Source organism: Odontesthes bonariensis, chromosome 9, assembly GCF_027942865.1.
Source record: "Odontesthes bonariensis isolate fOdoBon6 chromosome 9, fOdoBon6.hap1, whole genome shotgun sequence".
NCBI classification, from domain to species: Eukaryota; Metazoa; Chordata; class Actinopteri; order Atheriniformes; family Atherinopsidae; genus Odontesthes; species Odontesthes bonariensis.
Window position 1 is genome coordinate 8,659,538 of NC_134514.1, and position 60,948 is coordinate 8,720,485.

At 39.7% G+C, this 60,948-nt stretch overlaps 1 protein-coding gene across 1 annotated transcript; it reads left to right on the forward strand.

The window, feature by feature from the left end:
- The first annotated feature begins 9,324 nt into the window (after positions 1-9,324).
- Positions 9,325-60,532, forward strand: myo7aa (myosin VIIAa). Its single transcript, XM_075472977.1, has 50 exons — positions 9,325-9,343; positions 16,958-17,079; positions 20,166-20,279; positions 20,697-20,849; positions 22,947-23,131; positions 23,523-23,644; positions 24,117-24,259; positions 24,764-24,877; positions 25,667-25,735; positions 25,837-25,921; positions 26,155-26,231; positions 27,062-27,181; positions 27,371-27,513; positions 28,224-28,434; positions 29,712-29,847; positions 30,390-30,496; positions 34,098-34,235; positions 34,763-34,921; positions 36,360-36,452; positions 39,160-39,254; positions 39,415-39,499; positions 39,595-39,813; positions 40,248-40,355; positions 40,501-40,710; positions 40,905-41,111; positions 41,566-41,742; positions 42,937-43,026; positions 43,099-43,226; positions 43,565-43,691; positions 43,800-43,919; positions 44,120-44,293; positions 45,034-45,261; positions 45,352-45,519; positions 45,806-45,923; positions 47,351-47,477; positions 48,310-48,479; positions 49,506-49,696; positions 50,040-50,164; positions 50,359-50,516; positions 52,038-52,191; positions 52,354-52,509; positions 52,744-52,849; positions 54,364-54,477; positions 55,477-55,564; positions 56,260-56,366; positions 56,458-56,643; positions 56,739-56,855; positions 57,314-57,397; positions 57,494-57,613; positions 58,512-60,532. The coding sequence occupies exons 1-50, from the start codon at positions 9,325-9,327 to the stop codon at positions 58,602-58,604; spliced, it is 6,660 nt and encodes a 2,219-aa protein (XP_075329092.1). The 3' UTR covers positions 58,605-60,532.
- Positions 60,533-60,948: the final 416 nt, after the last annotated feature.

Genomic DNA, 60,948 nt, shown 5'->3' on the forward strand with positions numbered 1-60,948 from the left:
TGCTGCTGCACAAAACGTCAACTTCTCCACAAAGAAAGCAAATAACCACTTTTTTCAAGTCACTGAAAGTGAAGCACATAAGCTCCTCCTCTTCACTGAGAGCAACTGAAATATTTTCTGTAACATTTTCTGTGTGTGAGCTGCGAACTGGTTGGGAAATTTGAATCTAAGTCGTTTGAATTATTAACGATTAAAGGTCCAAGAACACACTTTGGTGCCGTCTGATTTCCTTTGATCCATGCATTCAGTATTTCTTTCAGATGAGTCTAACAGGTCATTTTGATAAATAAAATAAAAAGTAAAAGAAATTCACCAAATTTTCTACTCAAAAAAACATTTGTACATTTTGCTTTTTAAATCCGTCCTTTAGATTGAAATCAAACTCTTGAATTTTCTGACTAAATCACCTTTAATCACCTGATGCACTGCAGAGCCCCACAGGTGATGTGATACTATGAGGGAAGCGTTTTAAGCCCAGACTCTGCTCTTTTACCGCAGGTGTAACTGAAGCTGACATCCTTATGAGACAGAAGCTTAAACGCCACGACTAATGAGGTCGAGGTTTCACAGCTGCCATGTGTCAGAAAGTCAAAGGATCAAACTTTGTAGACCTATGAAGGGTGGGGGGGCTGAATAATTTACAAAGGCACTGGCTAATACCCATACGCACAAAGACACACAAACAATACAGAGTGTGTGTGCATGAGTTTGTGTGACCAGAACAAAACAAAACACATTTCTTCATGCTTCTCTTGTCGTCTGCAGTGTTGGGGCAGGTATCTTTATGTGTGTTTATTCAGTTTTCATGTTTTCCCCCATTCAGAACTCTGTAGTTTATTATGGATCAATGTCTTCTTTAACATGTCCTCTCCTGCCTAACTTTTTTCACACTAACATTTTTTGTTTGCAAACGTGTCTGAAGCTGCGTTCACACCTTCTGATATTTTTGCTGTGATCATGTTTTTTTTGCGCGGTTGTTCACATAATAATTTAAATGAGACTCCAGTGTAAACGGTCTACAGAGCTGAAGTGAGGCAGAAGATGTGACGTCACATGCAGCGCGCTGCGTTTATGGAGGTAAATATGGATGCTGCACACGTCAGCCTGTGTGCATCAATTCTGAAGTCGTTGTGCAATCAGAGCCGACAAAACTATTAGGATTTAAATTAAGTCCAAAACCTCCCTTTCTTTCCACTGACTGGCTCCATCAAAGGTGTCTGCCATGCTTGTTTTGTCCCGGCAAAATTGTGACGTCTTTCTCACTTTAATGAGGTAAAAGTCAGATGAAATGTGACATCCAGACTGAGGTCACTTTGAAAAACATCAGTTATGTATCAGATTTAGGACCACATATGAAAGTGGGTCTGATTTGAAAAAAATAGGATTTGTGCTGTTCAGAGTGTAATAAAAAAAATAATCAGATACGGGTCAGAAATGGGAAAAAAAGTCAGATTTTGGCCACTTTTGCCTGCAGTGGGAATGCAGCCAAAGTGGCTCATGGTTCCATCCACAAATGTCCCCCTTTCACTTTTTCAGGGTCCGGTCATCAAGCCCCAACTGAGTCAAATAAATGAAGGACTTCTGAACAGGTGTGTAAGATCCAGTCCTGCAGTTATTTGCTGCTTTGTGACCAATCGTTTTCTTCACGTGACTTCTGTTGAGGTTGACTTCATATAATCTGCTTCACTGTTTCTGCGAATGACCAAGACGCCAGTTTTAGCATTATACAATGTTTCCTGTCATTGCAGCTCTTTTTTCACCTCCTTTGAAATTTGTTAGAAACTTATAACAAATACACGCTTTTAAAAAGCATTAAATAAGTTGTTTTTACTCCATATTCTGTTGTAATTATATTCTGCTTCTATTAGTACATTGAATGCAGCACTCAAACTCTCTCTCTTCTTAATCTCTTTGTCTCTTTAAGGGTCTTACAGGTTACTGCTGATGTCCTGTCGTGAGGACAGAAGCCAGAACGATGGTCATCTTACAGCAGGTAAACACACATACATAAATATGCACTCAAACTTATTCAACTACACAGTTTGTACACTGTATATCTGCTTTGTGTGTGTTTCTGCAGCTTTGTGCAGTAAAGCTACAACACTCATTAATGACCAACCACTCATTACACTGCATTGTTTCCACTTAGTCATCACACACACACACACACACACACACACACACACACACACACACACACACACACACACACACACACACACACACACACACACATATACACACTGAGGAAGGACATCCTGCAGATACAAAAAGATGCTGAATGAATTTTGGAGTGTGTGTAAAAGCGTGTAGCGTCAGCCTCTCAGATACTCAGTAATGCATTGTTGAACTCGTCTGCCTTTCTGATCGACCAATGAGCTCTGACAGCGTTGCCCTGCTGTGGAGGCACAAGTGGGGTGAGCTAATAAATCAGCCAAACTCGCACGGAACAGACGAGTCTTTGCTGTGAATTTTGTTTTATCGCACACGCTGCGACCTCCATCCTGACCGCACCAGGACGGGAAAATAAGTTAAATGTCACTGCCTCTGGAATTTAATTCAACTTTCTGAAAGAAAAACAGACCATTGTGGATCTACTCTACTCAACAGCCTTTTTACTGCCAGTGTGACGGAAGTTTTGGATGTAGCTTAGTTTCAAAGAGGACACGGAAGGATTATTTCCTATTTGACACACATAAAGACTTTCTGATTTTATCCTGGAACATTCTTTATTTTTCATGAAGGATTTGGCACTTTTTTTTAGAATTTGTTGATTTTAGTAATTAGTAACATGACAGACTGTCTGTAGATGCTCTTACATCCCAAATGGTGGACAGGTGTTGATTAGGTAAACATGACAGTGAAAATGAACCAGAAGGAATCTGATTGGCCGCTGGAGGGCTTGGATGCGAATGCACGCCGCCACAGCTACAGATTCCACACCCTAATCAAGGTAAACTTTGGCTTCAGAGGGGGCTGTTTGGACGGATTTAGCTTTTGAACACGGATGTTGTGAGTTTAATTAAAATACTGCTGTGTGTGACTTATAGCTTGAATTTAAAAGGTTAGAAATAACACTTCACGGATATAAAAATCTGATTCAAATAAGAAGTAAGAAAGTTTCAAATATTTCTGTCCTTTAGTTTTAAGCAACAGCAAAATCAGCTGCAAACAAGTTCGTTTAGAATAATTCAGGAAATCATTAATGAACACAGCTGTCACAAGGTTTTTATCTTTTAGATACAGTTCCTCAGATAAGCCCTCAGTTTATCAGGAAAATTAGCCGTCTCTGTCGTATTTAACACGGTAAAACACAATAATTCCTCTATTTTTGGCTTCACTCTTCCTTTGGTGACAGAGTCTGTGAAGTGATTGAGCTTTGGTTTAATGTGTTTTGCTCTCTCCATTAATAGTAACACAGTTATTATGACTCTGGCTTCTCTGTTGATGTGATAGATGCTGGTTTAGGTCTCTGTTACTGTGCACTATTGCTTACTTTTCTACTAGTTTCTTCGTAAAAGTCACTTTATGGAACGCAATGTGTGATTATCCAAAAACTGTCAAGACTGACAAGTGTTTGTGTGAATGTGGCTTTTCACTGTAGCACTGAAAAGTGCTATATATATATATATATATAAGAAGTTAATTTATCATTATTCAAAGTTAATTAGAAGCAGAAGATTTCAAACTGAAACAGCACTGGAGTGATGAGATCATATAGACCCAAGCAACCGTCTCTCTGAGCTCTTTCAGATACAAGCTTCATGATATTTATTCATGACCTAACCCTCCAATCTCTCATCCAGCCCTTTTGTACATTGACCAAAAATAGCAAGTGAGAATAAAGGCTCCCTCACGGTTTGTGGTGACTGGACTTTCACCAGATACTCGTCCTCAACTTGTCTTGGAGCAGGTCAGCACCACATCATGTAATCATGATTTGTAGCTGCTCTCCTTATCCACCTCGCAGATCGTGTATCATTACACACCGTTACAGTCATTTTTATGCACCGATCAAAATCAGCAGGTTGTTAATTCGTCTGAACTCAGCCCAAACCTGTTTTAAACCTAATGTCATAGCAACAGCTAAGTATTCATGGGAAAAAAATGACCAACTTAAGGTTGTATACAAGCATGAAATGTTGCTCATGCAGTCCTTTCAGGAGACACCCCCGATCCACAGCTATTGTGTTGTTAAGAAATGACACTGGCTGTAATTTGTTAAAAAAAAACTGAATTTTTATATTCAGACAAAGTGTCTTGTCCTTTGAAATAATGAAAGCCTGTTTGTTTATCAGTTTAGTTAGAATTCCAGTGCAGTGGAGGCCTGGTATTCACTCAGCTGTTCACCCTAATTCACTGGACAACCACAATGGGAACAGGACGGAGGTTGTATGAGTGTGTTGATGTGTGGGCAATAAAGAAAAACTGAGTAGCCGAGAACAAACACACTTTCTCTATTTACAGTGAAGAAAAGTGACCAAGTTGATTCCAAAAAGATGTTCCTACTTATTATTCTGAGGTGATTATGCTTTATTGACTTCAAGCATCCACAGCCAAGTGTTTTCCAAAGGGTGATGCAAAAGTTCCTAAACACCAGCAGAGGGCAAACTCTTACCTGCAGAAGGCTGATGACCGCAGGTAGACGCTGACGAGTCAGCAGTGAACAGAAATCTAAAGACTGGAGAGAGTTTGTAAAAAAATCTGAGGTCAACAAGCTACAACAAAGCTGCATAAATGGCTATCAGGGAGCCTTTAAGACAAAGCTGAAATGACAGATACACGAGCCTCATATTCCTCAGGGTATTATACATGCAGATATGATGGAATAGCAATCATTTTCCAACAAAATGTTTAAACTTAGCAGCAAACAGCAGCTGAATTAACATAATGGGCCGTTAATGAGCCCCAAACTCGCTCCAGAAGTCAATGCAGATCAACATCTTAGTTAAAAGAGGAGTGCTCACAGAAAGTATAAAGAAATCACATATAAAATAATACAATTTTTTCATTATATTTTTACATCTTACATAGTTCAATTGCAAACGTGTAAAAAAATAAGACTTTATAGAAAATTTATCATTATTATGTTGTCACAGAACCCCTTTTTCTTCTTCATAGTTTTCAGATTATTGGATTGTATTTTTTATATTATCTTCTGAAAAGGGGTCGTTTTTTTTCTTTTGTGCTTTAACTACAACATACATCTTCTCAATCTTTATTCCCGTGTCTGTTTACCCTGCAAATAGAGACCAAGCGTTAGCGTTATTAGTTCACTGAAGCAGAAAGAAGAGCCGCTCCGTCTCCGTTTTTATGGCTACGTTCATTCAGGGAAAAAATACCAACACAATTATCTTGTCGCTATAGCTCACCTGTGACCTTTGATTTGTCTGTGTGATCTATTTAAATGCAAATGAGATGAGTAGGAAGTGTGTTAATCACTCAGATGGTCTGTGAACAGCCGACTTGTCTCACAACCTTCTTTGAATAACTGGATTAATTGAGTTTCATCAGGGTTTCATTGACCAGTGATGATCTAAGCGCTGCTGTTGAGGTTGGTTCAGTGTCGTCGGTACAAATGCTGTCAGATTTAGTTGATAAAATCTAGCATGTATCTGCAGAGAAGTGTTTTTATCTGGTAATAAAAACTAGCAAAGAAGGATGTCTTCTTATGTACAGATACATTTTTCAGTCTTTGAAGATGAGCTTATCTTGGTGGGAGCTTGTGGGGTGAATAATAATGACTGAGAGTAGACCAGGATCTCACTAAAAATGAGCTTTTTTAATAGTTAAATCAAGCTAAACTACTTCTAAACATTGTGTGTTACATTTTTGGAGAAGAAGATAACATGGACATTAAATAATAGCTTGTGAGCCTTCAAAGCCATGTTTGTTTCTGGCCAAAAACTCCCTTTTTTAACTTTTTCCAACAAAAAGTTTAAAAGAAAACTTAAAACTTACCTGCTCGACTTCCGGTGATGCAAGCACCTGAGTAGCCACGTTTTGACGGAGCTCTGGCACACTCATCCTGTAATATTGATATTTCTTATTTTTGGTGGCGGTAAATCTCATTGAAATCGGAGTGACTACTCCAGGTGATGACCCTGGACCGATTTTTCAGCAAACCCGCGGGCAAAATGCCTCCTAAACAAATTTCCAAGAAGAAAGAGGCGCCTGTGGCCCTCCCCGAAGTCGATGATGCTACGCTAGCCGCTAACACTGATGGGACACCTGATCCGGGTCTGAATAAAGCCCTTGAAGCAATGACTGCGAATATTGCCGCTATGATGGACGAAAAATTAGGAAAGATGTTGCACAGTATTACCACGAATATTTCTCAGAGTCTGAAAGAAGTCAGCGACCGTATCAGTGAGGCGGAGCAGAGGATTTTAGTCGTGGAAAATGCATCTACTGATACTGATCAGCGCCTGCTCGCTTTGGAAAAAACAACGAAAGAGCTGACGGAGCGACTTCAGGATTATGAGAACAGAAGTCGACGCAAAAACCTGAGGATAATTGGCTTGCAAGAGAAGCTGGAGGGGACAAATCCAACTAAGTTTATGGAGTCCTGGATTCCCCAACTACTTCAGCTGGACACCAAAGCGGGCCGTGTTAAGTTGGAGAGGGCGCACCGGCTCCCGGGTCCCCAGACCTCAAGATTTCCACGCACAATGATTGTGAGGTTTCACAACTTCAGTGACCGTCAAAGGGTGATGGATGCGGCTAGACGACTAAAAGACGTCCGGCAGGATGGAGCGAGGATTCATTTCTTCCCGGACTTTGCCGCTACTACACAGAAAAGACGGCGCGAATACGACCAGGTACGGAAGAAGCTCCAAAACATCGAGGGAGTCCGCTATGCCATGATCTACCCTGCTTCCCTCAGGATTACAGTGAATGATACGGTTAAAACTTTTCATTCGCCAGAACAAGCTTCAGCATTTGTTGACTCTCTGTAGCTGTCCTATGATGCGCAGGTGAGGTGAGTAACCTTTCTGTGTCAACTGTCGGGGGCTTCACCTGGAGGCTTCAGAGACTGTCTCGCCGTATCTTTCTAATGCGCTTCTCCGCGGTAAGACTCTGGACTTGGAATAAATCTTAGTGAGTATTATACAGTATTATATTGTACAGTCATCCACAGATATACGGGCGGTAATCGCTCACCACACCTGTTATTGTCTAATGATATGAGTATTCATATATGTCGCCACCAAGACCCCTCCTTTTTTCGATTTTTTTTATTTTTATTTTTATTATTATTATTATTATTATTATTATTTTTTTTTTTTCTCTTTCTTTCTTTTTTTTCTTCTTTTCTTTCTCTCCCCAAGTCATAGGGATAATGTTTCTTTATATTATCAGCTAATGCTCCTACAACTTACTGTGCCAGACAAGCAAGGAGCATGCTTGCATTTAGCGTTAGGCAGGAGATCCTCCACCTTAAAGGAGGGTTGGAGTTTGCTCTCTGTGGGGTGATCTCAAGTTTAGAGGTTCTAGAACAGTCTGTGAAGGACCTAGTGTTAGTCTTTGTAAATAGTTTTGCTCAAGGAATGGCCACTGTTTTGTCACATGTTATCAGCACACTCAGTCACGTTGATATACTATTTATGCTGCCCAAAAACATGCTGGATCTGGGCTATGGATGAAGATAAATGTGAGACAGCGATGTGTAGCAATAATCATATATATACTATGTACTTAATTTAATTATGAATATCCCTAGTATTAAACTCTGTACTTGGAATGTGCGGGGCATTCATCACCCGGTGAAGAGGAAGAAGATTCTCACCTTTCTCAAAAAAGAAGGAGCAGAAATCGCCCTCCTACAGGAAACTCATTTGAAGGATCAAGAGCATCTTAAGCTTAAGCGGGACTGGGTTGGTCAGGCCTTTTTTTCATCATACACATCGAACAGCAGAGGGGTATGTATCCTGATAAGTAAGAAACTACCCTTTAAACTTGAGTCTTGCATTAAGGACAGTAGTGGACGATACATTATAATTAAGGGTCTGTTGTATGGGAAATACATCTCAATTCTTAATGTTTATGCACCCCCAAATCATCCTACTGATTTTGTTACAAAGGCATTCCTGGAGTTTGCTGAACTTGAGACTGAATGTTGTATTGTGGGTGGGGACTTTAATTGTCACCTGAACCCACTTATTGATAGAATGCCTGCAGATCCTGGGGTCCCCACAAAAAGGGCCAGGGCATTAATAGACACATGTGAGGAGTTTGGGTATATTGATGTATGGAGAACTGTACATCCCACCTCTAAAGAGTTTACTTTTTTCTCCAGAGCTCATAAGAGTAGTTCTAGGATTGATTATTTTTTCATCCCTAAGCTAATGCTGTCCTCTGTTGTGTCTTGTGATATAGGATCTATTTCTATCTCTGATCACAGCCCACTATTTTTACAGCTGCTTTTCACAGAGAAACAATGCTCTTATAACTCCTGGAGGTTCAATCCATATTTACTTAGTGATCCCAATTTCATTTCTTACTTTAAATCAGAATTTAACATATTCTACAAAATAAATAAAACTCCAGACATAACTCCATCTGTATTATGGGAGACCTGTAAGGTTTATTCTAGAGGCCTTATTATCTCCTATGTTAGGAGTAAACGGCGTAAATCTTTGGAAACTCAACGGAAATTAGAAGGAACACTCATCGACTTGGAGAAGACATATACTCAACACCCATCTGATGTTAATATGAAAGCAATGTTGGCCACAAGAGCATCTCTAAATTCCCTTCTCACTCATAGAGCTGAACAGAGTATTCGATTTGCTAAACAACGATTATATGAGTATGGTAATAAACCAAGTAAGTATTTGGCAAGACTAGTGAACAGGAGGACTGACTCACAGACAATTTCATCAATTAAAGATAAAAATGGACTTTGTATGTCTGACACAGGTAATATTTGTAGCGTATTTAAGGAATTTTATAGTAAGTTATATAGCAGTGAAGAGCCCCCAGAGACTCAGGAGTTGATTGATAGATTTATGTCGAAGTTTACTTTACCTAAATTAACAGAGGAACAAAAACAGGGGCTAAATGGTCCAATTGTAAGGCAGGAGGTTCTAGAGGCATTACAAACTCTACAATCAGGGAAATCTCCAGGCCCAGACGGCCTTAGCAGTGAGTTCTATAGACATTTTAAAGCGGAACTTATCGATCCCCTTTTGGAGATGCTAAACGAATCATTTATTAGAAGCTCTCTGCCAAGATCTCTAACAGAAGCTAATATTAGCCTCATACTTAAGAAGGGAAAACCAGCCAATGAATGTCCCTCTTATCGACCTATTAGTCTCCTAAATGTTGATTTTAAAATATTGTCTAAAATATTAGCGCGGCGTCTTGAGAAGGTCTTGCCCTTCATTATCAATACAGATCAGTCAGGGTTCATAATTGGCAGGAACTCCTGTAATAATATGAGGAGATTGTTGAATATAATTCAGCTTTCGCATCAACAGAAGTTGTCCAGTATGGTAATAAGTCTAGATGCTGAAAAAGCCTTTGACAGGGTTGAATGGCAATTTCTTTTTTCCACCTTGAGTGCCTTTGGGCTTGGTGATACTTTCAGCAGCTGGGTTAGGTTGTTATATAACAAACCACTGGCTGCTGTTCGGATAAATGGCCAGCTTTCATCTTACTTTCCTCTGGGTAGGGGAACCAGGCAGGGGTGCCCCTTATCCCCACTGTTGTTTGCCATGGCGATCGAGCCCCTTGCAGAAGCTATAAGGAATAGTCCAGATATCACTGGAATTTCAGTCAGGGAGAAAAATCATAAAATAGCCTTATATGCTGATGATATACTGCTTTTCATAACTAATCCAACAAAATCTATACCAGCTGTTTTGGAGGTGATAAATCAGTTTAGTAAATTCTCAGGGTATAAGATTAATTTTTCTAAGTCTGAAATTATGCCATTGGGTAATTCGTCCCATCCCATCTCTTGTCCTTTTAAATGGTCACCCGCAGGCTTTACCTATCTGGGGGTTTCTATCACCCCATCATTAGATGCAATGTATAAGGCGAACTTTGAACCTCTGTTAAAACATATATGTGATGACCTGGACAGATGGATATCGCTTCCGCTGTCAATGATGGGTAGAATAGCTTTATTTAAAATGAAGATTCTACCAAGACTTCTTTATCACTTTCAAATGGTCCCCATCTTACTCAGTAATAAAACAATTAGAAGAGTAAATGGCTGGATCAGTTCATTTATCTGGAACAGGAAAAAACCACGACTAAAAATGGCTAAGCTGCATATGTCTGTGGAGCAGGGAGGTTTAGCCATCCCAAATATTAGGCTTTATCAGCTGGCTGCACAGCTTCGATACATAGCAGATTGGATTAACAATGATCCAGAATCGGTATGGCTAGATCTGGAAACGGCGAATGCGGGTAATGACCTCTTGAGTCTTTTATTTTCTTTGGACTCAGAGAAAATTAAGGTAGCTAGAGACAGAAACATTTTAATGTCAACAACTCTAAGAGCCTGGCAAACAATAAGAAAGCTGGAGGGTCGTTCTAGAATATTGTCCTCGCTAGCTCCGATACACCAGAACATGGATTTTGCCCCAGCCCACTTAGACATGGGGTTTAGGATATGGGAGGAGAAGGGGATCTTAACTCTGGGACACTTATTTGATAAAGGAGTGATGCTTACATTTGAACAAATTCGACAGAAATATGATCTTCCTAGCAACCACTTCTTCAGGTATCTGCAATGCCGTAGCTTCATCCAGAATCAAAGCAGACATGACTTTGACTGTCAGACTTCACAGATAGAACGGTTGCTTCTTGATCGTGGCAAGAAAGCAATTCTTGGCCGGGGATATGCTATGCTCATCTCTGTTAGCAATGTGGACTTAGAGCATCTTCGATGCAAATGGAATTCTGATTTTGATCTTAGAATAGATGAATCTACATGGCTGGAATTGTGGAGGTTAGCTAGAGAGATTTCTATATGTAACAGAACCAGAGAGACTCAGTTTAGAATATTGCATCGCCTGCAGATTACACCACAGCTTAGGCACAGAATGAACTCAACTTTGTCTGAAAAATGTTCCAAATGTCAAGTAGAGGTGGGAAGTTATAAGCACTGTATGTGGACATGCATTCACATTGAGGAATACTGGGGTAAGATTGTGGGCAAACTTAACTTGATTTTCAATGTCCAGCTTGATGCTGATCCTCAGGTTCTGCTTCTTGGCTTGCCTAGTCGTCATATTAAAGGGTCTCATCACAAAAGACTGTTCAGTATTCTCACATTTGCTGCTCGTAAAAATATATTGCTTAAATGGATTGATAATGCCCCACCTACAATTAAAGGATGGCACAAAATTATATTTGACTTACTACCAATGGAATACCTGACGTACAGATACAAATGTAAGATTGATGACTTTGGTAGGATTTGGACCCCTTTCTTTAAATATGTAGGTAAAAGGCTTACAACCATTGTATTAAAAGGGATGATAGATGGTAATGAGGAAAACTGGATAACTGATGTTTTTGGGTGATGTAACTGGATATAAGTTTAGTTATGATTAATTTTATGATTTATTGATTCGTTAAAATAGTATTTCCTCTCTAAATAGGCTGTTATTTTCATTATTGCCCTACGTGTATTTGCTACATCGCTGTCATTTGTAATAGGACTGAGTGTGTGTACTTTGTTCCCACATCCTCCCAGTGATACTCTCACTGGTATGCTGATGTATGAGTTTATCACAAGACGTGTTGTTTGTTTGTTTCTCGTGGCCATGTTGTTTTACTTTGTTTGTTTGTATTCATGTTGAAAAACGTAATAAAAATATTAATTAAAAAAAAAAAAAAAAAAACTTACCTGCTCAGCAGCAAAAAATCTGCTCACACAGTTAGCTGATGACCATGATGGAGCATTTAGTGACAACAAGGCAGATGTTTCCTCCGGGAGTTGGTGCTGACCTTTAACAGAAGTTAGAGGAACTTAATGTTAGATTCATCTAACAAACACGAGCCAGACTCCCTATGAATGATAACGTTTCTCTGTAACTGCTGAATGTGTGAGCAAATAAACCTTTGTTAACAAGTTCAAAATATCAACTGATACATTTTTGATTGGCTGTGCTTGTCTTTGTTGTCTCTAGGTAGCAAAAACTGTATTTCAGCTTATTGAAATGTATAAAGAGAGCAAGATATGAGACGGTTACACAGACTGATATCGTCTCCATTTTAGGCATGATTTTGTTTTTCCACTAACTCCAAATGTTGATATGAGGGTGTGAGATAGCTGAAGAATAAATTAAATGTGCTATGGAACTGAACTGGAGCAACTCTCATGCTGCCACGTTATTTTCACGTCATTCTCTACATTTTTGTACATTTGTTTTCAGTTTTAAGAAATAGCATCGGTGTTGTACCGCTGCCGCCCCCCACTGGCAATAAAACGTTTTACAGCCTTTTCCAAGGTCTGTGTTTAATTTGCAAGCTTTTATTTGACACTTTGATATCAGTGGATTAAGTTTATTTGTGTTCAGAACTTCACAGACACATTTAAATTCATATTTTATGGGGCTGTTGGAGGCATCCTAGGTTTTATTCTGTCTGTCTTGTGTGAGGTTAGTTACCTTTCCACACAGGATTACATTAGCAGCTGCAAGTGAATACCTGGCTCGTGTCCAGTCTAAATTATTTACCTGATGCCATCCACTGCAGGCTGATTGGACATTACATCACAGAGCTAACAGCACACCAGCAGTGTGGCTTACCTCAGTCGTGTCTATCCAAAGCTACGTCTGTCTGAGTTCATAACAGAGATCACGATGAATATGCTGCAATTACTGAACAGGCTTTTGTTAGTTTTGTTTCACAAGTCTGTTCAAAAACAAATCTATTTGTGTACAATGATTCCTGCTGTACTCAGTAAATATGAAACACACCACAAAGCCACATCAGGCACTTGATCGGAAGAATTGAGGCACATTTTTCAAAGTGTGCTCTCAGGATTGTTACAGAAATCAGTTTAAAGACACCACTACATTCTCCTTAGAATAAACCTTCCTTTTTCAGAGGCTATAGATCTCAACCAGCAGTATGTCAAAGACATATTCTGAAGGAGAAAGATAAAAGGGTTTTACATATTTGAAACAACGTTATTTCATAAAATGCTCATTATTTGATAAAAACATCAGTTTAAGTCGGAAGGAGCCCCGAACAGTTAGATGATTAGATGACTAAGAGAAGAGTAAGAGATGGTGTTAACCCCGGATGCTGGAAAATAAAACATCCGATGTCAGGAAAGGGGGTCACGATTTTCCGCTGGCTGCCTCCATTTGCTATGGTGTCTGGTTAGATGACCTGGGGCTCCATTGATCTTTAACTGACATCTACAAAAAGCCTCTGCAGGCCAATGAAACGGTTCATTAAAACAAGTCCGTCAGAAACAGAGACTGATGGTCGTGATGGGGGAATGCTGGGGAGAGACACTCAGGACTAATGTTTGAGTCAAAGTCAGGTCAGCCAGCCATTTGTAGCTTTACAGTATGAGCACTGTGGAAATTAGGTGCATTTTTATACATTTTCTTTACTCATTCACAGTGTTTTGAGTAGGAGTAAAGCACATTTCAGAGGAAAACTAACCCTGTCATAACACCATTTCACAATAATCCACCATTTATAAAACTTGTGTATCACATCTTTTCTTCCTCTTTAATGTTATTATTTTTCTTATGTCCTCTCTACCAACTCCAGAGCTTTTTCTTACTATAATCTGCTGCCTGCTGCTGGTAGAAACAACGCTGTCATTAAACCAGTAAAAGTGTGAAAGTCAGAAAATCTAAACAGGCAGCTTTAAATGTTTGGTGTTCAACCATGACAGTCTGAAGCATCATCTTAGGCTAGTTATCCTAACCTACAAAAGCTTTCTTAACCTTTGTCGTGTCCCAAATCTTTACAATGTAAGTAGTAATGGAGCTTATTGGCCATGATGAATGATATACATTTGATTGAGTGGATATTTGACTTTGGGCTTGACAAATAGGAAAGCGTTAGCACACTTTAAAATTAGCCTAATTTGGTTGTATTATTGTAAAAACAGTTAAAGTTACAGTTAAAGTGTTGTAGCGCATAAACACAGGAAAATAGAATATATCAACCAATTAGCTCTGGGAATTTAGAGCTAAAACACCTTAAATGGCCACAGATGCACATAACAGTATGATCATCAACAGTCTTTTATAATTTTATAATATGTTTCTATTGTTTAAGAATACTTTTTCTCCCTGAATTTTATGCTGGATTCTCATGATGTGTTGATCCATGACCTCAGTATCTTTCTTCTTCCATCAGTTCCACATGTCGATAATTACCCACACTCACCTGGTTACTCACTTCCCTCTAGTTTAGTTAGTTCTTTTAAACTTGTTTCTTCACATGTTTAAACTGCTCAAGCAGCGTATTTCATTTAGTCTTCAGCAAAGCCCTTGTTCGTGCTCATTACCCGTCCTCACCTCTTCACTGCTGCGTTGGTGTCCAGCCTCACATTGTATCCTGACAAGCGTCTCCTCCTGAGCATCACATCCTGCTAAGACTAGAGAGAAATACTGACTTAAGGACCAACTCAGAGAACAAACGTCCAGTCTGTTGTGGTAACACAAACACAACTGACAGCCAAAAGCTTTTCTTTTTAAAGAAGAAGAACAGTGATATGTGCTGAGAACCAGAGTGAGATGATGCCACAGACATTATTTTAGATGAACCACTTCACATTAGCAGGCTTTGGAGTGTCCATAAGTATAAAAAGAAGTACTTTGATTCATAAAGCAGCACCAGTTCAGTGTGAAATGAAGAAGCTATGTTCTTAAATGCAGGAATAAACAATGTTTGTTGTTACTGATATGGAAGCTGCTTGAACTATTTTGTATACTTATATTAAAGCCATCCAAAGACTCCACCACAAACCTGGTTTGTTTGCCTTATAGTAGCTTTTAATGATCAAAGTTTGTCAAAATAGCTTGTTTTTTAATTTAATTTTACTGACGGATTTTTATCATCCATCTAAAATCTAATTAATTAATGCTTATTATTGGTTTGTGGTTCTGTAATTTGACTTCTAGTTTAGCAGCTATCTCATCAGTGGACGAGCACTTTGACTTCAGTGTTATTTCCATAAGCTGATCAGTTACTATGGACACCTGGATTATTTCCAGCTTTGCATTGATACCGATTAGAAATAAAGAATTAGGAGAAAGTAGGGAAGTAAAAAGAAGAAGAGACAGAAAGAAAGACATCCAACAGATCTGCAGTGTTGAATAATTCAACACGTGGTTTCTGATAAGTTTACCGTTTGCTCGGCTCTGTCAAAGGTGTGTGTGTGTGTGTGTGTGTGTGTGTGTGTGTGTGTGCGTGTGTCTGCATGTGTGTGTGTGTGTGTGTATAGCAGGTGCTCAGTGGTGTAATGTTCAGGTGGCTCAGTTTGCCAGACGAAGTATTTACTTAATTAAACTGATATGTGTGTAACACAAACTCCAACAACCGTCCATCTCACACACTCAGCACAGTCAGCGGCTCACATGTCAAACTACACACAACTAGCATGGCAGGAGAGGAGAAAAAGAAACGCAGCTTATCGGTGGACTGTCATAGAGATGCTGTAGTTTGCTAACGAAATTTAAAGGTGATGCATCCGACTGTTATGTTCATAAAACAGACGTGTAATCCTATATCTGCAATTCATTCAGTAGATGTTGAGATATTTCAAAGAAAACAGTGAAGTATGAGTATGTAGTAGGTTAAAAATATCTTAGAAACACAGTAAAAGATGTGCAAACAGACCGAGGAAGATTGTGGCTGATCTGACCAGAACATCTTCAAAACTCTGAATTAACAGCAGAAATTTAATGTCATCAAAATGAGGATTGAAAAGCTCACTACATGGAGACGGGAGACCCAGTTTCACTTCCTGCTTTCTACTGACGGGCCTGTGTAAAACTTAACCAAATGACAGTAGGATTAATTTTACTGTCGAATAAATGTTTTCATGTGCTTACTTTGGTTAAATGTGGTGTAGAAAAGCGATGGTGTGAAACGTAACAGTTAGTTGGTGGCAGAGGTACTTCTCTATGATTCAATATCATTTAAACGAGGAGCTACTGTGTTTGGGTGGCAACATGCTGCCAAAATACTTTACAGTAGAGTTACTTTGCTCTGTCTTTGCTTGGATTTCAAGGTCAAATTTGGATTTAGCTGACTTGATCTGATAGTGTGAAGAAATAATCAGGACTTTATCTGAAATAATGGGTCATTTCTCTCCTTATAAGACTCTGCTTTATGAATCTCTGGATGTCTTTTGTAAAGTTGGGCTCTTGCAGTTAAACTACAGCGATCATTGGTAGTGTTGTTAATGTCTCTGAGTCACGAAAATGCAGCATTACCAGCAGAATTTGTCCGTGGTGCATTTAGCTGTTGTGAAATCCAGCACCAGAAGAAACACCTGAGGAGGAAGTGGCATCTTGTTGCCATGGGCAACGGGGGAGGTTGATGGGGCAGGGTTGACAAAGAGTGAGTGTGTTACAGGGAGCGAAGAGGTCGGCTGGAGAACTGTCCCAAAATGTTAAAGCGGCGGAAACAAAGACGTGAAACTTAGTGGATGCCTGGATTTTTCTATTTGATCCCTTTTCTTTTTTTGAAGCACTACTAAGATGTTCACTTTTGGACATTTTTAACATCAAATATAGAGCATTTTAAAGCTTTTTAAAAATGAAACTGAACCATGAAGATGTTTAATGCTGCTTGTGGTGTCAAACTCTCCATCGCTGTGTGCACGTGAAGCGGAGACAGAGAAACCATGAAACATCAGCTCACTTCACATCTATAAATGAGGATATTTTTTCACAACTCTTTGGAAAAGAGGACTTTTAAAACAGGATAACATTGTTGGAGCGTTCATGTTTGTGAGTTTGTGTGCACGTGAAGATGTACAAGCGTCGGGACTACGTGGAACTCTATGAGAAGGATCAGGCCAAATGGGCGCTGCTACGTAATGTCAATACTGTAATGAAACCCACTACACTCCTGCCGGTACGCTGCTGGTGTGCATGTGTGTCTGAGAGTCTTAAGCTTCATGAATCACAATTATACGTCTTTAATCTTTTAGGATTTGTGTGGCGTAATAGATGAGCGTGCTCTCTTGTGTCATTCATCCAATATAAATCATATTTGTGTGGCTTTTTAATGCCTGTATTCCTATATTCGTAAGTGTGTTGCTGGTTTTATGTTTAATCTGTTTTGGGTCACAAAATCATATTTGAATTTCTGAGACCATAAATATTTTCACGCCACAGGTTTACACGTTCACATTGAAGGGACCTGCCTCCCTAAATTTGATAAATGATGAACATTAAAGTTCCAGTAAGTAACAACTGCTGTTGGACGTACAATAAAATACTCATAACTATGATTTCATTGAGGTACAACAAGCATGAGCAATTTATATGCACAGACAACATGGGTCCACTTACTTGCTTCTGCCGTGGTGCCATGTTTCTACAGTAACCCAGGACTGATAAACAAAACACTGGTCAAATGAACCATTTGGCACAGGAACCTTCATTACTGAGTGAAATGACCTGGAAGTATCAGAGCAGCAGCCAAGATGAGAGCTGTTTGAATTCTCTAAAAGATAAAACCAAAAAAAAGGAGATAATTCTGTCCCAAAACTACTTGCAGGTGCAACTTCTTGCGTAACAAAGCTCGATTATTTCATCCAGTCGGACCAGCTGTGATTCACGTGCATAAACATGTGAACAACATTCATTCATGAATTTTGAGAATAGAGTAATATAATCTCTTATTTCATATATATGACTTAACCTACGACTGAAATAGACATTTTGAAGAATATTTATTGAACATCTGTAGTTTCAGTGCTGCAGACCTACATCACGGCTGAGTGTAAGTGTGGCCAAATCGACTCTAAATTGACGAATAATTCATTAACCCTATACCTGTCATCGAGGTCGAGGAACAAAACCCAGTGAAAGACAATAGGAGGGGATGTATTTGACTGTTCGACCCGATCCAGTGGCTCCAGTGAGAGTCTTCACATCCACTGCATCAGTTGTTTGTGATCTTCCAGTCTGGTTTCACAAGAAAACACATAAGAACGTTAATGATTAAACACTACCGTTGACCAAGGCATGACACAGACAGGCAGTGATAATGGCATTCATAGGTCCAAAGTGTCCATAATAACATTTCTTCACCATCACACCATCAGCAGCAGTGTGGACAGTTGACACAAAGGAAGATGGCTTCATAGATCCATGCTGTCATTGCTCTTTACACCAAACTACATTTATTTGAACTGTTCAGTGTTGGTTTGGTTGTGTCCGCTGCAGCCTAAGATCTTTGCTGAAGGTCTTCTGGTATTGTTGCTCATCTGTCTAAAGATTGATGTTAGTCTGAAAGGATTTACTGTAAAGCAGAGTTGTTAACAGGGTCCACCAACACTGACTAACCTGACTATTCTCCTATGACTCTGTCATCAATAAGGCTTTGAATGGTTTGTTGGAGGTTTTTCACCATAATGAGAAAACTCTGCTGGTTTTGATGTGAACATTAACTGAATTTACATCCACTTCATGAATCTACCTAAAAGAGTTGCACTCAAACTGTGGCTTTTGGTGTCATGATTCATGTTTTTTTTTGTTTTGATTGGCCTGTCCTTTAGTCTTCAAGTCTTCGCTGTGGTTCATTCATTCCTTAGTTCTTTGATCTGCTCTGTTCTGTGTTAGTTGGTCTTTTGTTATCTGCGTCAGTTTTCCTCAGTTGTCATTTGCCAACTATGTGCCACTCTTCAAAAGTATTAAAGATGCTCACGTCCTGCAGGAGGTCGCTCAGAAGCTTTCAGGACAACCTTTCAGACCTTCAGCAGTTGACTGCGTAAAACTGACGAAAGTATTCCTTGCTTTAAATTTCTTCACACTAACTCTCCTGCTCTTTAGTAACAAACTATTCAGTAGTTATTTGTCCTTTCTGCTCACTTCAATACATCTCTGTGACACATTTGGTTGATTGTTTGCCCCCCTCTCCTAAAGCTTCCAGTGCAGGAAGGACTCTCAGGACCATTTTTCCTTTCAGATTTCACCATTTATGTAACAGATAGAACTGCTTTACTGATTCGATGTCCACACACCACGTAGTAAGAGAAGAATATTGTTAACCCCATTGTCTGATTTGGGTTTTAATGGAGACGTACGATGCCTGCTTTCACAAGCTTGCAAAATTTACTGTTTGTAGAACAAAGTAAGTACAGCAGCTCCTCTTTTTTCCTATTAATATACACCTCTGTAAGTGACCCTCTGGACTCTCTCTCTTCCTCAGGATCTGCCTCTTATGAGATCTGTTATACTTAATAACCCTTTTTATTACAGTATGAGAAGGCATACAGTAAATAACCTTAGAGTTTAAACCTCACATCAAACTAATAAGAAATAATTACCTTCAACTTGAAAGATATTAAACCTCACACAGCAGATCGTACCACAGCTCACATCGTAATTCCTCCATCACATATCGGCTCCATAAACTCTGGACTCTGGCTAACATTAAGGACTGTTGCCTTTATGGCCAATAAATCACGAGCATTTGTTTTTGAATGAAAATATGAAAAATAAAATGAAAGAACGTGAATTAGGAGTCCTTGTCGTGTTGTACAACATTAAACAAAGTACTGGTAGAACATTTTTAGCTGGTTTATTTCTTCGGTTGGGTGAACTTTGCAAACGCAAGAGCAAAAGAGTTTCAACGCCTCCAAGATAAAGCGAATGCAGCATCATCTGAGGTTGAATGCAGGTGGAGATACAGAGGAAGGAGGCAGGGCGACCTTATAAAGATACGTTTGGCCTGAAAACCTGCACACCTCACCAAGTGATAAACTTTCTGTTTTATGAGGTCAAAAACAAAATGCTGCTTGTCTCTCACTGGGTGATATGACCATCCTGAAAATATAACTTCAAAATGTTCAAACTCGAACTCTTTTAATCAGATACTTCATATTGATTCTGCCTCGGATTTCTCCTGCAGTCGTGCTCACGGTTATTTATTGACATTGAAGATGATCCCAGTCATAATTCAGGCTTTGCTTTGACTTGATTTCTGTGCAGGGCGACTATGTCTGGTTGGACTTGAAGACTGGTCGCGAGTTTGAAGTTCCCATCGGCGCGGTGGTCAAGCTCTGTGACTCTGGACAGATCCAGGTTCTGGATGATGAAGGAAACGTACGTTCTTAAACTGTTATATTAATTAGGAAGGAATACAAATGTTTAATTCGTTCCTGTTGGTGAGAACTTAGTGGATTGTGTGTAAAGTCCCCCTTAAATCAAGTTAACTTCCTGTATTTCACTCATTTTGTGCCTCAGTGTTTAGTCTACATCCCATAGCCTGAGCACTACGTGCTACAGATTTATTTATTGGCATCTAGTGCAACATTGTTCAAAACCTACATTATATTTACATATTTCTGAGTGGTGAAAGTAACTGAAAAAGCCAAAAGTAAAGTTGAACTTTCCTTAAATGTTCAACAACAGTAACGTGAGGCGTTAGAGCTGCAGTCCACCATGAGCCAAACAACTGTGTTTATTTTGGATCTAGCGTGCTTCTTTTTCTCACAACAAGTCACAAATACCTCCCTCCAGGAGCACTGGATCTCCCCCCAGAATGCCACCAACATCAAGCCAATGCATCCCACCTCCATCCACGGTGTGGAGGACATGATCCGGCTGGGAGACCTCAACGAAGCCGGCATCCTCCGCAACCTGCTCATTAGATACAGAGAAAAGATTATATATGTGAGTATTTCTGGCCTTACTTATTGACCCCACTTCTGTTTACCATCTTCTCAACAATTACATTTAATCACCACTGTTTACTGAATAGTTTTAGTCATGTTAAAAACATTATGTTGCATCACTTTCAAAATTTTGTTGTAAAAATGCATCCAAATAATAACATAAATAACATTTTACTCATCAACACTTGCTCCTGATTGCAAATATCAGGTGTAACTGGATATTTAGTTCAAATAAAGAGGAAAATCTTTGATTTGCAAATGTTACAAGAGCTTATAGCAATGAAATGATATTAAATAATCATTTTAAACAATATTTTTACATTCGTTTATTAACATTCTTATTTGTTCTAATTTTTATTTTTTTATTGGTTTTATTTCTCATTTTATCTTAATTTTAATACACAATTTTAATTCTCTGTTGTTTTTTAATAAGAATTATATTTCTTTTGAATTATTTGCTGTTTTACTTGTGTCTCCATCATGACTTCAACACAAGCATCGTTTGACTGAAATTAGGTTGATAAATATGGTGAAACATGAATTAAAAACCGCTCCTTTGTTAACCAATGAGAGGTTTTAAAGTGCTGGAAGTGAAACATTTGACTTAATTCATGATTAGTATCACATACACACTGCTGCTGAAGTGTCTCTTCGTGGAGAAATGTAAATCTTTATCCATCTTTATCCATCTTTATCCATCTTTATCAACCTTCTCACCATCTTCTCACAAATCCAACCTCATTGTTCAACTATCGGCTGTTTCTCTGATCTCATCTCAGTTTCATGTTTTTCCTCTCTTCTGACCTACTTGTTATCCTCCTTCCTTTTTCCTCTGAAGACAAACTGTGGTGGGAGGGTAAGTCAGATCTTAGACTCTGAGCTGTACACGTGCAATAATGCATCTATTAAATATGCACCTGTGCAGCCACACCTGCACGACCATAAAAATTGTAGCATGTGGTAGTATATGTGATATTCAGTTTTATCTGAAAACTGCATGTATGTTGCATGTTTTCAGTGTTCTTCATAAACTGAAAATGAAGAGGCTGTTCGGGTTACTTTTCTTACACGCCGCCGTATCATTGGAGGTGTCGTGTTCATGCAGGCAGGTTGTCTCAGTTAGCTCAGCACTGCAGCCTGGGTCGATGCTAATTCGTTTCCAATATGGCTGTTTGTTCTCTTGTGACGAGTACTGATATGTTCTCATTGTCCTGCATTAAGACCTGCATCAGCTCATCTGTTCTCGCCCTCTAACATCCCACCAACACAGGGTCTGATGTGTTTAACGGGTTCACTTTTATAAAGACTAACTTAATTTCTTTTTTAAAAATGTCAAACCTGCACAGAGCAGTAGACATGATTGACTGCTTGATATTGTGTGGGTCCTTCCCCACCGGGGTCCACACACTTCTCTCCCATGTACCTGCTTGCCCCACAGCCTGCCCGTGATTATCCAAAACGATGTGCACTGCAAAAAGCCTCACTTTAGTTATTTTCCTCTTTTTTTTTCTTTTTTTTTAACCCCTTGCCCTGTCCAGCATTATGGCAGCAGAATTGTAATTGAATACCCTTTATGCCAAACACATTTGCTATGCCAAGGGAAGCTTTATGAATGTACAGCCCCCCTTGATGCCCATCAACTCCTTATTTATTTAGTTATTTTTGTTACAATACTTAACATGTGATAGTGCCGAACCGGACCGGGAGACAGAGAAAGAGGGAGAGCAAAGAAAAAAAGGAACAGAAATAGGAAGAGACAATCATAGAAAACAAAGAAAAATTGGACAACCAGCTGCTACACCTGTAAAAACAAAACTTAAAACAATCCACAGCTTTTTGGGGGAATCCAGTCTTAGAGGCACCAGGAGCACCTGTAAGCAGAGCAAAAACAAACAAAACACAAGCAGCAGCAATCACATGTAACTGTGGATACAGATGACCTTAAACCACAGGACAACACAACAACTGCTTAGCGAGCAGCTACTGGGCTAATGAATGTGTGTGAGTCTGTGTATGTGCATGAACAAGAAATACACATAGATGGTCCCACATAGGTCCCACCAATAACCACGCAGTTATTTTCCTCTTTGTGCAGACATACACAGGCTCCATCCTGGTGGCCGTCAACCCTTATCAGCTGCTGCCAATCTACTCTGCCGACCAGATCCGTCTCTACACCAACAAGAAGATTGGTGAAATGTCGCCGCACATCTTTGCTATCGCTGACAACTGTTACTTTAACATGCAGAGGAACAACCGGGACCAGTGCTGCATCATCAGGTGGGAAAGAGTAGAAGGAGTGTTTGTTTTAGCCACACTGATGATAAAACCTCTGTTATTCAGCTGGTCCACAACTCCATGATGGATTATTGCTACAGATTTGAAGACATTTTAAGCTGTTTATAAGCTATTAAAAAGACTCCTCACACTTCTGATTTGTTAAATGCTGTTTGTGATCAAATACCTGAAAAACTTGTAAATCTTTAGGCACCTTAGAACGACCGAAAGAACCACAAAACTGTGATGTATCACAACAAAATATCGTTTTTTTACGTCACTGCAAAGCAGAACTGTTTGGTCTGACCGCATCATCTTTAAGAAGATACCAAATTTTATCATAACTATATATATGTATTAAACTCAACCTTTGTATGTTGATGTGGTTTCATAGCGGAGAGTCTGGAGCAGGAAAAACAGAAAGCACCAAACTGATCCTGCAGTTCCTGGCTGCCATCAGTGGTCAACACTCCTGGATAGAACAGCAGGTCCTGGAGGCCAACCCCATCCTAGAGGGTAACAAAACATATTTATGATGTTCCATAGTTCCACCATTCTGGTTCTGGTTGATTTGAGTTTTCTCTGTTTAATCTGGTGTTTCTATTCTTGAGGCCTATGACTGGTTTGGACCAAAAGGTCTTTGGTTTATCCCTTTGAACACAACCACACAAACTACTGCTCCTACAGGCAGCAGGAGGGAGATGCAACTCAAATAAACTTTTCAAAATTGGAGCAAACATTATTGCCAAGTGTTTCCTTTTACAAGCCACAAACAACAACTGTTAGATATGACGGCTGTTTTATCAACGCTGGGCTGTGTTTAGTCAATAAAAGCACCTATGGCTGTTATGTAAAACATTAAAAACATTTTAAAAAAGCACTTCAGATTGACTTGGAAACTGATTACTTGTGAACTTTTGTTCATAAACCTGACTTCATATAAAAGCCTCATGACGTCATAAAGTGGATTCTGTTGTTTCTCCTCCAGCCTTTGGCAACGCTAAAACTATCCGCAACGACAATTCATCGCGCTTTGGGAAATATATCGACATCCACTTCAACAAGAGAGGAGCTATAGAGGGAGCCAAGATAGAACAATACCTGCTGGAGAAGTCCAGAGTCTGCCGACAGGTAGGCCTTCAGCGGAGGCTGATCACAGGAGACCTTTAAAGAATCACATGTTAGTGGAAGCAAGCTGAGGGAATCGTGCTAAAGTTAGAAAAACAGAAAACTGCCATAAGGATGTAGCTGTTAGGTGTCGTTTTTCCTTCTTTATGACTGTAAGAATTAAATTTCTTCTAATAAAAAACAACTAAATACACAGAGAGGTAGTAACTTAATACAGTGAAATCAATGAAGCCTTATTTTACACTGTAGGAGTCTCCTGATATCTCCACACACAGTTTGTTGCATATATTGTTTGGTGGTACACTGTGACTCTGTCATATATTACTGTGTTATGGGCTTACGTCCCATCATGGTGTTCTCTTCCCTTTATCTGCTCTTCATGTTGTGTATATTAAAACCTTCTTATTGTCTGTGCTGCTCCAACCTGTGAATTAAGACTTGGGGAACCATATAAATGCTTTACAAGATGTTGCAACATGCGGTTTCAGTTCTTTCTGTAATCTGCAGGCTTATGATGAGAGAAACTATCACATCTTCTACTGCATGCTGAAGGGCATGTCTGCAGATGAGAAGAAGAAGCTGGGGCTGAACAAAGCCACGGACTACACCTACCTGACCATAGTGAGTACGCTTTAACATGCATGAATACAGGACATCCTTATAATCATTCAGTGCTGAATAACTGTTCGGTTTTATTTTGGTTTGTGTTTTCTATGTTTTGTTCTCAGTATTTGGAGTATTTATTCCTCGTGTTTCCTGTTTAGTTTTTACTTATTTTTTCGGTCTTGATCTTCGTTCACTTTCTAATTTATTCTGTCTTAGTTTAGTTTCCAGATTAGTAGAATTTCTCAGTTTCCTCAGCTCCACACTCAGCTGTTCATTGTCACTGTCACAGCTGCAGTCACTTTCTCATTAGCTCCCCACAGATTCTCCTTTGTTTGTCTCAGTCACATCCTTGCTGTCGCTACTCCGTTTGCAGTCTGTTTCCTGTCTCCAAGTTATCGTTTTTCATCAATTTAGTTTCTGGTTTTCCAGCCTGGCTGCGCTTTTTGTTTGTTTAAATAAAGTCACCAGTTCACCATCCTCCCGTATCTGCATTCCTCATCAACCTCTACAATCCATCAATCTGTAACAATAATGAGAGAGTTCACTTCAGATGGTCTCAGAGCAATTCTTACTGTTATAAACCAAGTTAGCAACAGACTTTAATAAAGGCTTCCTGCCTTTCACTCTTGTTTGACTGATAAGCAGCTTATTCCTCAGCTATAATGTGTAAATGTAAAATGGATGTAAAACATCAGAGACGATCCTCATGAGAGAAGCACACAGTATGTATATAAACTGACACTTACAGTGTTTTCTTTCTCTTTAAACATGGACTGTTCCCCATCCATCTCTGTTCCTCTGCAGGGAAAATGTACAGTTTGTGACGGCCGAGATGACTTGAAAGAATACTCCAACATCCGCTCTGCAATGAAGGTACAACAAAGGTTACTTTATCATCTACCAGTTTGTGAAGCGTGACTCCGCTCATATTTGAAGGATACTGATGCATGTTTCCATGTGTTTTGTTTGCTCAGGTTCTGATGTTTACTGATAAGGAAAACTGGGAGATTTCTAAGCTCCTGGCTGCCATATTACATATGGGAAACCTGCGATATGAAGGTAACACTGTATGCTTCATAACATTCAGTTATGTTCCCCAGTTCTTTAGTTTCCTTTAGTTTCATGCTTGCCACTAGTTTAGAGCTCTTTTTTAAACACTTCTCCACTGGGGCTCTCTGTATACGTAGTTTATTGTGTAAAACCACTGCAGTCCACACTGATTGTTTGATAAATCTTTTGCATTAAGTATGTTCTGTTGTTTTCATTTATCTTGTTGACCTTTGACTTTGCAGCTCGCACCTATGATAACCTGGATACCTGCGAGGTTGTCCGGTGCCCTCAGCTCACCACTGCTGCTACACTGCTAGAGGTGACGCACAAACGCACACGCTTTCATGACACCTCTCGATCTGTTTCAGTAGCCAAGGATTCATCTACAATGAACACGTAACTCTGACATACTGGCATCATTTTACAGAATAATTATCACTCAGTTCATGGTAAAAAATGCCCCTCCAAAAATAAGTAAAAAAACAACAAATACGAGACGTTTTTGCTTGAAATAAGCAAAAAAATCTGCCAGTGTAACTAGTGAAAATCGGTTTGTCAAGATTTCTTGAAATAAGATGTGATATTTAAGACTTTTGAGATAAAAGGGATCTTGAAATTAGCTTAACAACTTCTTCAAATGTCAAAAAAAGCTTGTTTCACATGACATATGACTCAAAACAAGATGTTTTCAAGACTTTTTCCCTGAACAAGATATTCAAGATGTATTGTCTTAAAACAAGTCCCTATATCTGGCTGAAATGGTACTTGTTAGGCAGTTGTGTCTTATATTAAGTGTAATGAGATATTTTAAATAGAATGAGACAAATATACTTTGTAAGATTTAGATTTTTTTGCAGTGTTGTCTTGAGTTCTTACAGCAGAAGATGAGAGACGCTCTGAATCGGGCCCAAAGTTGGGCAGTGTGCACACTATAACTTTCATGAAGCTTCAGTGTCATACTTTGAAAAGGACTCAGACTTTAGAACAAAAAACAAATGGAATATTTGTTCTTCAAACACTGACTGTACCCCGGGAGCCTCTGAGTCTTTACATAATAATCCACTCTTGTCCATAATCACTGTTCAGTGCCATGTAAGTCGAAACACGAGGAGGTTGAGGTTGAAGGAGCTCCTGTGTTTGTGTGTTTAGGTTGATAGTAAGGATCTGATGAACTGTCTGACCAGCCGAACGCTGATCACCAGAGGAGAAACCGTCTCCACTCCACTCAACATGGAACAAGCTCTCGACGTCCGAGACGCTTTTGTTAAGGTACGACGCATAATTATTGCTTCCTAATTATTTTCACTGCCTTTGTTGCACATTACTGTGAAACCATCATCAGAGACGTACATCGAACACATAGACAACGACAAACTAAACAGGGACTCAGCGGAGCTCTAAACTTCCAGGGACTTTTACATTTCTGAACGATGTCTCGGCCTGTGTGTATGTGCGCAGGGTATTTACGGGCGTTTGTTTGTGTGGATCGTGGAGAAGATCAATGCAGCCATTTACAAGCCTCCATCCTTCCAGCCCAAAACTCTCAGACGCTCCATAGGACTGCTGGACATCTTCGGCTTTGAGAATTTTACTGTAAACAGGTAAAAACGCACACTTATCGCACAGTATCCACCCAGTTTGTTTCTCTTTTGTTTCTGGTCAGAGCAAACACAAATGACACGATTAGTTCAGAAAGCACCGCATAAATTCATATTAGAGCTTTTCGGATCAACCTGGACTTGCTTTGTTTTCCACTGAAACGAGGAGGACTGCAGTCAAAACACACCTTTCCTTCTCCTCCCACCTGCTTCCTCATTTCATGCAGTTCTACTGATCTTTTAAACTTCAATTCAATTCAATTCATTTTTATTTATATAGCGCCAAATACAACAAATGTCATCTCACTTCTGTTTGTTTGTGTGTCACAAACCTGTCTGGTATTATTTTCCTTTCCACATATTTTAGAATGTAGTAATAATTTTATCATCATGTGAAATATACACTGATAAACCTAAACATTGTGACCTTAAACACATTAAATACTTAATGGAGCATTACGTACTGACATGCGAATAAGACGTACTACCAACCTCACTGTGGTTGTGTAGTCAAAGTTTTGCACATTCATTACTGTATATTTGGCATCAAGATTTCTCTCCCATTCCCTTTATTTTCATCTTTCTTTCTTATTTTATATTTAATTTGTCTTTTAACCAGAGAGACAACAACCGTCTACGTACTTGGCGAATAAAGCTGTCAGTAAGGCTTCCATCCTCTGTTATTTTGCTTCTTCTCGCCCTTCTCCCTGCAGCTTCGAGCAGCTGTGCATCAACTTTGCCAACGAGAACCTGCAGCAGTTCTTCGTCCGTCACGTCTTCAAGCTGGAGCAGGAGGAGTACAACCTGGAAAACATCAACTGGCAGCACATCGAGTTCACCGACAACCAGGACGCTCTAGACATGATTGCCATCAAACCCATGAACATCATCTCACTCATCGACGAGGAAAGCAAGTTCCCCAAGGTACACACACCCAATACAGCTCTTCTGTTTGGAATCTGCTGGTTTCTGTTCCTTCAAAGGTTAGTCATCATAAGCCTGTTTGCTTTCCAGTTTGTCTGTAACACCTTTGTGGAGACTTTCTGGTCTGGTGCAAGTGTTGTCTCATGAAAACAAGCCGCTAATTGTTAAAGTTAAGACTGTTTGTGTTGTTTCCAAGCAAAGCGGTGACTTTCAGCTCACTGTTTACCTGTCCAGTTCTGGTTTGCTGTAGCCGGCAGCTTGTTTCAGAAGAGAAAGTCCAAACCAGAGACAAGAGACAGTTAGAGATGAGCAGGTGAAAGATAAAAGAGAGTAAAATCTGGACTAACATTCTCCAGCTTTTACTGCAACTGTTTGAATAAACAAGGTCAAAACATAACTTTACAAGGAGATGATGTGTCAGTGTTGTGCTCACAGCTTGCTAAACAAGAACAGTAACCTGGTGACGCCTGATTTGATTAATCTATTACATTAAACTTAAATTGCACCATTCAGTGTTGATTCTCATTTCTTTAAGAATCATTATTAAATTATTGTTTTATCTTAAAAAGCACAGACTGGATAGTTCATGTTGTTATAAAAACTAACTTGGCATGTCGGTGTAATTACATACTGGGACCACTGGGGGGCAGTAAGGACTTGTAATTCTCAGAGCCGTATATAGAGATATATCCGGCTCTGAGAATTCTCGGTAATTCTACAAGGATCATCATATCCATCCTTATTATGGGTTAAAAATAACAATCTGAATAAAACCTTAGAGGACATATTTTACCTGTCTATTTTTCTAGATAATTTTGCTCATGTTTATATAAAAATTCAGGTAATTAATCATAATCCCATTTTGCAATGTTAAATATTCTGCAGTTCCCGATTGTGACCACTGGAGGGCAGTAGATACAAACAAGCTTCATTAGTGTAAAATCATAAAAAACTCAAGTTCTGTTTCAGCGAAAAAACTTAAGAATAATAGATATTAAAGTCAGAATTTGGTTTATTTGAATGCTTATGTCTTATCCACAACAACTAAAAGACATGTATATACATGACAAGCAAGTCTGTTTTGGACAAAGTGCAGACAAGCTAAACAAACTAATTTATTTGGGTAAATAACGGCAATGACCGACTGATTCGATTTACCCCCAAAAAAGATAGAATGAATGTCTGGAGTTAGATGGGTTTCTGCTCTGTATAATATTAAATCAAACTCTCCCACAATCAAATAGTCTGTTTTCTTTTTCTATTTTTTTGTCCTGCAGGGAACAGACACCACCATGCTGAACAAGCTCAACTTCCAGCACAAACTCAACACATACTACATCCCACCAAAGAACAACTATGAGACTCAGTTTGGCATCCAACACTTTGCTGGGATTGTTTTCTACGAAACAAGAGGTCAGAGTCGCTTCACACACAGCGCAGAAGATGATTATTGCAAATATAAGTCTTATTCTAATGTGACTCACACTGTCTCACAAGCAGAGTGACATTTCATAGGCTCAACTTGTTCATAGTTCAAAAGCGCCACAGTTTTATAGCACGTAAAAGTCAAAGTGTTATCAGCTGTCAGAAAAAAATGTGTTAGCAGCTAAAAATATATGGAGAAAATTGTCAAAGTGCTCATTCTGACTACAAATGTCAGCCTTCGAATGTCTATTTATACAATGACAGAGTTTAGTGTTTCCCAACCCAGGTGTAGGGCTCCTTTAAAGGGTCACCTGATCAATCTGAGGGCTGGAGAGATGATCAATAGGGGCTCAAAGAAGAAAAGAAAACACTTGTTTACTATGCGCACGTTGTAACACTGTGTGTGTGTGTGTGTGTGTGTGTGTGTGTGTGTGTGTGTGTGTGTGTGCGTGCGTGTGTGTGTGTGTGTGTGTGTGTGTGTGTGTGCGTGTGTGTGTGTGTGTGTGTGTGTGTGTGTGTGTGTCCTGCAGGTTTCCTGGAGAAAAACAGAGACACTTTATACGGTGACATCATCCAGCTGGTTCACTCCTCCAAAAACAAGTTCATCAAGCAAATCTTCCAGGCTGATGTTGCTATGGTAACGAGCAAAGAGACATTAACATACAAACACATGTAGACACGAACGACATGATAGTATGAAATGTGCTTGTAGTATGAGGTGGCATGTAAAAGGTGGATTTTTAAGTTTTATTCTCCATAAATAACGACCACAAGGGGGCAGAGTTTCCCCACATAAGGTGTTTGTTTACATTCCTGTTCAAGATTCAACATTAATTAATAAGTCTGAAGTTCCTGTTTCCAGCCGAAATGATGAAAACATTTAAGAAAGAAACTTTCCTTCATCAGCTATGACGTCTATTAACCACAATCTCCTTTCAATTTAACAGAAAAATCATTATAATGAGACTAAAACAGCCGACTAACAACTAACAAAAAGACGAGCAGGTGCTAATTTAACTGCTGAACATGTCACAATAACACAGCTACCTTCACACACACTCAGTTTACAGTATAGGATTAAGCAGAATATGTGCACAAGCTGCAAAAACAACATCCCAGCCCATCGATGTCAACCTCTAAAGGTTTCTACCACACCTTCCTCTCTGCGGCACTTTCTACATGTTTGCTATCTATCTGTAGCAACAGGATGTCTTTAATAATAATTATTAAAACAGCAGCAATCTAACATCCCTTCAGGGATTCATAAAGTATTATTGAACTGAACTGAACTGAATAAGGATTCTGCCATATCGGCATAAAAAAGATATCCTCGTTACCCTGCTGCTGTGCTAACAGGCAGCCGGTCGGCATTGTGGAATCAGCTGAGAAAAGTTATAACTACGACACAAGCTGCAGCCATAATGTTAACAATATGAACTTTTTCAAGTTCTGCATCAGATTTCAGGCCTTTACTGCCTAAAAGTGAAGAAAATCAACTCCAATATTTACTGTTTTTCTGTTATTTCGTAATTTTGCCCCTGATCACAGTTTCTTTGTGGTGGCAAAGGTAATATTTTCTTTCCAGGAGCTTCCCCCATTGCTGTAATTACTGTGCTTTTGACTAACTTCTACTCATCGCTATGCTCTGTTTACTGGTTACTAACCCATCCCCGATCCTCAACCGTCAGCTGTTAAAACTGAAGGGACTTTTCAGAGAATCCTCATCTGAATGCGTCTCATTTTACATAGACATTCATGTCTGGAGCAGGTCAAATGTTCATTTTATGGTATTGCATGTATGAACAGGTCACCGACACAGAGTCAGTCAGCTCAGCCTGCTTCATTCAAGCACAGTTTGGGTGATTCAGTAAAATGTTGTGCTCAGTGACATCACATTAGACATTAAGCATCACATGTGGTGTTAAAACATGAGAGTTCAGAAGGAACAAATGAGTAAAGCACCTGAGGCTGTTTTCTTCTTCTGCATGTTTTGTTTTATCTCGCATGTTTCTCAGTAACATTACTGTCTTCTCTGTCTTCCCTTTTTCTGTGTGGGGGTTTATGTATGCGCACGTGTCTGTGTGCTGCTTCTTGCCAGTTTCTGTGTGGTTATGCTCCTGGTGCTTCACTTCTCCCCAAGGTAACAAAAATAAATAAATACACCCTTGTCTTCAAAAACAAAAGAACCTCAGTCCACCTCTTCGTCTCTCTTTCATCCTCATCATGTCCAACGTCACTCATGGTCTGAAAATAGAAAATCACACGTTTGCTCATCATCTTTTCAGATATTAACCATTGTCCTTAATCCCTAATCTGTCATATCTGTGTGCGTCATCCATCTCATGCATGTAGTAATGTCTTTTCTCCATTACAAACATATGAAAAACATATAAATAAATAAATAATAACCTTAAGGAGTGCTTGGTGCCCTTTAGTGGCCAAAAAGAGGAAACTAAGACAAAGCGTTGAAGAATGAATTATATCGATGGTGGAAGTCCACTGGTTTACTTTGATTTTATACTTTTAATCATTGGTGATGATGTCATACTTTGTCTAATCTACAATAGAGCTGATAGCTCTTATAATATAAGTAATGTTATAATTAATTTATTGTTATCTTCATTTCTCTTTTTGGAAACATATACATTTTTTGCTCTTCTTCATTTTCTCAACTATGCCCCAAAAGTTTGATTGTATTTTATATGTTTAACACACTGCCAATATCTCAATATTATCTAACTAAAGGCCGACATGATAAATATACTCCTCATTTAGATATTATGATCAGTACTCACCTATAACCTGGTACTTGCTGATTTAATACTCTTTAACTTTTTTCAAAATTAAGTTTAAATTTGCACCATGCAACAATTATTTATCAAACTATGGTTTAAATTTTAAAAAGTACTCACTGGAAAGCTCATATTATACAAAAGATAACGTCACAAATTGATGTAGTTTCTCAATAAAACCACTAGAGGGAACTAAGCGCTCATAGTTCTACCATCAATTTATTTTTAAAAATTAAAATCTAAATAAAATATTTTGGTAAATAATTTACATATATATCTTTCTATAGAATATTTAACTTATATTTACAAGAAAATTGTAAGAGTTATTAATCTTCCCAATCATTTTACTCCCATTTTAATATAAAGAAAAGTGGTCTTTGCAAAAGTATGCAGTGTGCAGTTCCTGACTGTGACCACTGGGGGGAAGTGTATGTATACGAGTTTCATTAGTGTGAAAACGGAAACAATTTAAGTACTTTTCCGGTTAAATAATCCCGTGCATAACATATAACAAGTCAGAATTGGGGTTATTAAATTAAATTAATTATGATAAATATTTGCTAACATGATAACAAGCTATTTGAAGGGTTGACATTTCGTGGTATGTGATGGTTGAAAACACTCAATTTAACTGTTAACAGGATACAGTCCAGCCACAGCTTAGTTACTTTTACAGTTGGGCTAACTCAACGGTTACACGGCTAAAGTTAGCTAACCTTTGGCTAACCTTAGCTAAACCCGGCTAAAGCTTTAGCCGGGTTTATGGCTATCAATCTCCTGTTGAAATTAAAATGACTTTCCACCTTTGTGTTTTGTGTATTTTCCCTAAATATTAGTTTTAAAATGTAGTATAGATCACAAAATGTGTTCTTGGTATGGTAGTTCTTGGTATTTTGGGGTAGTTATTTCGGTTAAATGTGTTAATGTGATTTTATGTAGCTGTAAAGCACTTTGAATTTCCTTGTGTACGAATTGTGCTCTACAAATAAAATTGCCTTGCCTTAAAAATGCCATATCTATTAAATGATTTGTGAACGTATCTATAGTTTTACTCCTAGAAAATGTCATAAATTAGAAGTTAGTGGACAAATCCTCCAATATTTAATTTAACAAACATTCAACCGGTTTTAAATGTCCCATGAATAAAAGAAAAAATCTGACTATAGGAGCTGAAACAATCATTTCTGCTTTAAGAGCAGCTGGATTTACCATTGCTTAACTAATTAATCAATTAGATGATTGATTAGTGTCCCTGTCACTGCTCTGTCTGCACTTTAACATTTGAGTTGTCAGCCAGAAAAAAAAGGCTTTTATATTCAGAGACAGAGAAAGAGGAAAAAGGTTGCTGCCACAGTTCAGGAAGAGCAGAAAGGGTCTTCTTTGTTTCTGACACTTTCGCTGCTGCTTCATGTTGAGTGCATGTGACTGTGTGTTGTGTGTTTTTAGGGGGCAGAAACCAGGAAACGCTCTCCCACTCTGAGCAGTCAGTTTAAGAGGTCTCTGGAGCTGCTGATGAGAACTCTGAGCGTCTGTCAACCTTTCTTCGTTCGCTGCATCAAACCCAATGAGTTCAAGAAACCCATGGTGAGTTTCCCTCTGTGTGTCTTTAGAAGCTCAGTACGTTTATTTGACAGGATTCGGTTGATAATCAATGCTGTAGAGGGTCAAAACACCTCCGTAGTCAGAGGCAACCAGACTTAAGATAGTTTATGACAACTGTAATCATTCATGAGCAATGAGGGACCACTTCCATATAAAGGAGGGTCACTTTAATACTAACATCGATAGATAGATAGATAGATAGATAGATAGATAGATAGATAGATAGATAGATAGATAGATAGATAGATAGATAGATAGTGAAATGTTTGACAGAGTAAAGGTGTAATACATAAAGAGTAAGTGATGTATACTTATTTATCATTACTATTTTAACATTCAACTCATTTTTCTGTGTGAACCTCTCAGACTTTTCTCCGATTGATCACATAAAGACAAAAGTAGTGAATCCTGCTTTATTTATAATATATACAGTATATTTTGCAGTTTGTTTTAACACGTGATCAGAATGCGTCCTGCGGGATCAGTAAATGAAACGTTTCTCTCTGCAGCTGTTTGACAGGGATCTGTGTGTGCGTCAGCTGAGGTACTCGGGTATGATGGAGACCATTCGTATCCGGCGTGCCGGATATCCCATCCGCTACACCTTCGTAGAGTTTGTTGACCGCTACCGAGTGCTCATGCCTGGAGTCAAACCGGCGTACAAACAGGTATTGTTAGTGTGTCGGGTTGTTTCACCATACCTCCACAATACCTGTTGTGATACTTTATGTTTAATATTTCCACGTTTTTCTTTCTTTTAATTATTCTTGCTTCATACTTTCACATTTCCGATGCACTTATTGTTATATTTTGTTTAAATCATCATTAATTTTCTTGTTCCTTTACAAATTAATCTTTTTGAACACTTGTTTAAGTTGTTTATCAACTGAGATTAAAGGTTTTTTAAACATCTTTTAAGACCAGACAGCTGTGTGGTCACAGCATTATGTTTAGTTTTAATGCTTCTGCAGAGGGTTCAGTTTTGGGTTGTTTTGTAGCCTCCGTGTTGCTAAACAACCAGGTTTCAGAACAGCCTCGGTGGATCAAAGTGCTGTAAAATCTATACAATTATGAGTATAATCAGCAGTCTCCATCAGGTAAAAGTAAAACAAACAGTATAAAATACCTGTTGTGATACTTTATGTTTAATATTTCCACATTTTTCTTTCTTTTAATTATTCTTGCTTCATACTTTTACATTTTCGATGCACTTATTGTTTTATTTGGTTTATATCGTCATTCATTTTCTTGTTCCTTTACAAATTAATCTTTTTTAATGTGTGTGTTTAAGTGTGAACACTTGTTTAAGTTGTGTATCAACTGAGATTAAAGGTTATTTAAACATCTTTTAAGACCAATCAGCTGTCTGTGGATCAAAGTGCTGTAAAATCTATACAATTATGAGTATAATCAGCAGTCTCCGTCAGGTAAAAGTAAAACAATTGTGTTTTAAATTGATCAAAGAACCGGGCAGCTAAAACGTGAAAAAGCAGGCTGTTCCACACATTAGGAGTCGCCAACGACAAAGCTCTGTCACCTCTGTTTGTGAGCGGGGATCGACGAATGTCCAAGAGTATTTGATTGACAGACCTCAGGGATCGGTCCAGAGTGTGAGGCTGGAAAAGTTCAGACATGCAGGGTGGCAGCACGCCGTTAACACTCCTAAAAACAAGTAATGAGATGGACTGGAAGCCAGTGTGCAGGTGCAAGTGATAAAGCCTTTTCTTTCCTACAGAGAGGCCTTTACATGACGAAGGAGGTTCCTGGCATCAGGGTGACGGGCTGATTGTACTGCAGTGCTCATTTAATGAGAAAAAGCTTTTAGGATGAAGACTTCCTTCTCTTTAGACGAACTGTCCCAACAGGTTGACGGTTAAATTGTGTTTTTACCTTCAGTGACTCTTCCAAAATAAGTTTTCTTATATCCTTTTAGTTTTCTGTCAACTCTCCTCTGAAACCAGTCAGATAAAACCATGTGTTTTTATCACCACGCGATGATTGTCTGTGTGCGTTCATGGTTATGAAAGAACGATAAATTAGACTTAAGAGCGTTAGCTTGTTGATAGAAGTGAGACATACCCTTAACCTCCACGTCTACACCATCAGGAGGACCTGAGGGGAACCTGTCAGAGGATCGCTGTGGCTGTGCTCGGCCGAGATGACGACTGGCAGATGGGAAAAACCAAGATCTTCCTGAAGGTACTCCTGCATTAAAGGGCAATGATGCGATAAACAGTTAAAGCAATAAGATACAGTATATGGTTGAAGCTTTTGGAAAACAAAGCGCCCTGTAGCGCCTGAGGTTCAGAGATATCGCAGCTTTGTTTTCCGGCCCTGCGCCACACTGGTTTGCTTCACTGCCGCAAGAGAAAATGTTCCAAACAGCTTTTAGTCTGTTTTGATCAAGTCTGTCATTTATGACAACATTCACAGCAAATGCATCTGTGATGACTTCTTGTATCACAACATCATCTGAGGACAAATAACAAAGTGATGCTGAATCCTTCCTCAGTGCTTCACCACTGTTCGCTCGCTGTCGTGATGACATCATGCAGAAACGTCCCATTTCACCACAACTCAACACGACTCTCCAGTTTGGTTGGCGAGTTCCTCATCAAACATCTGGTTGCTGCTACTTCATTACCGTTTCCTACATTTGCATTAATTCATATTAATATAAATGTATGAAATCAGGCGGTTAATTATAACTCAGAATCCAAAAGGAGACCTTGTTGTAGCTGGCTGGGAATGAACCAGTTCATCCCAATCGAAGCTCTGCTGGGATTGTTTCCAGTTCACGCCTGCTCACAGGAACAAATGTGTGTTTTTCTCTTTTTTTAAAACTTTATCTGAGCGAGTATTGCACAAGTATGAATTTGGTTTCCTGCCCAGTGAGGGCAGATGTTGATGTGAGGTCAGAGTCACGTCCGCCAGCTGCCCGTCATGGTGACACCGTCACTTTCTTTATCCCCTCTGAGGTTAAATGAAAATATCAGCTGGTGGTGATTAAGGCTCAGCAGTTTATTCTGTCCTGTGCAACGCCTTCTGTCAAAGTATTGTCTTTCCGCCGCTGGTTTTGTCAAACTTTGTTTAGATGTTACACATTAAACTCTGAAACTGTCACTTATTTTTTAATTTGAAGATAAAAAGTTTGAAGATGTGCCTTCAGCTGGTTTTGAATATCTTTTAACCCCTCTAGTTGCGTTTCTAGAACAAATTTAAGTGTTTTCTGAACTCTCGCTTGGTCACATAAAGGTTTTTAGTCTTGGAGTCGAGTGTAAGAGCAGATTTTTACAGATGAAAGCAGACAACTACACCTGGTTCTAATGACCTTTGATGCCATTTTAAACAAACAGGATCCTCACCTGAGGCTTTAAATTGGTGTTGTTTTCAGAGCATCATCAGTTGGTTCTAATGAAAGTAAAAACATCCAGAAGAGACACGGTGTTGTTATTTTCTGACTCTGGAACGAATCATTTGTTTTTCTTGTTTGAAGTGTGAAAGCTGACCCACCGCACACTGTGAAGCGTGAACGTGTCACATCTGAAAAAGTGGAAAAATCGACGGTTTGACTGTGACAGCGTTTAAAATGAAGGTGAATTTTACCAGAAATCTGTTGACTCTCCTGGTTTGGAAGCTTTTCTCTGTCAGGCCTTTCTGCTCGGCTGGACAGGAAGCACAGCAGGAAGGAGAGAGCGCAGAGGTTGCGAGCAGGGCAGCATCCACACTTCCCCCACAGGATGTGGTTACATCAGCCCGAGGGTGGATGGACAGATCACAGGAGGAGGAGATGGAAGAATTTCTAAATGTGTTCATTTGTCAGTCATATTAGGAGCAAGCTGCCAGATTAAAGCTTGTAGGGATGGAAGTAGCTTTTTAGTTTGCTGCTTCCTGACTTCAGATGGACTAAAGTGAACTTTAGATATTTTAGGAGGTCAGATATTTTCATTTTTAGCCATGTTGTCTGGATATGCTGTTCATGTTAGTCAGTCCAGCTGTCTTTATTCGCTTTCAGAAATTAGTGCATACTCCAAACTTTTTCCTTTTTCGACTGTTGTTCTTTTGGTAATTTGTTTTGAAAATGGAACTGGATGCATTGTATGAGATGTGGTTCAGGCATTAATGTCCCCTTCTGGATGATTAGTTGGAACTCTGATGATCCCTTAAGATTTCTATGATGGCAAACGTGTTAAAAATAAGTATTAACTCAGCTCAACTTTCTTTGTTTTGCACCTTTCAAACACAAGTGTAACACAAAGTGCTTTAAAGAACAAAAGCAAGATTTAGACAAACAGCCAAGGCAAAAAGAAGAAAGATTAAGAGCAGAAGTTAAAGAAGTAAAAAATATATGTATATAAATGGTTGTAGGTATATGAAAGTATCAGTGAGTATCAATATTTATCATTGTTTCATTATTTCAAAGACATTTAGACTTGAATAGGACAGGTCATGGTTTAATATTCAGGGCTGTATTCCACTTGTTTGTTATCTCTGTGAATACACCTGAGATTAACACCATATGTTGAGATGTTTGTTTATTTATCACCAAGTCATACGGTCATCGCAACATTCGATATGATTTTTGCACATTTTCCTAATATCGTGCAGCTCTACTTGATATTAATTAAAGCAACCGTTGAGTGTTTTAGAGCTTGTTGTCCACAGCTTTGTTATATTTTGTTTAACGTATCTGCTGACTTTGATCCAACAAGTCTTGTGTGGATGTTAACATATGAGGAAATAATCTGTTTAACGGTGCACTCATCAGACTGGTGTGCTACGACATTACAGTCCTCATTGCCTCCAACCTGCAGTCCCACCTTGAACTTTCAATGAAACTGAGGAGTCAGAGCAGGAAAACTGAGCGGCAAAGAGTGCGGTTGTGATTGTAGTTTTCTCTGTGTAGGATCACCACGACATGCTGCTGGAGATTGAGAGAGACAAAGCCATCACGGACAAGGTCATCCTCATCCAAAAGGTGGTTCGAGGTTTCAAGGACAGGTAGGCTTAAAAATCCTGATCTCACTCTCTGAATCCTTTGCAGGAATAAGATTTCTATGAACCTTATAGAACAGTGCAGCGTGTCTTTGTCATTTAAAGTAAAATCCTCATTAAAACTCAAATGTTCAAAGTCGTATTTGATTTAATTTCTTTCCAACAGATCTAACTTCCTAAAGATGAGGAAGTCGGCTCTGTTTATCCAGAAGATGTGGAGAGGCTATTACTGCAGGAAGAACTATGGAGCTGTGAGGAGCATCTTTCTGTGTTACACACCACGTTAGGGAGCCGTGCACACGGACAGGACGGTAAACTTTCTTCTTCTCTTGCTCTGCGTCTACAGATGCGAGCGGGCTTCTCTCGCCTCCAGGCTCTGGTGCGCTCCAGGAAGTTGTGTGCATCGTATCACGTGGCCCGTCAGCGAATCACAGGCTTTCAGGGTCGCTGCCGGGGCTACTTGGTGCGGCGGGCGTTCAGGCACAGACTGTGGGCCGTCATCACCGTCCAGGCCTACACCAGAGGCATGATCGCCCGCCGGCTGTACAAGAGGCTGAAGGGCGAGGTAAACACTCAGAGTAGTGGAAGTACGGTGCTGACGTTCAGCTCTGAGCTGTTTTTTATATTACTAGTTGATTTACTGGAGCTGTTTTTGAATATATCCAAAGAAGCAACATAACTCCACGATATTACGTGTATGTTTACTCTATAGTAGCCATTCTGCTGCAGAAATACACTTTCTGTATACTTTAATGGCCCAAATATTTATTTTAATCCCCCGTAATTCCTCATTTGTGTCGTTTTTACTTGTTTCTGAGATTCTTTTTTAAAATATTTTGACTTCTGTACCTTATTTAATTCAAGTAATAACTTAATTTGCAGCCTTAATTGAATATTAGTCCCTGTCCACCCCTAACATTACATAAACTGGATCCAGTGCGATTTGATTGGGATTTTGGCTGCAGCTTTCTTTCACTTTGGACTCGTTTCTGTCCTCAGTACCGCAGGAGGCTGGAGGCCGAGAAGATGCGTCTGGCTGAAGAGACCAAACTAAGGAACCAGATGTCTGCAAAAAGGGCGAAGGCTGAGGCTGAACGCAAACACCAGGTAAACAAACTCTGACAGATAAAAACATTCTCAGTTTCTGCTTTTTGTCAGATGTAAAAAGCTGTCTTTGTAACAGCCTTTTTTGTTGTTCCTGTCTCAGAGTTTATATGGCCTTGTGTACTTCTTTACTTTTTTTGTCATCAAGGAGCGTCTGGCACAGCTGGCCAAAGAAGATGCCGAGCGGGAGAAGAAGGAAAAGGAGGAAGCCCGGAGGAAGAAGGAGATGGTCGAACAGATGGAGAAGGCCCGGATGGAGCCTGTCAACGACTCTGAAATGGTGGACAAGATGTTCGGCTTCCTGGGAACGACAAGTTCTTTACCGGGTCAGGAAGGACAAGCCCCCGCTGGCTTTGAGGTGAGCTTAACACCAGTTTCCTCTTTCTAGACAAAACTAACTATTTTTCTCACATTTATAAAGGGACAAATCCTGTCCTGGTGTGGTCATGTTTGTATGATTTATGTGTCACTTGTGAGATGTATTAAACACACATGCAAAGTAGACTCTTTACATAACATGTAAACATGCTCCTGGCTGTGTCTCCTCTGCAGGACTTGGAGCGCACGCATCGGGAGCTGGAGGAGCAGGACCTGGATGAGGCTCTTCCTCTTCCTGAAGACGACGAAGAGGAGGATTTGTCTGAGTACAAATTCGCCAAGTATGCTGCAACCTACTTCCAGGGTACCACCACACACACTTACGTTCGAAGACCTCTCAAACAGCCGCTGCTGTTCCACGACGATGAAGGGGACCAGCTGGTGAGACACCTTTGATTTCTGACTCTGCGGGTCAAGCTGTAACCGTCGCTCGACTCCACTGAGCATGTAGACCTGCAGAGTAGTTAACTGAATGCATACAAATATCACAAAGTTGCACACATTTAAATAAAGTCATGAAAGTGGCAGCTTAGCTTTCTCCCTTTTGCAGAATTTAGCATATTTTCCTGATGTGATTGTTGCTGTGAGTGTGCTGCAGAGACAACTTTCACTATAAGACAATAAAGTCTATTTTTCTCTTTATCTTTCGTAACCTCTGTTTGTCCTTAAATGAAAGGCATGATATGACCTGCAGCAGAACGTTTAACAGTTTCAGATTACTGGTGGAAGGTTCATCGCTCACCTCTTAACAAATATCAAAGATGGAACAAAGTCATCACGGCGTTCCTACAGAGACATTTTAAAAAGATAAATATGTTGTCTGTGTCCCGCTCAGGCGGCTCTGGCGGTTTGGATCACAGTGCTGAGGTTCATGGGCGACCTGCCGGAGCCCAAGTACCACACGGCCATCAGCGATGGAAGCGAGAAGATCCCCGTTATGACCAAAATCTACGAGACGCTGGGAAAGAAGACCTACAAGAGAGAGCTGCAGGCGCTGCAGGGGGAGGGGGAGGTGAGGAGGAGGACAGGATCTATGTGGACAGGATCTATGTGGGCAGGATCTATGTGGGCTCCATCGAGCTGCTCTTTAATGTGCTAAAGTGAAGATGAGATTCACTGTGAACTTTCCAGCACAGAGGATGAATAGAAATATGATGTAGGAAAGGGTAACAAAGGGTTTGTATTAAACAGGTAAAAAAAAAGAAAGACATAATACTTAAATATTAAAATAAAAAGCGGTATCATAATTCTAATGATGTAAATTCTACTGGGATCATGTGCAGTCCTCATGCTGACAGCACCGGTGGATTTTATGGAGTTGATAATAGGTGAGACGTAAATAAACTGAAGTAGATCCTTCACAAATGAATGCTAACTCAAGAACAATAGATAGATACCTCATATATCTTTGGTTGCATAGATTTCCAGTTTATTTATTAACTGATGCTCTTAAAGCTGATGAATTATTGTGGGTGTAATGTACCTTTTATCATGATCATCTGGCACAAAGATGTGGCAAAGTGGCTCTTTATTTATCTTTTTACCTCCAGATTTCTTCTGATACTCGACATAAACGTCTTGTTGGTATACAAATTGTAATTTTCAACCATTATATTCAGCTTGTTTGTCATAATTAAATGTCATATATGAGTTCTGCATCAAGGTATCGCTTTTCTGTACTTTTGTTTCCCTCTGAGTAACATTAAGGCTTTTATTCGCTCTTCCAAACTCCTTTTTTATATACTTAAAAAAGCGTTAGGGTCTCACTAGGAAAAGATACCGAGGAGTTTCCAATTTTGAGAATAAATACAAAATGTTGACAATAAATTCTAAATATTAATAATATTAGTCCATCGATACCCTTACATTCGTTCATTACCAGCTTTTTCAGCTGAGTTTCTGTTTCTCCTTAAAAAAAAGTCTCTTTAATGTACTTCTACCCATTATCACTCTGTATTTATGCACTAAAACCTGTTCTGAAGTTCAGTTTCACCAGTTAATTTACGCAGGGTTTTTTGTGTGTCTATCTGTTAATGCTGGTTTGAGTTAATCTTATTTATTCTACTTTCATTTTGATCCGTTTCAACTTAATTCTAGAAATGTGATACTCCTCCGTATGTTTTAACGTTATATTGTTGATACAGTTGTGGTGTTTTGGGTTGTCATTGAGCGCATAAGCTGTTCTCCTGTCTCGCTCTGCCTCCAGACGCCGCACTCTGACAGCATCAAGAAAAACAGCGTCCGACACAAACTGGTGTCTCTCACCCTGAAGAAGAAATCCAAGATCACAGAGGAGGTTTGTTATAAACGCTGACCTTATTTCTGAAGGATTCGGCTCTCAGCTTTTAAAAAACTGAATGTATTTCAGGTCACCAAGCGCCTCAACGATGGCGAGTATGGTCTCCATGGCAACAGCATGCTGGAGGACAGGCCGACATCCAACCTGGAGAAGCTTCACTTTATAATCGGTAACGGGATCCTGAGACCGGCTCTGAGGTAAATAAATAAAGTGTCACGATGACATCATTCTCTACATGCAACGTTTCAGCACTCGTTGGTTCTTGTGGACGGCTGCATGAAACTAAAATGTTAAATCTCATGAATTTACGAAGAAAAACATCAAAATCATTCCAACATTTAAGATAACAGAATGTGTCCATGAAGAACATCCAGTTCAGAGTTATCTGTGTTTAAATAAGCTGCTAAATGAAAATCTTTTACTCAAAAGTAAAAATCCAGTTTGTTTTGTCTCAACTTCCTTTAATTCAGTACCTTTTCATAAATGTGGATGCTGCTCGTTGTTAATAACCTGGTTAATATCCGGCGCCTGTTAGGGATGAGATCTATTGTCAGATCTGTAAGCAGCTGAGTCAGAACCCGTCCAAGAGTTCTCACGCTCGAGGCTGGATCCTCATCTCTCTGTGCGTCGGCTGCTTCGCCCCGTCAGACAAATTCGTCAAGGTCAGGATGTCCAAAATCTAAGATGAAAACACTGACCCTCAACATCTGTACACACCATTTGCACCGATTATTAACAATGTGTTAGTTATGGTTTCTTATTTCTTGTAGTACCTGAGGAACTTCATCAGCAACGGGCCACCGGGTTACGCTCCGTACTGCGAAGAGAGGCTGAGACGAACATTTGTCAATGGGACAAGAACACAGCCGCCATCCTGGCTGGAGCTGCAGGTACAAACTCTGACCTGACAAATTCCACTAGAGAAGGATGCACGGATTCAACTACATTCAGCTTTTACCTTTTTGTTTCCAACGTTTTAAAAAAAAAACTGCATCATTTCTCTGTAGAGATTTAGGCAGTGTGCGTTTTCTAGCTTCAAACGAGTGGAAATTCAGATGAAAATCAAGTTGATTTTCGTTCTAAAATTCAGGCCACCAAGTCGAAAAAGCCCATCATGCTGCCGGTGACGTTCATGGACGGCACGACTAAAACGCTGCTGACGGACTCGGCCACCACGGCCAAGGAGCTCTGCAACTCTCTGTCGGACAAGATCAACCTGCGAGACCGCTTCGGGTTCTCGCTGTACATCGCTCTGTTTGACAAGGTTTGAAATGTGTTTTCTTTTCCTTTTCCTTGACTTTACACTCCTCTGTATTTGTATCTTTTCACTGTTCTGAGTTAAGAGTAACTGAACCTTTTGTGGGGAAAAATGTATCAGATTCAACCAGTTTTTTAAAGACGGGGGAATCTTTTACCCAAATCCTAAAACAAACTGAAACAGCTCAAAGAGACGAGGAACAGAAGTTATTTCTGCAAATTTAATCGACATTTGTTGTATTTTGCTCATATGTGCACTGAATATTTACTGAGCATCTCAGGCACAACATTTCTTTGATTGAAATAAATTCTATTTCAGGTTGTTTTCAGGCAGCCGGTGAACATTATTAAGGTTCACTTTTGTACTTTTGTATAACTTCCAAAAGCTGAACATAGAATATAAAAAGGCTCTACATTAATCACCATAAAAGTTGATGCATTAATCATTAATGATGTTTGTCTGTCATTTGATTTTTCCAAAGTACATCCTGGCTTCATTAGTGATCTATTAGTTAAGATAATTGTACATAATTCCTCAATCGATCATGGATTAAGCCTATTCCCCAAAACTATGTGTCAGTATGCTAATTGTTAACATAAATAACTTTATTCTGAAGGTAAATAGAGTGTTGCAAATTAGACTTTTATTGTTTTTTTTAGGGGCTTGCACTGCTTATCTTTTTAGCAGGGGAGAAAAATGTTGTCACATTCACACCACTTTGCACCTGTGATGTTCTCCGTCTGCAGGTCTCGTCTTTAGGCAGTGGGAACGACCACGTGATGGACGCCGTGTCGCAGTGCGAGCAGTACGCAAAGGAGCAGGGAGCTCAGGAGAGGAACGCCCCCTGGAGGCTCTTCTTCAGGAAGGAGATCTTTACACCTTGGCACAACCCCGCCGATGACCAGGTCGCCACCAACCTCATCTACCAGCAAACAGTCCGGGGCGTCAAGTTCGGGGAGTACCGCTCTGACAGGGTAACTAAGGATGCTTTGTTTATCTTTAGCGCACAGATTGGAAAGTTACCCTGACAACGCTGGTGTAAATCTGTCTCTCCGTGTCTCCAGGACGACCTGGCAGAGCTGGCCTCACAGCAGTATTACGTTGACTATGGATCAGAGATCCTCCTGGAGCGCCTCCTGAGCCTCATCCCGTCCTACATCCCCGACAGAGAAGTCGGCACCTCCAGGACGGTGGAGAAATGGGCTCATTTCATCATGGCTGCGCACAAAAAGGTGACCGAGACAAAGTCTGTCGGTGTCCTTCCAGAAGGGGAGCTGCTGTTTTCAGCCAGAAATCTCTATGACCGCTTCATAGACTGTATGACCGCTTCATAGACTGTCAGAATGTTTTACACAGACATTCATGTCTTCCTTCGGTTACATTATAACCGCTTTGAAATCAGCCAGTGCTTTGTTCTATCAACTAAAAGCTTCAGTAAACCAGATTTTATTGAATGTGGCACTTTGTGTTTGTTTTTCTTTCCAAAAATAAATAAATATCCACTGTCTGTCTGCTCAGGGCATCTACACCCAGAAGAGGTTTGACCCTCAGAAGGTGAAGGAGGAGGTGGTGGACTTCGCACGCCACAAGTGGCCCCTGCTTTTCTCTCGCTTCTACGAAGCATTTAAGTTTTCAGGTGAGAACCTTTTCCACCTCAACAGGTGCTCAAAGAGGTCGTTTCCTTCAATACGTCTCAACAGGAACTCATACAGGCTCCTTCTTAGGCTGCGGCTACACGGAAACGTTTTTCACTGTAAACGATACTTTTTCTTATCGTTTCGCTGTCGCGGCCACACGGAGCCGGCGTTCCCACTACCCCAAAACGATAGTTTTTGAAAACGGGTTCCAGAGTGGGAAAGTTTGAAAACGGCCTCGTTTCGTTTCCATTGTTACAGCTAAAACGTTTTTGCGTCAGTCACACGTTGACGCTGTGAGCCAATTTTAACACTTCTCTATTGTCTCACAGCGTGGCGTGACACAGTGGCGTGTGTACTGCATCGTTTCATCGTTTTCGTCTGGACAGCAGCGCGTTTCCGTGTGGTCGCAAGAATTTTCGTACCCGTTTTTAAAAAAAACCTCGTTTCGTTTTCGTGTAGCCGTAGCCTTAGTGGTGTAGAAATGAACCGAAATGACTAAACTGAACCAAGGATGGATATTAATATGGTCACCTTTAAACCATCAATGATCCCTCCAGTCATCATCATCATCATCAGCGGACTCGTGTGCCAAACACTACAAACAGAAACATGTATAAAACCATGTGCACCTTCCCTTTAATGATCTCTGTGCCTGGCTTCTCCCACTTACTGTCCAACAAAACTGTTAAATCCTGCTGCTGCGCAGAGGAAGTTCAGAGTCTAAGACTGAAAAGCTGATCACAGAGAAGACATAAGAAATGTTTTATGGAAAACGATGGAGTCCGCTCAAAGACGGCCACAGAGACACCGACACGACTCCTTACGGGTCAAGCTGAGGGGGAGAATAAAGAAGAAGCAGACAAGTCATAATATTCCCATTTTGCTGTCCAGTTTTACTGCCAATCACTGTGGTAAAGTGAGCAGGCGTGTGAGGTTTTCAGTGCGTTCAACAAGATAAGTTCTGGATATTGTGGATGAAATGTAATTTTCCTTCAACTACTATTGTAATTATAATCTTGAAATGATGACATCACAGCGGCTTTGACCTTTCTGATGTTAAACCCAATAATCATAAATTACCAGGCTAATTGTTATCGCTGCGTACATAATAATTAAACTGGAGCCACACAGGGTTCATGTTTAGACAGAGCGCATAAAGACTGGCGCGTGCATCCTGTTTTTAAGTGCACGCGGGTTAAACGAGGCTCTGCTGCTTCCTCTTTCACAGCAGAAAACACAACAATTGGTTCTGTAAATAAAATACGATCCGAAGTAAAAAATTTATTAGAAGTCTTCCTCTTAAAAGATGAAGATCGTTATGTGGTCCAAACACAAAGAAACACCCGAATCGTTTACTGGTTTAGTCAATTTTAAGGGATGTTTAGGGCACTGGAGTTGATGCTTTCTCTCTCGTTCCGTCTCTTAGGTCCCAGTCTGCCTAAAAACGACCTGATCGTTGCCGTCAACTGGACCGGGGTTTATTTTGTTGATGAGCAGGAGCAGGTTCTCTTAGAGCTCTCCTTCCCAGAAATCACTGCAGTTTCCAGCAGCAGGTGAGAATTATTGTGTGAGCTGTAGCCACTGTCACGACCAGGGCCGGCCCAAGCCTTTATGGGGCCTTAAGCAGAATTTCATTTGGGGCCCCCCTACCATCACCTCAGCTCCAGATGCCTCATTATTCCATAGGCTACACTGTTATGTGTGTAACGGACCCACAATCATTAGCATTATTTGTAATCATCTTACATTATACAGGTGTCATTCTTGTTTTTAACCTTAAAGGGATAGCAAACTCATAAATATGGTTTAATTAACTTCTACATAAAGAGTGATGTATGGGTATGGCTCATTAATTTAACTATTTGAAAGTAACATCAGCAGGCTGGAGACTGACTTTATAGTAAACACGTTAAATAGTTTAATTTCTTTCAGATGTGCAATGGTGTGCAAAATGTTCAAAATCCAAATACAAAATAGAATCAAATGACATTCACATTATCTTACAGAAAAATAAAGTTGTAATCAAAATGAAATACTTAAATAATAAATACAGTACTTAAATAATTTTGCCCAACGGTGGCAGCAGCCAACAGGAGGCATAAATTAACCTAGTATTAGTATTTTGTCAAAATAAAAATTCTGGTGTAATACAATTTTGTTTAAATTATTCAATGTTATTTTAATTTCATGTATATATTTATATATGCCAACTACGCGGGCCCTAAGCGACCGTGTAGTTGGCATATGCCTTGGGCCGGCTCTGGTCACGACACTTAAGAGGTTTGTCATCAACTATAATCCTCCCATAACGGCTGATTTTGCATCAACACCAACAGAAACTGTAGCAGAATCAGTGGTGACAGTCAGGACTTTTTCCTCATTTAGGGGAGGGAAGCTGCAGGGCCAGAGTTTCACTTTGGCGACCATCAAAGGAGAAGAGTACACCTTCACCTCCAACAACGCAGATGACATCCGAGACCTGGTGGTGACTTTCCTGGAAGGATTGAGGATGAGGTCGAAGTTTGTGGTCGCTCTGCAGGACAACCCCAGCCCCGGTAAGTCTTGAGCTGTCATACTGTTACCATGGAGACGTTACTTCAATTACAATTACCTGAAAGTATTTTATCTGCACTCTTCACTTTTTAATTAACTAATGATTATTTTAATGGGTTTTTAATTATTATTATTTTTTTTTAATTTAATTTCTTTATTTAATTTTTAAATTTTTTTTTTAATGATTTTATTGCCTTCTTGTGTAGCTGTGAAGCACTTTGAATTGCCCTGTGTATGAATTGTGCTCTATAAATAAAATTGCCTTGCCTTGCCTACAAAAAACTAACCTAATGAGGGAATATAAGTCAAGTATATATCTGAAATCAACCATCAAATATCATTCCTCCTGTGTTTTGTTATCAAATTAATTCATTCAGTTTTGTTTTTAGGTCCGTTTCCTTGAGACTGACTCAAGTTCACTATCGCGGCCAAACACAAGGATATAAAAGGAATATAAGGAACTAAATATAAAGAGCCATGAAATTAAAGTAGCCATTGAAAAATGTTTATTTTATCAATTAAATTATTTTATTTCTTTCATTTACATTTCTTTCAGGGCATATTTATTCATTTCAGCGCTTATTTATTTATTTAATATATGTGTTAGGGTTTGTGTTTTTTCTTGGTTTAGATTTGTTTTTCATGTCTTGGTTTTTCTGTCTTTGGTTCCTATTCTGTTTCCTTGTTTGTTATCCAGTCTGCATTATATTATATATTTAGCATTATGCTCTAAATATTTAATTACTCATAGATTAAAGATTATAGTTTATTCATGTTTGTGATGGTTCATCTGGTACCAACACCACAGCGTTTACATTAACTTCATACATTCAGAGTTAGAAAAGCCACCACTGTCACTGTTTTGCATGTTCTGGAAGGTACCCGGGGTGTGTTGAGTCCCAGGGTTACTCTGTAGTTATATTTGGGTAATCTAGGAGTCTGTATTCATGGTCCCAACATGTCCTAAACGTACCAGAGAGTCGACTCTGTGTCCCCTCAGTGTAAACTGTGGCGTCGTCTTCCCACAGCTGGGGAGGAGTCCACGTTCCTGAGTTTTCTAAAGGGAGACCTGATCGTGTTGGACCAGGACACCGGCGAGCAGGTCCTCAACTCTGGCTGGGCACATGGCATCAATGAACGGACCAATCAGCGAGGAGATTTCCCAGCTGACTGTGTCTACGTCCTGCCTTCTATGACCCGACCCCAGCAAGAAATAGTGGTGAGAGGGGCAAAAATGAATTAGAATCACATCCAACCCTCTAACAAAGTGATAATTCAACTAAAATTCTCACTTTAAATTTAATCTGTTTAATATGTCTCATTTTAACCAAAGGTTCTGTAGATTTAGAGCCACAAACTCCCAATAACCATCAAAAAGTCCAAAATAATTCTGTTAAAACTGTTTTCCTTTATGTTTTTAAACATTAAAAGAGAATTTGTCCCACATTTACATCTGAAACTGTGTGCACTTTGTGTTTTTAATGAGTTACAGAAAGAAAGTCAACATATAAAACTTTGTTTTGTTGTTACCTGATGTAATCTGACTTAATCCAACCAATCAGGCGCTGGTAACCATGACACCGGACCAGCGGCAGGAGTCGGTTCGTGTCTCGCAGATCCTCGTGCCGGAGACGGACAGCAAAGTGAAACCTTACACACTGGAGGAGTTTTCTTATGACTACTTCAGGTACATGTGGATAAAAACGTATACGGTTGTGTACACATTAAAACCTCTCAGGGTAAAGATTGTCCATTTGAACACTTCATTTATGGAACATCCAGTTTTCTCCAACATCTCAGATTGAAACTTCATTGATCATTTCTGGTTATTTAGTGATGTTCTGCTCCACATACGTCAGTAATGTAACCTGCCTCCTCCAGGCCTCCTCCCAAACACACTCTGAGCAGGGTGATGGTCACAAAGAATCGTGGGAAAGACAAGTTGTGGAGCTGCACCAGGGAGCCGCTCAAGCAGCCGCTGCTGAAGAAGGTCGTCAACCACGAGGAGCTGGCTCAGGACGCCTGCATGTCCTTCATAGATATCCTTCAAACAGATTATTGTTGGAAACAGTCTCAACCGTTTTGATATTTTCAGCAGCTACGTTTCACAAAGACAGTTTAACATTCTGTGACTTTTTCTCCTTCAGCTGGTATGTTGTATGAGTTTTAGCATAAAATGTTGAACTGTAGATTAATTGACGATACCCAAAATTTAAGGTATTGTCTTCATTTCTGTCACAAACGTCACTTCCTCTCTCACGATATTTTATCACTACAACTCAGTGCACTGATTGATAGAAAAGTCAACTGTTAATTACAGAGCTCTCCATAATGTTTGGCACATTTTCCTCTGAAAAATGCTCCTCTAAAACAATTCAGATGTGGTTAAAGTGCACATTCCAGACTTAAACACTTTTATACATATAGACTAATCACATTCCCCCTCATTTCAGGTCTCTGTAATGTTTGGGACAGTTGGCTTCCAGGTGTTTGTGGTCACTCAGGTGTGTTTCATTGCTTCATCGGTGCAGGGATAAGATACCTCAGCTTGCTTCTACAATTTAAAACCATTATGAATAAATGATGCTCTGGTAGGCCGAGGAATAATCCTCAGTGTGGTAAAGCAAAGTCCCTGAAGGCTGGTCCAACAGATCAGAACCAGTCTTCAGGAGGCAGGTGTGTCTTTGTCAGAGACGACTGTCCACAGAAGACTTCATGAACAGAGATACAGAGGCCACACTGCAACATGCTAACCACTAGTTAGCCACAAAAACAGGATGGTAAACAACATTTTGAAGGAAAAAGTCCTTAGAGGAGCTGCAGGGTTCTGGAAAAAGATGCTCTGGACAGACGAGACCAAGATGAACCCGTATCAGGTACGTATGGCTGCCACAGGTACTGGTGCACTTATCTTCACTGAGGATGCAGCTGCACAATGAACTCTGAGCTGGATAGAAACATCTGATCCACTCAAGTTCCAGTAAATGCCTCCAAACTCATTGGACGGAGCTTCATCCTCCAACAAGATGATGATCCCAAACATCCTGCTGAGGCAACACCAGAGTTTCTCAGAGCTAAAATATGGAATATAATATGGAATATCAGTCACCTGATTTAAATCCAACTGAGCATGCCTTCTATGTGCTGAAGAAGAAACCTAAAGGGACAAACCCCTGGAAAAGGCAGGCTTTGATGGTGGCTGCACCTCACCGACTTCAACCAGTTATTGTGTGTAAAAGATATGCAACACAGTACTAAATATGGCTGCTTTAGTGTGCCCACCATTACTTTGTCCCAAACATTATGGAGCCCTGAAATGAGGGGGACTGTGTATAAAAAGTGTCATTTCTACATGGTGGAACTGAAATGTACGAAAATTACTTTAACTTAAAGTCTGGAATGTGCACTTTAATCACGTCTGACTTGTTTTATTTAGATTTTTATAGGAGGAGCAGAAGGGGAACTCAGGAAAATGTCCTAAATATGATGGAGGGCACTTTATACCAAACAGACTGTCACAAATAGATCAGGTTGTTTGATTTCTTTGACATTGATCCTACCTATGATGAAGTATATGGGCGACTACCCGTCCAAACGAATGCGCTCGGTCAACGAGCTGACAGACCATATCTTTGAAGGAGCGCTGAAAGCCGAACCACTGAAAGATGAGATCTACTGTCAGATCATCAAACAGCTCACTGACAACCACGTCAAGTGTGTAAACCGACTCCATCACCACAACCAGCTTTTAAAATCACAGCAACACAACTCCAGATATATATATTCCCTAATAAACTCTTCAGATTTACAGAAACTTGATCACAGAATGAAGGTTTTCCAGCATCGTGACTTAACATGAGCTTTGTGCTGCTGCAGGTACAGTGAGGAGAAAGGCTGGGAGCTGCTGTGGTTGTGTACTGGTCTATTTCCTCCCAGTAACGTGCTGATGGCACACATCCAGCGCTTCCTCCAGTCCAAGAAACACCACCCACTCTCTGGAGACTGCATGCAGAGGCTGCACAAAGCTCTACGGTAAAACCTGGCTGCATTTTTACTGTTTAATTCATGATTCCTTCGGGCCAGTTGGCTCATTGATCTGAAATGTGGTGAAGAAAAATGTGTTGGAACCAACTGAAAGATATTCATGAATAATGTTTTTACAGTATTTCAGTTGAGACCATTAACCTGGAGCAAATCAGGAGCAAACTGAGTAAACAGTTAAACTAATCATAAGCGGGACTAACCTCGTTGGTTTCCTGATAACAGTAATGGATCCAGGAAGTATCCCCCTCATTTGGTGGAAGTGGAGGCCATCCAACATAAAACAACCCAAATCTTCCACAAAGTCTACTTCCCTGATGACACAGACGAGGTCAGACACACGAATATTCACACTCATTAACTGATTAAAGGGGCAGATGATGCAAAGCTCATAACTGTAGACAGAATGTTTAAAAGAATCCAACCTGAGACTTTTATTTGCTTTTAATAAGAAGCAGCCTCATATTCAGACTGAGCAGTTCGCCTCTTACTTTATGCTTAATGTCTGATACTGGATCGCCTCAAGGTTTGTCACGATGTCCACAGAGAGCTGCAGGACATCTGTAGAAGTGAAGTTTTCTGACGACTTTCTGTCTCTTCTGCAAGGCTCACAGTCTCACAGATTAGGTGCTTTTAGGATTTCCTGAAGAACTAGTCATCGACTTTAGGAGAAACATTGATAAACCAAAATAATCAGCATTGCACACGATCGTTATGGAAGTCCAAATTGTGACATACAAGCAGGGCTCTAAATTAACACCTGGGGGACATTCCCCATGAACATGCATCGACTGGGTGCTTACGTTTACGCGCTACAGCGTGTCTGCAGGAACAAAGAGCAGCTGAATGACGACTGAAACGAAGTGACGTGTAAAAGGAAAACTAAAATATGGCTGGCCGGGGGGAGTTATGGTTTCAGAATCAATGCACCACGTTTCCCTCGATGACGACAGCAGATGAAATGTAGAGCTAACAGGGATTTGGACACCATGATGGTCACATTAACTCATTGGCTGCCAGCCATTTTCAGTGCAGAGACACCCATACTGCCAAGTGTTTTACAGTATTTTGACTGATTTTCCAAGACCCACAGAAAAGTGTGTCTTATGACTATGTACACACCGAAATTACCAAAAGAAAGAGTAGACTCTCTTCTTTCATCAGGAAAAAAAAGTTTGTCTCTACCATTTTCAGTCCTTTAGTAATAGACAGTAGAACATAGGTTGGTTTCACCAAAATCAGCTGTTTGACCCAAAAAATGGAGAAAACGAGCTCTTTTTTTTTTGTGCAAAGTGGCACTGCTGCCACCTTGCAGGTAATTTTGCCAGTATATTCTCTGTTTAGTGTTTACAAGCCTAAGATTTAGTGACAAACTCCGCTAGATTGTCCCCCAGCCCGCTCCGTTAAAAAACGCAATTGACGTCTATAGACGTCTTTGGCACCGAAAGAGTTAAATGCATTTATTCTTAAATGTCTTTGGATATTCACAGTTCCCTTTGCTTGGTGTTCATTTAGCACATGAACTGTCATTTACAAATAATAACAGAGTGGCACAGACTCAGACTGAGAAGATATTTGATTACGTGTCAATTAAATGGGGAGTCAGGACGACTATTTTATATCTTAATTTTATTTTCTTGAATTTATTATTTTTTTTACTTCTGTTCAAATGTTCCAAAATGTTGGACAGCTAAAATTCTTACTTAAGTAATGTAAAAAATCTACCTGGGAGTTTGCTAACACGTGTTTTGTGAGGTGTTGTTATTGTTGCTGTGAGGCTGTAAGAACAACAACAAAAAATCTGAATATCTGCTATGATCAAATGTGTTTGTGAATATTCTGCAGGCATTCGAGGTGGAGTCCAGCACCAAGGCGAAAGATTTCTGCCAGAACATTTCCACCAGACTGCTGCTCAAATCTCCAGAAGGCTTCAGCCTGTTTGTGAAGATCTCAGACAAGGTTCTCAGATTTTCAGGACTTGAACTAAATGTTTTCCAAACAGAATGAATGAACTGTAACTTTGGCATCATGAATCGCTCTTTCAGTGATACACGGAGGCAGTGTAACCCAACGGGGCTTCAAATAGCTCCGTATCACAAGTGTTTGTTCAGACAAGTGCAGCAAACTGACTGCATGGTACATCAAAGTGGTTGCTCAATGACCCAAAGCATAAACAAGTGGAATATTCTGCCATGGCGGCATCGACCAACTGATTTCAAGTCAAGATTATAGGAATGGTGACGGCTGGTGTGCAAACATATGCATTATGAAAGCAATCATGTACCATTTTACAACATTTATCATCCACACATGGAACCTACTATGTCTATAGAAGGTGTTTTAACTGGATTAACAGACTAAATTTTCATCCCAACCAAAACAATAAGTAACCACAGGAAAAATAGCCGATGTTTAGAGAGGCAGACTGACTTTTCTGAGAGGCAAATGGGCTAATCATCATTTCACCGATGAAATCCTGCTCATAGTCCCACATAAAATCCATCCTTTTGTGTTATTTGAACATCTTTTGGTCTGTATGCCCCCATTCTCTTCACTTTTTTCCTCCAAAGTCATTGAAGAAAATGGTCATAACTCATAAGTCTGCTGAACAAATTGAGCCCAAATGAGCTGCAAATGAAGAGAAAATGAGTCACTTTAGAAGGACTCGCTGTTTCTACCAAGATTCACCAAGATTTCCATTTATTTAACATTGATTTTCTCATGTATATTTTATAAAGTAAGGGGGGGGGGCTTTGCTCTGTTGGCCTATTTATACCAGGCGTGTCCAAGTATTGATGGGCCTATCTGTGGGTAAGATGTTTGGATTACAGGTGATACTGGGGGTGAAACATGATCATGATTCAAGTGAGGAAATACAGGCTCAGAAATAAAGATTTAATCCTTAATCTCCTGATTAACCTGCTCTGATCTGTTGCTGTATGTGTGTTTACTCTGCAGGTGATCAGTGTGCCCGAGGGAGACTTCTTCTTTGACTTTGTCAGACATTTGACGGACTGGATCAAGAAATCTCGACCAGCTAAAGACGGTTGGTAGCTGCAGATAGTAGATGGAAAAATACTGTCTGGTTGTGTTGATTATCAGTTTTAACCCTCTGATGTCCAGGGTATAATCGGCTACATTTCACCTTTTAAAAACTGTTGGAAAAACTAAAAACCTCGTCTTGTTTGGCGTCTTTCTGTTCAGCACAACCTCACGTGGGTGACAATAAATATGTCGATAATTCTCAGGAGAAAGCATCACCTAAAGTCTGGTTTTACTTGGTCTATGGACACAATTTAAAAACAGATATTTAGTTTAAATAGTTGTAACAGAGACTCGGCGATGCTGCCGTCTGGTCTTAAATCGTTCATGTGATTTGGACGTGACTCCAGAGGGTTAAAATGAAGCTGATGCTTTGTGTTGGTGCTCATTAGAAAATTTTACGATGAAGAATAAAAAACAGCTCTATTTTTTGCTATGATTCGTTCCTCTATGATTAGAATTTTTTATTTATGCTTCTTTGGGACTCATTTATGTTGAAAATTAGTCCAATCCCTCTACAATCACATTTATAATCAGATGAACAGTTTCTAAATGTCCTGAGGGAACACAGTTCAGACAAAATGTTTATAGTCCTGCAGAACCATAAATATCAGCCTGGTGTGTCTTAATCATGTATTCTGACCTCTGTCCTCGCTCAATGAGCACTTATATTTCACCTTCTTCTCCCCAAACCTGCAGGAATTATTCCCTCTCTGACTTATCAGGTGTTCTTCATGAAGAAGTTGTGGACTAACACGGTTCCAGGGAAAGACTCATTTGCCGACTCCATTTTCCACTACTACCAGGTCAGTCTCATGAGGCTAAAAAGGATTTTTATATTTTCTCACAGTTGGTGTAGTCTTGCATACGTGATGATAACACTCCTCTGCTCATTAGGAGCTGCCTAAATACTTGCGCGGCTACCACAAGTGTTCACGAGAAGAGGTTTTCCAACTCGCGGCGCTCATCTACCGCGTCAAGTTTGAGGATGACAAATCCCACTTTCCTACGATCCCCAAGATGCTCCGGGAGCTGGTTCCTCAGGACCTCATCCGCCAGATGTCGCCAGATGACTGGAAAAGGGTGAAAATACCAAACTCCAATCATAAAAGTCAGTTACTGATGCCAGCTGCTCTTTAAATTCCCTCTTAATTAATACAGGCTGTGTATTTTCACAGTCTGTAGTTGCATACTTCAACAAGCAGGCTGGCAAATCAAGAGAAGAAGCCAAACTGATGTTCCTGAAGATCATCTACAAATGGCCGACCTTTGGCTCCGCCTTCTTTGAGGTTAAGGTAAACGCACGAGCCTGTCACCTCCTGCCTGACGCTCTATTTTTAAACCAGTGAGGTAAAACCATAACAAACTTTCAGGTTTTATTATTGTTTCATTTGAGGGAAAAATAATAAATTAAACGCTTATTATTATATTTATTGGCAGCAGGTGGCAGCAACTGACCTTCTTAAGTGTGATTGCAACCCTTTAAGTCAAATTCAGGCACTTTTTAAGGACTTTTAGAACCGTTATCAGCTGCTTTAGAGGTTTAAGTTAGTCTGAACTGAACAGACTGCACATTTCAGTTGTGTCTCTAATATTAAGCCTCCCAACTGAGAGAAATTTTAAAGAAGAAATCTGTTTTGAACCTGAATTTTGCAGTAAAATGTGCAGAAAAACTTTTACCCTTAAAACCTCAAAGATATAAGATTAAATCAGTTAATATTTATAATCGATTACCACAATGTTTTGTCTTTAGCAAACCACAGAGCCGAACCTACCGGAGATCCTGCTGATCGCCATCAACAAACATGGAGTCAGCCTCATCGACCCAAAGACGAAGGTCAGAGTTTCCTTCATGCCGTTCAGGGAGGAGGAGCCCAGCGTTTATTTCACTGCTCATCGACACACTTGTTAACTTGTTAACTTGTTCATGCAGGACATCCTGACCACACACCCCTTCACCAAGATCTCCAACTGGAGCAGCGGGAACACCTACTTCCACATCACCATCGGAAACCTGGTCAGAGGAAGCAAACTGCTGTGCGAGACGTCGCTGGTGGGTGCTGGCAGTCCTGAACTGAGAGAAATAAATTCCCCAATACGAGTTCACACTTTTTATCTAATCATTGAGTGATATTTGGAGCAGCAGCCAACACCAACAACAATTATTAAGCTGTACATGTGCTTTATTTACAATTTATTTACTTCAGAGCCTACAAATCTTCTTTGTTGACCAGTTTCTGTATACGATTTCCTTTCTGTATTATATTTGACAAATAGGGCGTTTATGAATATTTATTGATCATACTATAAATTATAGAACAAAAACAATGACTACTCAATGTTTTGTTTTCACATTTGAAAATAGCACAAAAACTAATATTTCTGTTTCTCATCAGACTAAATAAATTTCATATTTAAATTATGATGGTTCAAAAAATAATTATGACCAGAAGAAAACGGCAAATTCATCATTGTAATATTGGTCTAAAAATAACTTGAATAAAGAATTAAATGTTTGTATTTTACTGTTACATAAAATATTACATATAAAGTAATTATAGTTTGTTTCAGTAAAGAAAATAATATTAAATTAAATATAAATGCCAGATTTGGCCATTAATTTACACAGGGGAGCAGAACATTTTGATTATGTGAGTGATGCAGAGGTCTTGTGTGTCCAATACGATACTTTTGGTGTTGTATAACAGGGAGGATGTGTTTAAAACTTGTTTCTTATGTTTAATATTTACCTTAAAACACCAGGCGTTACTTTTTTGGGAGTTTTATTCTTCTAAAATGCTTAAAATATCACTTTTAATCAAGAAAAAACAACAATAAATGACGTAATTATTAAAGAGTCTGAAAAACATTTGTGTTGTTTACCTTAATCATACAAGAAAAAAGCTAAAAAACGGACATCATAAACTGTGTGTGTGTGTTTGCACCTGCAGGGCTACAAGATGGACGACCTCTTGACCTCTTACATCAGTCAGATGCTGACCACCATGAACAAGCAGCGGCCTGGGCGGGGCCACAGCAAGTGAACTTCTTACTGGCAGGAGGCCACAGAGCTCATCCGCCTGCTGCGCCCTATTGGTCAGCACTGCAGCTGGGGGCGGACCTTCGGGCACCACCTGTGGAGGATGAGCCGCAGTCCTTCTGCTAGTTCAGACGGGTCACAGCTCACCGGAGAGAGTTCGGCGAGGAGCAGCGACGACCCCGGCGAAGGCCCCAGCAACTTTAACCACTACAAGTATGACGAGGATGAGCCGTCCAGTGAGGATGACTACCTCTGACACCTCCTAACTGTCCGTCAGCATCTGTTCGTCTAACAGCTGCATGGAAACATCTGCCGTAGCTGCTGTAAGAAGTGTTGGTTTGAGCCAAGATTTCATCCATTTTCATGACTAATATCATCAGAAATCATCTTTACACACAGCCTGGAAGTACTGACAGCAACATGGTAAAGTGGCAACAAATGCATACGGTTCATGAATTATTGTAAAGTATATATAAAAATAAGTGTGTCAGCAGTGTGGTTGTGAGCAAGCTGTGCTTTAACTTTCCCTCTGTGTGTTTTTGAAGTCTTCCTGCTTAGTTTAAAACCTTTAACTTTAGGGTTTAACGTACTCGTAAACAGGCACAACCATGTAAACACACTGTGGCTTAAACATTAAGTTCAGCAAAGTCTAACCAGGTGTGGAGGAGGCTGATTAAAAGGTAACTCACACGTCAGATTTATGAAAAAACAGAACACTTTTTGTTCAGTGCGTCCTGAAACCCACAAAGTCGCACAGTTTACGTTCTTTTCTTGGCTATAACAATGTTCTCGCAGATCTAAGATCTCTGTTCTTTCTCATCGGTCGGTACCTGCTGCCCTGTCAACACTTTTAAGTGTTAAATATTTTTAAATGATACCTCCCTTTCCTAGTTTATGTTTAGAATAAATGACTCTGGCCCTTATACCCAACACAGTGTAGTTAAGGTGATCTCAATGTATTTATTTTAACTCTTAACATTTTGATAAATGTGACGTCTCAGCCCAGAAGTTTATTATTTATGGCCTTTTTGTGTTTTAATACTTCATGCTTACACTTGTTTTGTTCATTATTGTTTATTATCTTGTGTTTAGTTTTACATTTCATGCCTTAACACTTTTGCTTTTTCTGTTAAAACTACATTACCCAGCATCCCGTGCGGTGCAGCTGGGTAACATTCCAATAGTTTGATGAAATCCCAGTCACTCAGTCCAATAAGCAGCATTTTCTCAGGTTTCAGTTGCACCTCAGTTTTCACCAGAAGAAGAACCGTCGTCTTGATGAAGGAAACCACTTATATCTGACATCAGTGGTCTTGTCTCGTCGATTAAAACTGATGTGTGCCGTTGAAAAGCTACAGAGAAGCTGGGTGTGGAAGTTGGTGATGTCCAGATTTTGGTTAATTATATTTAAAAAGAAAGTTTCCACAAAAACCTCCAAATTTCTGACACCTTTTCAATGAAACAGGTTAATTTGAAGATAACTTTACAATCCAAAATGGAACTTTTTCTTTACCTTCTGCCTTTTTTGTTTATATTATGACTAAATACACTGATAGCTGTGCCAATCAAGCCCATTTGATACAGTTTGCTGTAAACTTGTGTTTATTTTTCTTTGTGTGTGGCTGTTTTAGGGATGAGGTAATGAGGTTTTGATGGTGTAACTCTTTGACTTGGTCATGTGGTGTCACTATTATACAAAACATTAAATTTGCTTTGACTTGTCCAACAGGAACAACCTCAAACTGGGACTCTAATGTCTGTAAACGGTGGTAAACTGCCTCCATATTTACCAACAAAAGCAAAGTATGTTTGTTGTGTTATGTTACCAACAGCGATACTCTATTATATCCTGTCATTGCTTGTTTATCACGACAACATCTGTTATGTGTTATGACTGATCAGAAGTGAGTCTTACTCAGGTTTTGCAAAACATAAAAGAAATTTAAAAAAAGTCTCAATGGTGAATTTCTTTTTTCTGATCTTGGGAGCATATATTTGGGTGTTTGAAGTCTGAACACTGGTATTTTATAAGTTCCCCTTTGATTTTAACGAGCCTCTGCTAAGCCCCGCCCACTCGCATCCACCTTGTGAGAGCCAGCTTCTGGTGGAAATGTTCTGTTATCAGCTGCACTGAGGAGCATCTTCCATTTACCAGCAGCCTCAGAGGATATAAGTGTGTCCAGGCAGGAGTTTATATTTCAAATCCAAATCAAATCAAATGTATTTATATAGCACATTTCATGTACAAACAATTCAAAGTGCAATTCAAAGTATTGGAGTGTAATGTTCCTGCAGAGTTAGCTAAACACTGTGTATGTGCAGCATAAGTTTTATCAACTTCTTGACAT

What these genes read in the sequence shown, in the direction of transcription:
- myo7aa (XM_075472977.1), top strand. An exon ending in AACCCACTACACTCCTGCCG is followed by an intron (nt 17,080 to 20,165) that starts GTACGCTGCTGG and finishes ATTTCTGTGCAG; the next exon opens with GGCGACTATGTCTGGTTGGA. An exon ending in CGCTGCAGGGGGAGGGGGAG is followed by an intron (nt 41,743 to 42,936) that starts GTGAGGAGGAGG and finishes CTCTGCCTCCAG; the next exon opens with ACGCCGCACTCTGACAGCAT.